Source organism: Erythranthe guttata, chromosome 5 (assembly GCF_056151865.1).
Source record: "Erythranthe guttata isolate IM_541 chromosome 5, IM_541, whole genome shotgun sequence".
NCBI classification, from domain to species: domain Eukaryota; kingdom Viridiplantae; phylum Streptophyta; class Magnoliopsida; order Lamiales; family Phrymaceae; genus Erythranthe; species Erythranthe guttata.
This window is the reverse complement of record NC_142537.1, coordinates 11,371,295-11,443,383: the sequence shown is the minus strand read 5'-3', so window position 1 is coordinate 11,443,383 and position 72,089 is coordinate 11,371,295. Positions and strand designations below refer to the sequence as shown.

General features: G+C 33.6%; 3 protein-coding genes and 2 long non-coding RNA genes across 6 annotated transcripts; 3 read left to right on the top strand and 2 right to left on the bottom strand.

Annotated features, from left to right (window-relative positions):
- The first annotated feature begins 707 nt into the window (after positions 1-707).
- LOC148770617 (uncharacterized) lies at positions 708-2,089 on the top strand. Its single transcript, XR_016031258.1, has 2 exons — positions 708-858; positions 1,777-2,089. It is a non-coding gene; the product is annotated as an uncharacterized LOC148770617 (long non-coding RNA).
- A 17,544-nt stretch (positions 2,090-19,633) lies between these two features.
- Positions 19,634-21,834, bottom strand: LOC105976241 (flavonoid 3'-monooxygenase CYP75B137). Its single transcript, XM_013001524.2, has 2 exons — positions 20,867-21,834; positions 19,634-20,359 (listed from the first exon to the last, which is right to left on the bottom strand). Exons 1-2 carry the CDS (start codon positions 21,788-21,790, stop codon positions 19,754-19,756), a joined length of 1,530 nt encoding a protein of 509 aa, XP_012856978.2. The 5' UTR covers positions 21,791-21,834; the 3' UTR covers positions 19,634-19,753.
- A 698-nt stretch (positions 21,835-22,532) lies between these two features.
- On the top strand, positions 22,533-22,871 carry LOC105958408 (uncharacterized). Its single transcript, XM_012982419.2, has one exon. The coding sequence runs from the start codon at positions 22,533-22,535 to the stop codon at positions 22,869-22,871; it is 339 nt and encodes a 112-aa protein (XP_012837873.2).
- A 16,867-nt stretch (positions 22,872-39,738) lies between these two features.
- Positions 39,739-41,993, top strand: LOC148770616 (uncharacterized). The gene is made up of 3 exons (XR_016031425.1): positions 39,739-39,822; positions 40,555-40,722; positions 41,769-41,993. It is a non-coding gene; the product is annotated as an uncharacterized LOC148770616 (long non-coding RNA).
- Positions 41,994-56,833: 14,840 nt separating this feature from the next.
- LOC105963497 (rust resistance kinase Lr10) lies at positions 56,834-63,060 on the bottom strand. 2 transcript variants are annotated; one of them, XM_088818806.1, is made up of 3 exons: positions 63,009-63,060; positions 59,636-59,665; positions 56,834-58,118 (listed from the first exon to the last, which is right to left on the bottom strand). In XM_088818806.1, the coding sequence occupies exon 3, from the start codon at positions 58,018-58,020 to the stop codon at positions 56,941-56,943; it is 1,080 nt and encodes a 359-aa protein (XP_088674932.1). In that variant the 5' UTR covers positions 58,021-58,118; positions 59,636-59,665; positions 63,009-63,060; the 3' UTR covers positions 56,834-56,940. The 2 variants fall into 2 exon arrangements, with proteins under 2 accessions (XP_088674932.1, XP_088674933.1); XM_088818807.1 differs by lacking the exon at positions 59,636-59,665 and having other exon boundaries at positions 63,009-63,025.
- Positions 63,061-72,089: the final 9,029 nt, after the last annotated feature.

Below are 72,089 nucleotides of genomic sequence, written 5' to 3'. Positions count from 1 at the left end.
ACTGCAACATCAGTTTCGAGCAAGTGCCTAAAGGGGGGCATGGTGCCTTCGTGAATTCCTCCAATGGTCTAATCCTCAGTGGTCTCCTCCACCTTGTCAGAAAATAAATGATCACAACGTACACCATGCTTAATCCGGTGAAGGCAAAGTTCGTTGCTCTGCCGCCATCACTGACTACCCGACAGAACAAACTGTACATGTCGTTGTTCGACAGAATGATGTGTGAGGAGAAAAAAACCCTCAAACTAAACTACATTGTCGTCCGAGTACGTGATTTTAAGGATAATTTCATGAAATTAATCGAGACTTTTTCTTCCGGGCTTGTGGGCCCCGTCCACACTCGTGGCCACCGTGTGTGTGTATATATATATATATATATATATATATATATATATATATATATATATATATATATATATATATATATATATGTATTCTCCATTTTAAGATTATATAGGTCCTAATCCAAGTCATAAGTGTTATTTTGCTATAACCTCCTACTATTATTTTTGGTTGATTTGCCCTTTGCAACAAAATAGGAAAATTCCCTTCCTAAATATAATTATCCACCAAATCAGGTTTTAGCTGAAATTGAGGCTAAAAAATCTTAAATCGTGAGATTGAAACTGCAAAACCTATCCCTCGTTTCTTTCAACGCAAAGTTTTTAATTATGCAAACCGCCACAAAAGGGAAAAATCTAATCTCGTCAAATGGAAACATGCAAAACCTCTCCACCATTTCGTTCAACCCAAACTCTGTAACCATAGCCCCTTATTGCTGAGATCGATGGAGAGTCTGTAAGTCTGCCACAAAAGAAAACACAACCGAGAAGATGGTGGAAAATCGAAAACGTACAGGTAATTTTCTATACGTTGCATTTTTTTTTAAATCGCGATTCATTGACGGAATGCAATGGGTTTTTTCATGAATGAAGTGAAAGACAGAGATTTGGGGCCTACGATCCCATGTAATAATTTTGTTTTCTGCAAAGGTCTTTTTTTGTTGGTTTTTTATTTTGCTGTTTTACGTGTATTTTGCACTTTGCTGTTTATTGTGTATTTTGCACTTGCTGTTGCATTGTGTATTGTATATTTCGTTACACTTTGGTGGCATATCAATTTTGTAAACCTGCTATTGTATTGTCAGTTATGTTCTGATTTTAAAAATCTATATTGTTGTTTGAAATTACAATTTGCCCTTGTTGTTTCCAGATACACCTTTCATGTTATTATGTCCAATTGATGTACGCGGTTTTTATTGGGTGACATGGTGTGCAAATTTTTTTTTATTAATTCAAGAGTTGATTTGGTAAAGGGGAAAATAAAAGTAAATGAATCAGTGGAGTCTTTAAAAGGAGGAAAACAACGATCGAATCAAGCTGAATGTGTTTGCACGGGAGAACAAAACAATGTGGAAGAGCCAACATATAGAGATAATAAACCACCCCTTATATTAATATTAGTTTTATTTTTCCTTTTTGGGAATAAATATGGAAGGTTTCACATATTTTTTGGTTCTTTTTCTAAACTCGTATTAAAGTTAATGTGTGTGTGTCTTTTTTTTTCCTTGTGTATTTTGCCGTTTCATAATGTATTGCATATTGCGACAGTAATTGTATTTTTTGCATCTCGTAGGTGCAACTTCGAATATTGTATTTTGCTATAGGGATTCTATGATGCGTTTTGATATTGTAATATGCGTTGATGCAAATTTGTGCATACTATGATTGGAAGCTTTTTTGGTTGAACTTGCATTTTACCATCATGCAAGCATAGGCCAGAAGAAAACAAACAAGATATTCATTAGAGGTTGATGCTACTGACACGATCAAGTTTCTAGAAGATCCCCGATGACGTCTGGAAGTTGTGAATTCAGTCGGACGTCGAGATTATGTCCATTATGACATCACCCAGCCAGAATTAGTTCTTGTAGATTGTAGTTTGTTCATCGACTATATTCCAACACTGCTTGTATCTACTGATTTGTATCTTACAATATTTTGTATTTAATGTATTGATTTGTTCCTAGACAAAAATGGTTTGGTGGTTTGTTATATCATCTTTTATTCCATAGTTTATCTTTTAAAAATATTTTATATTGTTTGAGGATAAAATTAAAGTACTGATGTTTGAGCAAATTATCATTAGTTTCATATATGTTGTTGTGAAAAGACATTTGTAAAATAATATTTTTGACATATGGTAGGTGGTTCCATATTATATTTATTTTGCTGTTTATTTTTGTTGTTACAAATTGCAGTTTGTATATTGCTAATCTTATTTTGCAATTTGTTATTGTAATTTGACACAACTTAAAGGGAGAGAGCCGTGACGCTACTAAAAAAAGAGAAGAAAATGAGAGATAGAAAGGAGAAAAAAGAAAATGAGAGAGAGAGAGAGAGAGAGAGGAGTTAAAGGAGAGAGTGAGAGAGAGATATTAGAAAAGAGATAGAGTGAAATGTTGAATTTTATTCATATTTTCCATGACTAACTATCTTAATATAAATAATAATTAAGGGTATTTATGTCAAAAGAAAATTAACTTAATTTAATTTATTTTATATTTATTGGTCAAGGGACCTATAGTTATATAATCATCGAACAAAATGGACCCCCATCTATATAAGTTCCAAATAAGGGGGTCGAGCCAATTATCCCCCTCTCTCTCTCTCTCTCTCTCTCTCTCTCTCTCTCTCTCTCTCTCTCTCTCTCTCTCTCTCTCTCTCTATATATATATATATATATATATATATATATATATATATATATATATATATATATATATATATATATATATATATATATATATATATATATATATATATATATATATATATATATATATATTAAACACCACGTGCCTTACACATGATAATGTATGATTTTACTTGTTATATAAATTCATAGTTCAAAATTAAAATTATATATAATATTTAAAACTAAATAAAAATTAAGTAAAATCAAACTAATACAAATATTAGTGTTATGATTATGTATCTATAAATAAGAATATAAAAAGAAGAACAAAATAACTAAAATATGTTTTTTTATATATTAGTTCATACATGCTTATATTAATTTTTCTTTCTAATTCTATTGTGATAGTTGAAACAATTTTCATTTTATTGAGTTTTTCTACATAAATATTTTTTGAAACTACTAAGCTTTTTTCCAATGTTTTCAAAACTGGACCGGGTATAGAAGCGGACGACCATTTGATTCATGGGTTTATAGGGTCAAACCGGTTCAACCGGGTTTTTTTTTTTTTAATATGCCATTATTTTATTAATTTTAATGTTTTACAAATATTATTTTATTTATATTTTTAATGTCTCACTTATTATTTTCACTTTTATCTACTTCACCTTATTTCTTACTATATTTGATTTCTTATACTCTATATTTTTTCATTTTTTATTCTTTAAATCTGACAATCAGCCACCCCTATTCGATCACCCATGATCATATCGACAATCCTTCGACAACTCATGACTAAATCAGGCCACCCACTACTAAGTCTGTGAAGGTTCGCTCAAGTATAACCACAAATAGCCAACTCGGGGGTGATTCGAGACGTTTTGGCCGAAAATCGGGTTCCTTGATTGACTAGTCGGTTCGCGGGTTTTACCTAGTCGAACCGTATTTTGGTCATTTGACCCCGGTTTTTGAATTTTCCGGTTTTAGATGTCAGACCGAACCGCTTTATTGTCGGGTCACAGTCGAACCGGTCCGACCGGCTGGTTCGGTCCGGTTCTAACAACATTGTTTTTTTTTCTCGTATTAATTATGTTTTGAGCTCCATAGTCAAAATATTAACACTTGAAATTTTAATATTAATTTAATCTTCCTTATCATTCTTTTTATTTATAATTTGTTTTTTCAATTTTCATTCGGGATACATTTTCTACTTGTGACAAGTGTTAGAATAATATATTTTTAAATTTACAACAATAATTTTCTTAAAGAGATTTTATTTAGTTTAGGATGTTAAAATAATTGAGATTCTAGTGTAAGAAGGTTCATTGATGAAAAATATTATATTATCTAACAATATATAAAATAAAGTGAATAAATTATTTTCAAGATCGAAATCCATACCGCTTAGGGGTGGAAATTGGAAACCGATTCCAATCCGAAAATATCCGAATTTTGAAACTTTTTTTTAATTCCGATTCCCAAAATTTAGACGTCCGATTTTTCAATTATTTATGGAACGGAATTGGAATTGTATATAAACTTACCAAAAATTCCGATATCCAATCCAATTTTAGTTCCGAAATATACAATATTATATGTATATATATATATATATATATATATATATATATATATATATATTATATATATATATATATATATATATATATATATATTATATATATATATATATATATATATATATATATATATATATATATATATGTGTGTGTGTGTGTGTGTGTGTGTGTGTGTGTGTGAAAGTGATGTAGTAATATCCGATTTAACTATTTAAAAAGTAATAATTAGTGCAAAATTTATAATTTTAATATTACATTCGTGTTGTAATATCATCATCATATTATATTTTGAGACTGGAGTCATTATAGTTATCTATCTTATAACCAATAATTTTCTTACAAGGAAAATGTAAATGAGTAATTATAGTGACCGTTGATTTTTTGAAATTACATTTTTACCCTTGACCACTATTATGTAATTATAGTGACTTTTCCTGAGATTGGGTCTAATTACATACATACAAACCCTACCTCACGCATGACATATTATAATATATTATAATAATACTGGCATTGACAATGTACTTACAATGTCTTTTTTCTTTTCTCTTCAGATGAATATTTACTGCCAACACAGGCAAGAATAAGAGAAATCCAACATCAAAATCCATCGAACCCCCGGTACAGATCAAGTTTCACTAGACTTTTTAACTTTAGTGAGCATGTTCATCTAACCGAAGATCATCTAACCTCATTTAGGCAAACACCATTTGGTGAATTTTACATACACATCCTTTGTCAAAGAATCACCCCTTCTACTGTTAAAAAGTTAGATCACGTAATACACAGGATTTTATCGACATATGACCCAGATAAGCAAGCTTTTATTATTTGGAAAAAAAATTTGACAATCAAAACCACAGAATGTCAACTTATTTTTGGCTTGACGAATGGACAAACTAAACTGGCAATTGCTGATGGTACAAGAAGCAACAAGCCAGCAACATACTTTTATAGAAGTTGGTCATCTAAATAAAGTCACTTCCAAAGACTTGAAAAAAGAATTGGTAAGCTTGCAAGGTTCAAATACTCAAGAAGCACATGATGATGTTACAAGGATAATAGTCCACAGCCTCATGACGAACTTCTTCTTCACTACAAGTCAATCTGTTAATTGGACGTACTTTCAGTACGTGGATGATCTAGAGAGGATCATTGACTTTAACTGGGCAGAAGAGGTGGTCAAGTTCTTCATGAACTCTGTACACAAAGTAACTGCAAAAGCAAAGTCTGAGAATCAACCTATAGAAAATGTTGTGGACTCCGTACATGGATGTGTTACCCTGTTACTGGTACGTAAATGACAAATCCAAAATTTTAGTAATAGTTTTCTTGTTATACTCATATTGTTTTTATTTTTTTTATTTCTTGTTCCTTGAACGGTGTTCCATGATTATGCCTGAAGAAAAGAGAAAGTTTCTAAGATAAATGGAACTTGCATAAAGTCTGCTGACAATCCCATTTACTTTCAATAAGACACATAGAACCAACTCAGGTCAAAAATTTCAATGATCCCATTTAAATGATATTATACAATCAACAAATGCATGATAATATTCGTACATTTATTATTCATAACTCTTTTGCCATGGACAGTAATATTGCTTGTATGTTTCTTTATTGTTGATGATCATGCACATACACATCCTTATATGCAATTATGTTGTCATAAACAATAACATAGTGCAGTACTATATACACACAGTGCAAAAAGCATGAAGTACAAATACTACTTTACTGTCAATGACAATATTGATTGTCTTTCCAATTGAAATTACTATAACACTGTCCGTTTGCAGATGTCGGCTAAGCCGTTGGATGCAAAAAGATATGAAACTCAATTACTAGGACAATTTCAAAATGAGGAGCATGATATGGATGACAGTGAAGCTAACAAAGAGAAATAAGAACAAACGGTTCAAATGAAGAAAGTATTTAAAACAAAATCCAAGGGCAAAAGGAAGTAAGTGGATGAGCCGTGGGGCGGTTCTTCTGATTCTGATGATAATCAAGGAGAAGACTTGGGGGGGGGGGGGGGGGTATATGTCAGGTAATGAGTTTGATAACAACAAAAATAGAGAAGCGAATGGACTAGATGTGCTAGCATCTCCTGTTGATGCTGCTGGCAGTTCAAAAACACAAGTGGCTAATCAGAACGCCAGAATTGAGGGGCTTGAATCTGAGAACAAAATGTTAAGATAAAAAGTCTCAGAGCAGCAAAGTTCCATTGAGACACTTCAAGGTGAAAATTTTACCCTCATTGGTCAAATAAACGCTCTCAAATTTGATGTTCAGGAAAGATTGTCGAAAGAGGAAAATGCAACTTTGAGAAACAAGATTAAAAATATTGAAGAGACGAACAAAATACAAGAACAGGATCTGGCGAGGTTAATTCATATACCAACTAACAGTCAGATTGAAGCATCCTCAAGTGCAAGATTGGAGAGACAAGTACAAGAACTGAAAACAAAACTCGCCGCTGCAATTGAAAAATACACATTGAATGAAGATGAGATTCCTACTCTTCGTGCACAAAACGACACCCTAACCAAAAAGATTGATGCATTTGTTTGTCAACCTATATAACCAAACGATGATGTCAACAATTGTCAACCCAAATCGGATACATCATTTAGTAGCATTCAGGAATTACACTGCCTGGTTGTTGAATTGAAGCATGAAAATGAAAAGTTGTGTGACGAAAATAAGTAGTTGAAGACGAAGATTGAGGATATGGAGCAGAATCTGCAAACTTTGATTGATTCGACCCTCAAAGAACAGCTAAAGCCGAATGATGTTGATATAGACTTTGAGGATCAACACGAGACAATGCGGGACATCGAAACAAAAAAGACGCATAAATCAAATGGTATGCACAGAAGGACAGGCTCAAAACAGAATGAAACTGAAAAGAAGGATGATCTCGGAGATAAGACGACGAAAAAGAATCGTAAATCGACTGTTGCCGACAGGACACAGGGGAAACGTAAAGATCCTGAGGTCAACAACAAGCAACCAGAGCCAGTCAAGAAAAAAAGACAAAAGGACTTTTCATACCAAAAAAATACATCTTCGACCTGCTCTCTAATGAGGACAAAATTGTTGTAGAGAATATGACTGTAGATATAACAGAGGACGATCATAAGTATGTATCAGAATATAATCCTTTTTATATTCATCTTTAAATCATTCTAACACATTAACTCTTTACGTAGGGGTGAGATCTCAATTTGGTACAATAAAGACGGGAGTGTGTATGCGTTTGTTGAGATGGGTGACATAATCACATAGTTGACGGAGGGATCAACCAGTACACAACTGAGTACCCACTTACATAAAAAATACTGTTAAACACATACACTTTAACTGAAAACTGCCAAAACCAGTATATTACACAAATGATCGTTCAGACTGACTCTATTTTTGTTGTTGCATGTAGGTACTTGATTCATACTCGTCCATTCTGCAAATGCGACAACAAGAGGAAGGATATTTTACTCATAACATCAATCATGGTTTGGATGGGGACAGTTATGTCTTTTCAAGTTCCCATATGGTGAGTAACTGATGTCAACAATATTAAAATTTATATATCGTTATATATATATATATATATATATATATATATATATATATATATATATATATATATATATATATATATATATATATATATATATATATATATATATATATATATATATATATATATATATATATATATATATATATATATATTGGTGTATTAACATACAAGGCGTTCTTCAGCAACCAAATGGTGAAGAATCTTTCAGTAAAGTTCTAAGGGAACTCATTCATAAAATAGGTGTTCAACAGTACCGATTTCTCTTGTTTCCACTTCATTCCAGAGGCAACAAACGCAAGGATAACGATCATTGGACTTTGGTCGTCCTGGATATATAGCTAAAAACGTGGAAACATTACAACTCATACAAGTCAAGAGCAGTGGAAAACCAGAGCAGAGATCCATATATGTATCTCACAGAAACAAAGGTAAGTAAAAAAATAGTTATTTACCAAAAATAAAACAAAGGGGTCTTAAGATATAGGTTCCTGATGACAAAACTTATTAGAACTAAATGACAAACCTAACGAAACACTTGTTTCACATCCTTTATTAAATTCATTCCAAAAATGCCCCCTCCACCCACAAATGTGAAATTTGCATTAAGTAAAATTTAAAATACATTTATCATTTTCTATTATGCATTTAATATCTTAATTTATTCATCTAACATACTTTCTTTTATTTTATTTTTACAGCTGTGTCATCTTTACTTTTTTTTTTTTCATTCTAGCCACTTTAACATTATTATGAATAGTTTTTTTTTTTACTTATTTTTAACATTATTGTATTAAAAGTTACGAAAAACCTTTTTTTTTCGTTTTTGTTAAATAATATTGTAAATATATAATGATGTATGGTGTACTATGATATACTATGATACACTATGGTGTACTATGTGTACTATGGTGTACTATCCCAAACCCTAACATCCAACAACTTTGAGCCATTGCTAAACCCTACATTCATCATCTTCCAGCCGCCGTCAAACCATGGCAGCCAACAAATTCCAGCCGCCGCCAAACCCGAGCAACCAACAACTCCCGCGTCGTCGCCAAACCCTATTTACCAAAATCTAGCCGCTCACCAACCCTAGCCACGGAGAAAATAAACCCTAGCCCCCATAGCCGTCGCCTTCCACCATCGATCTGATATATATGACACCATCATAGCCACCGCCTTCCCACATAGATCTAACCTCACACCACCATAGCAGCCGTCTCCTTGCCTTTATAACCATCCACCCCCCTTATTGCATGGCCTCAACCATCCTAGTTATGCCATAATCACCGGCCCTTCAACAATGGAGTGAGAGAGAGAGAGAGAGAGAGAGAGAGAGAGAGAGAGAGAGAGAGAGAGAGAGAGAGAGAGAGAGAGAGAGAGAGAGAGAAGAAAAAAGAAAAATAAATATGCGAGAAACGTGACTTTAGAGTTTATAATTAGGGATAAATAAAAAATAAGGATGTGAGTCGTATTTATTCTTTTAAAAAGAATTTAGTTCATAAAAAATATTAGAGTTGTATTACACATCTTATTAGGTTTCCAACTAGGGAATTCTAGCATATTAACCCTAAAATAAAATAAAGGAAACTTCGTATTTAAAAAAAAAAAACATTAACATCTAAAACTGAATAAAGAAAACTGCATGTAAAAGGTGTTGAAGCAGTTGCCATATAAAGTAAATTCATGAAAATCCCGCTAGATGCAACACTTGAAGAAGTTGAGGATTCACCTCGGCAAGAGCATGATATAGTGAGGTTTGCGGGATTTTTGTACTATATATCATCAGCAGTACTTCCGTCAACAGCCAGTGGATAAGTGGGATGCAAAAAAAAAAACATTAAGAATTTCAGAAAGGAAATAGTTCACTTATTCCTGAACCACAAAAGCACTGTTAGTCACATAATTAAGCGGTCAAAACCAGTGTGATAGGCTTAATGTAATATACGTTTAAATGTACTGTTAAATATTTGTTGTATGATACTCTATAGTTGTAGGTTTAAATGTATTGTTAAGTTTTTGTACTAACATACTCTATGGTTGTAGGTTTTATGCACTGTTAAGTATTTGTAGTATGTTACTCTACGTACTTTATGTTTAAAAGTGCATCAAATATATTGCTACCAATACAGGTGTCTGAGTTTTTCACTGTTAAAAATGCACCAAAACTAATACGTTACTGTCACTGACAGTAATAGAACATATTTTAGTGGAGAAAAACGTGTGTTTCTCACTTGCTCCATTTTTTTTAAAATACCTGATGTGACACCCCTCTCTCGATTACTCTTATTATATGTAATCTTAGCGGAAGACTTTTTGAAAATGATTATTGTGGATATAAATTTATGTAAAAAAAATTCTTTTAAAATCAGAGGGAGAGAGGTAACCCTATACTAAACCCTAATCAATCAATTAACACAAATACATACTACATGCAAGACTAGAAAATAACTAGGTATGATGAACCTAATTAAAATTCAGACAGATTCAGTGCAACAACTTTAAAAATTAATTCCTCTTAAAAAGCTCATGAAAATGACTCCAACATAATACCATACCATCTACCATGGGTCAACATTACGCAGTTAAAATAGTTTTGAAATATGCTTGACCATTTGGGAGAAATAAATAAAATGGCACAAATACTCAATTTAAAATCCAGAACAGGGGAGGGAGTTTTGAAATTTCATAATACATTCCTCACTGACCCCAAAACTACCAAAGTTTATCCCAAGGAAGAAAACTAAGTTTAAAACATTTTATAAGTGGAAAATAGTATTTGATTGAGTAAAACTCCAGTTATAACATAAAACACTAGACTGAAGCTGTTTTAGTGCAGTAGTGAGAAATAATTCCTATCTAATTATATACTTACCCAATTCATGCAAAAGACCTATCAAGATAATGAGAACAGAGAGATGCAGTGACTCCCAAAATTTTATGATTTTCTAAGCAGAACACCTATATAAAAACAATTTTCAAACATCGAGACAAGACACGAAGAAATTCCTAGCCAAAAAGCGTGCATGCATATAGTTGGTAAAATTCTCTTTCGTTTACAAATACTACGGATTACCGATTAAATATCCAAAAGAGGGTAATCCTAATTACTATTACACATATTGTCTTTTAATAATTTCCACCGATCGGAGGAAGCGAACGGTAGAAAATACCTAAAACCGTATCAAAAGTTTTTACAAGCATATTATACAAACAAAACCATATAACTAAGTTAAGAGCCAACACAATCCACAACCCCTCCATACGATCGCCTCCCGATTCTCAAGCTTGATTCCCAACTTCAGTCCTCGGGCTCCAAATCGGGTATACCTTCAAACATACAACACCTATATGAGCCTTTGAGGACTCAATGAGAATCTTGAAGTATTATCGAATACACATAACACATAGAGCATACATATATATACATACATATATATTATACATATACATGCAACATAAATTAAAGCAATCATATACTTCCCTTTTTCGTCGGAGTTCTTCGTCATATAATTGTCACACGCATAGAGTGAGATAAATTCCCACTTTTATAACCATATGATCCCAAGACCATAGAGTGAGAATCTCCCACCTTTATAACCCTACGATACCAAGACCATAGAGTGAGATTTTCCCACCTATATCTTCAACACCATAATGAGACATGCATGATATGAAAAATCATCGGGAATCCCTTTGGAAAAATCAATTTAAGTTCCCGATAAATAACCTCATATTTTACGAATCCTTCTATCTACGTGGAATCAAACCACCCCTAGGCCCTACGGTACCGACTCGTCGTACCCCGGTTATTTACCGTAACCTCGAAAGACATTCCAACATATTTTTACCTTTTAAAAATCATGACACTTATGCACCCATCTACTTACCCTTTTCTCATCCTCACACCCAATGATAAACACATAAACAAGCAAGATCACATAGCAAAACACAAATAATCATTTAAGCATAAAATCCACAATCAAATACAAGCAATAACCGAAATCTTAACATGCAAAGACAATCTATAATCAAAAGTTCATTAAATCTAACATTTTACAAGAATAAAATTCAAGACTTTCATCTTTACATTTTATTCAAGTAGTTCCACTAGATCTTAACATGCAAGAGTGTTTTAAATCAAGTTTAACACAATTTCTTTAGTTCTATCATCATTCTTCATAGGAAACACTAGACCTTAACATGCAAGACTTTAGATCAACCATCAATCACTAGATCTTAACATGCAAGATCTTAGATCAACAATCAATCACTAGATGTTAACATGCCAGGCCAACAATAATTAAACACTAAATTAACACATGCAAGATACCAAATAAACCAAAGAATCAATTTATGCATTTTCACCCAAAATTCGAAAGTTTCATGGTTAAGCCAAAAATCAATATTTTTTCACAAATCAACAATCAATCACTAGATTGACACATGCAAGCTACTAATTAAGCCAAATAAGCAATTTAAGCATTTTTCCCCAAATTTTCGAAAAACTCATAGTTAAGCCAAAAATCAATTTCTTTTCACAAATCAACAATCAAACACTAGATAAGTTATGCATAAACATCATCTAAGCCATACAAATCTTCCCTAAATTTTCGAAAAAAAACATAAACATCAAGAACAAAGTTATCTTTTCAAAATACTAACATGCAATCATCATCTAAGCCATATAATCACATAATATGCAAGAATCAACAAATAAATCAATGAAAACCGAAAATACTAGTGGGGTTGCATGTTTGAGCAAGAATTCAAGAATTCTCACCTCAACTCTTTAGGGAAAGGATTTGTTAGCTCTTTTCTCTCTAATACAAGAAGAGATCAAGATTTATATTATACATTAAGAAAAGAAGAACAAGAAGAACAAGAAGAACTTGGATGAAGAAGAGCTTAGCTTCCTTCGAAAAAATGAAGAAAGAAGAGGAAGATGGGCTTACTTAGCCTTGGCCGAAAATTCTCCTCCTATTGAAATAGAAAGAAAGCTTAAACTTATAGATGGTAAGAGTGGATTTTGAGAGTGCATTTTGGTTTTGGACATTGGAGGTATTTATAGAGTTTTTGGAGAGTTCAAAGCCAATGGAGAAGAAAGGGAAATACATCTTTTTGTGGGGGTGATTTTGCAATTTTTTCGAAAGAGGTGTGGCGGTGGTTCTTGGGTGGTTCAAGCTTGAGAAGGTGGTGGCTATGGTGGTTGTTTTGTGGCTGCCGAAAATGAAGAAGAATGAAGAAGGAGAGTGACATTTGGTCTACTTAAAGTTGAGTGTGGGAGTGAAAAAGCATGCCAAGCTAGTGAGTAGGGAGACTAGCTTTAGGTATTTATTTTAATGCTCAAAGTACAACCAATCTAATGCATGTCTTTTCCTAATTATCATGCAATTTTTAAATCATGTGTGTGTGTGTGTGTGTGTGTGTATTGATGTCCCAAAATTGAAGAAAATGAGGGGAGGAGTTTCTAATTTTCTCCACTAATTAAAAATCCTAAAATGCATGAGAATTTGTTTTCTATAATTTTGTGCATGCATAAATATGATATAATGCTCACTTAAATTCATATGCAAGAATAAAATCCTAGTTCATGAAAAATAATTTATTTCGACATAATGTTTCAAAATATTTCCTAAGCACATAATTCGCGTAATCACATAATTCACATAATCATATATTTCACATAATCACATAATTCACATAATCATATATTTCACATAATCACCTAATTTTCACGTAATTACTAATCATGCAAGAATTATTCTAAACTCTAATTTCATTGATTTGCACATAGAGGTGGTAAAATAAAATAATAATATTTTGCCGAAAATGCGGGGTGTTACACCTGAAACCATACTCTCCCTACTCGTGACAGTAATTTAACTCCATATAGTATTATTTTGAATTTGAAAAGGTTGTACTTACAATTCATACATAATATCCATGTTGTAGGCAAGTGATATAGAACCATGCAAAAGAAAAGTACATAAGTTAAACAAAAAAAACTGTCAATGACAGTAACTTAGAATTACCGAAGAAAATTACTGAGACAATATAACTGTCACTCGCAGTAACATAGAATTACTGAAGAAAATTACTGAGACAATATAACTGTCACTGACAGTAACATAGAACTACTGAAGAAAATTATGGAAACAATATAACTGTCACTGACAATAACATATAATTACTGAAGAAAAATATTGTAAGCATTCATATATGCAATCCAAAAAACTGTCAAAGAAAAAATAATAGTAGTTCTTCAAATAGCTTTGTTGCAAGTTTTCTTGTTGTGGTGGCAAATGTCATTACATCTTCCACACTTGATCTTCTCCTTGATATTCTCACCACGAGATGAATTCTCTTCTTTTTTGGTCTTCCACGTCGTGTCTGGCAAACTGGAGGTCCAACAACTGGCTGCTCAACTTTTGTAATTAGATCTGAAATTGCACGCATAAAATAAGGGGTCAATGTACCCATATCGTTCACCGTTGGGGATATTCTTGATAGCCACAACCACAGCCACATGACAGCAAGGGATTCCTTTAAGCTACCAATCCCAATATGTGCACATTCTAGCAAACAAATCCACAATCTCATGAGGGTCTGAATGCACTTCAAAGACAACCTGATTTGATTTTCTAACAGTCCATGTCCTCCCATTTTCGACAAAAGTCCTTAAAATCGTTTCCATCTCTGGACAAAGCATCGTAGTCCAAACACTCGCTTCTACAGACCTCTCGCAAATTTTATCCATTCCCTAATGTTGTCAATCATATGGGTAATCAGCAAATGTTGGAATTTCTTTATTGTACCATTCCATGATTCCGCATTATTCGAATACAACTCACCTTACCTATGCCCCTCAAAATACGCATTTACCCAATTTTTAAAAGGCAAATCTGACAAAAAATCAACAACTTTCCTTGAACCATCACTTTTAAATTTCTAATGTGTCTCATGAAAGATTTCCTTAGTGGGAGCATAAGCGCATGCTCAACTGACTAACTAGAATATCTCTAGTTAATAACTAGATCTCATTTCACTCAACTTATACCTCAAGTTAGTCTGTAAATAAAACAAGCAGAACGAATAACTATGGTATGGATCGTATGGTACGTTAACTATATCACAAGGTTCTTGCAGGCACTTCATTTATATCTACGGAATCATGACGCGTAGTTGCTAGACGCCAATCTTGATTCGTTGGGTAGTTTAGTTGAAACTAGATTCAACTTATATGTAACTCTAGGGACGAGTTAAAACTTGAATAGGTTGTGGGCCCACGGCTAGCTTACACCTGAACCATCGAGGGTCACACTGCTCGTGTACTTGAGATCCTTAATGCAACGAGCTAAGATTAATTAGTTAATCTTAGTGTAATTGGAAGTCAATATGATTGAGTCCAACATTCGTAATTGTTAATTACGGATGAGAATAAGTAGAGGAAAAGAATCCAACGGAAATTTAGTTAACTTTCTATTTTGGGAAGTTTCCCAATTTGGCAAGTCCTAAATTAGGGTTTCCAATTTCGGAAATTGGTAAATTGCAAAGTGATACTCGTATCGACGAGAATTTGTGCTCGTTGTCAAAATATAATTTTTATATTTTTACGAGCATTCGTTTGTTAGAAATGAGCTGAGCAAGAGAGTGGACTTAAGCTGTTGGGCCTAACCCAACTTAAGGCCTGTTAGGGTTTTCACAAGGAGCATATAAATAGGATTTATATGTCTTGTGAAAGACACACAAAGCAAAAAACGACATAACACAAGCTTGAAACCCTAGCTTCTCTCCCCACGGTCGTCCACCTTGCAGCCGAAACCCTACCTCGCCACCAGCCGCCGCGCCGCCGCCAGTCGCCGCCGCATCGGCATCTTCATTTCCCTTTCGTTCTTCTTCGTTGTACTTAGCCTATCACGTATCTAGTGCTGCGTGGATAGTGGATTGAATATACGAAGTAAAACCTAAGAGGAGGAAGATTATTATTCCGCCAACGCCGCCGCCATAAGCCGGTGATGCGAGAAGCCAATTCTGAAAAACTGCTCTCGGATTTTCTGCGCAGTCCAGCGAGAAAATTCGCCATAAATCAACCGATGATCGGATGAATGTGAAATTTTGATCTACAATACATAAAAAGTAATTGTGCATAGATTCAATAACCATGGAGATATTGAAGTCGGAGCAGGCCTGTAATTTTGGATCAGAAAAGAGGTTGGATCAGTTGGAGTGGGAAGAGCTGCTAGCCATCTTCTCGTGTCTTCGTTCGATTCAAGCCTCAAGGGTAAAGTATCGTTTTCCCTAATTAATATATATATATATATATATATATATATATATATATATATATATATATATATATATATATATATATATATATATATATATATATATATATATATATATATATATATATATTAATTTATATTAACTGAGATTAATGTATGTTAATTGATTATTGAATCATATGAATCTATATGTTCGATTATGTGTTTATGTGAATCGTTCGTTAAGCATGTTAATTATTTGATTTGATTTTGCGAGCATGCTATGATGATTCAATTTATGTCATTTAAATTAATTATATATGCGAGCATGTTTGTCGGTGATTGGAAGCGAAAATGTACGCAATTAATTGTAATTATTGTGCACGTGTTTGTTTATATAAATTAGTTTATATAAATAAAATAAATTTTGTTGTTTTCCGCTGCGTACACGTGCTCGATCCCCAACAAAAACATAATTACATTGTTAATAACAGTCACATTACTTATACATCCAGTAAATCCGCGTATACATTCAATTATGCTGCCAATGACAACAACATTATATAAACACTTGCAAACAAACATAGCAAAACATAATTATACTGCTAATAACAGTCAAATTACATAATCAACCAGCGAAATAACATATACATTCAATTATACAAGCAATAACAACAACATGATATAAACACTTTCCAAAAAAACATAGCGTGAAAACAAATATACACAAAAAAACAAAAAAAAACAAAAAAACACATTTATGCAAACATACATTGAACGCCCATACATGATGGTGTTCAATTTAGTACAATTCAAACTATACATATCTCGATGTTGACATTCGTAACTTAAAAAAGCATTCGCATGCAGATCAAAAAAATTGACACACTTTCCTTGAAAATTATACTACACCAGATATGATAGGCGATAAAAGCTGGAGAGGACGGCCGGATAATAGTGAGACCCGACGTGAAATATGTAGATTCAGTTCCGAGATGCAGAGGTACATAGAGGAATTCGGGAGAGAAGAGAGAAGAATCGCGCATAAAACATGAAAAACGGGCGTAGGGCTTTCAATTTTCAGCTTATATACATCAGTAATTATGTCCGGAAAAATACCCTTGCCTTGATTTTAATAAACTTTTATGTAGTGGGTTTTTTTACAAGACAAAAAAATTGAATGTCCTTTTTTTTAATTAAGACTATGTGTCATGGTAGACACAGCCACGGGCCAGGTCGGACCCGCCGGGTCCGGGTCCGAGTCCGAGTCCTACTTTTTTGGGACCCGAAACGGACCCATGTGGAGGCGGGTGCGAGTTCAGGTTGGGTCCACTCGGGTCCTTTCGGGTCCAGGCCGGGTCCGGGTCCAAAACCGGTTTTTTGATTTTTTTTTTTTTTTGAATCTTGATCGTTGGAAAAAAAAAAATTAATTCAATCAGACCGTGTCCGGGTTGAGTCCGGGTGGACCCGAGTTTCTAGCCGTTGAAAATAAAAAAAATTGAATTTACGGACCGGGTCCGGGGTCGGGTCCGGTTTATAGCCGTTGCATTTTCAAAATTTAAAAAAAAAATATGCTTTTATTCGGGTGGACCCGACGGGTCCTCGGATCCCCCCGCTGGGTAGATCCGTCGGGTCTCAGGTCCAATAAATCAAGACCCGAAACTGACCCATGTAAAGTCGGGTCCGGGTCCGAGTCCAAGGGGTGCGGATTGGTTCCAGGGCGGGGCGGGTCCAAATCCGGGTCGGGTTCAGGTCCAACCCGGCCCGTGGCCGTGTCTATGTCATGGGTCTATTTGCCATTTACCCCATACTTAGACCTCAGAAGTGACATGATGCGTTGTTTGGTTTTATTACAACAAGGAATCTCAACTTCTATATGCAGGGGCGCATCTAGACAATATTGTAAGGGGGCGATTTTATTTGGAAATAATATATGTAGGTAGGTTAATTTTTCGGGTGTTCGGGAGCAGCATCCCCAAGTTTCTTTTAGAGTTATCCAAAAAAATTGCTAAAATTAGTATATATTTATAATATTTAGTTAAAAACTATGAATTTTAGTTGTATTATTTTATATTGTCATAAATATAAAAAAAAATATATTTAAATTTACACAAGAGAATAGAGAAGAACTTTTTGGGGCTGGCAAGAACACATATTTATAAATATTATGCCAAAAAGTAATTAAAAAGATTGACTATATTTTTTTTCGGAGAGGCGGTTGCCCCTTCCTTGTTACACCATTGTCTATAATCTATATGTCTACATCGATGTGTATTTATTTGTATAGATTTTGTAGAGTATAGGTTTGGTGATAGACGAAGAAAGAAGTGATTTGATTTTTAACATTTGTTATAAATTTGGTTTGTCCGAAATGTCTAAATTGGCATCCTCTGTTTCAAATTCCTATTGCACATACAAGATTATCAATTCCCTCAGATTTGGCTGCTCCAAGGTGTTTTTGGGGATGCGGCTGTCGAAGAACATGGAGAAGGAAGAAGAGAATACATGGAGGGAAACGAGGAAGAAAAAAAAATAGTAAAATTTAGGTATTTGAAAAGACAATTATACCCTTACAAAAGTTATTAATGTTATTTTGAAGCAATGCTTGAAAGAGTTGTTGACTTTTAGATATTCTTAGAAAGGAGATAGTGTTTTTTTAGGGGTGCTCATAAATTCAAACTGTATCAAACAGTACCAGAATATTTGTACGTAAAAAAATTGTACCGTTTACCGTATCGAACTACTCCGTTCGCTACATTTTTTTACCGAATTATTTCGGTTTTTTCAGTTCGGTATCGGTAAAAATTGAAAATATATGTTCTTATTTAAAAAAAAAGGTAAAAAAATATATATTTAAGCTAATTAATTCTTCAATTTGGCATTCAAGTTTCAATAATCGGCTCTAAAAACAAAAAAAAAAATATTATCAATAGAGGCTAATTTGTAAATAATTGAAAAAATTATCAATCTATAAGCATTTTATAATTTGTTAACCTTACATGATTTAAAAATAAAGATTTTTTTTTTAAATATTTATGTATTCGGTATGGGATGGTATACCAGACATCAAAACCGTATACCGTACCGAATACCAGAATTCAAAAAATAAATTACCGAATACCGAACCGAATTACCGAACCGAATTTTCGGTTCGGTAAGGTTCGGTCAGTTTACCGACCGAGTGAACACCCCGACGTTTTTTCCCGACATAGGGAAGATTACAGCTATTCGCAGGTGCAAAAATACCAATTGAACGGAACACCAAAAATTTGAAACTACTTCACACAAGAACTTTAATACCAAATATCATCGAACCTGTACATGGGTGAAATTCTGCAACATGAACGTCAGATATATTAGAAAATATTGACGTCGAAAATTTTCAGAAAATTAAAATAAAATCAAAATAAATCCTAAAAATTACTCCAATTTTTCATCTTCCAGCAAATAAGTTTACCAATTAATGGGGAGATAAAGTTAGAAATTAAGAGGATATACGAGTATTGTGATTTGTGATGTAGGATCATCAAAGTATAGAATAAAGTGACCGATAATGGTCACACTAAGGTAACATGATAGATACAAGAAACATAATATAATTATGCATACAAGTTCATATTTGGTTATTTATGATAAGGAACAGCAATGAGTGGTGTTTCTTTCCTCATGACAATCCCAAATTTCTCCGACAAGTCAATCTTTTGTCCCTCCGGCAACCCCCACTCGTACGTATGAACGAGCGTAGCCAACAAATACATTACCATCTTCTCAGCCAACGGAATACCAGGGCACACCCTTCTCCCCGACCCGAACGGAAGATACTCAACGTTGTTTCCAATGAAATCAAATTTTTCGGAGTTATCATTCAAAAATCTCTCGGGTCGAAATATTAAAGGATTCTCCCAAACTTGCGGGTCCATGTGGATTGACCACATGTTCAAGAAGACCCTTGACCCCTTTGGGATTGTGTGCTCTCCGATCGTGCAAGATTCACTCGGATACCTTGGAACGAGGAGTGGCAATGGAGGATGTAGGCGGAATGTTTCCTTTACAACCGCTTCGAGGTAGTGCAGTTTCGATACGTGGGATTCTTCAACGACGTTGTTCGCTCCTACAACATTTGTTACTTCTTGCTGCACTTTTTGCATTATACTCGGGTTGTGCAAAAGCTCGGTCATCACCCACTCGACCATCGTTGCCGTAGTATCGCTCCCGCCGGCAACAATATCCTATAATCAAAGAGCATATTTTATGTCATTTCAATGAAAGAGAATCACAAAAAGAGTTACATTGTTAGCTTGAAAGAGTATATTTGTCGTGACTTTGGATCACAAGAGGGTTTATGCCTATAAAAATGTTTAGCGGTTTTTTATCTTCAAATGTGAACACAAAAACTAATTCTCCTATATATTCAAGAAACAACAGAACTAGGGGCACGCATAAGCGCATTGAGTAGAGTTGTGTCTGAGCTTGGATTAATAAGCAATAGAGGTTAGCACGAATCAAACTCGAGTAGCTTGATTTTAATTTTTTTTCTAATCGATTCCCGACTCAAAACAATCGAGTTCAAATCTTATCAATAACAAAAGTATATGTGTTCAAGTTTGTTTCGTTATGTTAACAAATCGAGTCCAAACAAGCTTTTACTGAACGGTGTCGAATCTAGCTTCGAATAAATTAAGAGACGGAGGGCAAACCAACAAGAAAATGAAATGAAGGAAAGTGGAGAAAATTACCATCAAAATCGCCTTGATTTGAGTTAAACCAAATGTTGAGCCTTCTCCGAGTTGCTTATCCTTGAGCTCCAAAAGAATTCCCATAAAGTCCTTACTCCTTTCTTCACCCTCCATACCACCACCAGCCGCCATGCTCTTCACTTTCGCATCGATAAAACAATCCAAAATTCGTTCCACCTCAACCACCACACCCCTCATTTCTTTCGCGATTCCCTGCAAATCAAACCTAGCCAAAACCGGAAAAAAATCGGAAACGTTAGGCTTTCCCAACAAATCGACGAGTTTCGAAATATGAACCCGAAACTTGTCTCCAAGCCTGCTTCGCTCCGTGGGGTCCATCTCACCTCCCCAGAGCAAGCTAATCAGTACATGGAGCTCTGTCAGGAAAATGAGTTCGCCAATTTGAACGGGACTCCCGATTTGTGTATCGAGATTCCCGATAAGCTTCCGCACTTCCTCCGTGCGGAAAACATTCGAAGCCTGGAGGTTGGTGTTGCTCATCATCTCACGAACGAACAGCTTCCGTATGTCGCGCCAGTAGGGACCGTTTGCCGTCCAGACGATGTCGTACCCGCCCGTGGCGACTAGTGCTGCAACCGGCGGGTCCCGGTTCGCGAAAATGGAGTCTTTATCGCGAACTATCTGCTTTATCAAGGAAGGCGAACTTACAACGACACAGAGTTTGCTGCCGAGCCAGAGGCGGTAAATGGGGCCGTACTTGTGAGACAGTAGTGTGAACTGGTGGTGCAAGTTGTGTTTGAGAAACGGGAGGTATCCGAGAATCGGAAGGCCGTATGGTCCGGGCGGAAGTGGTGGCTTTGTTCCTGTTTTTGAGTTGCCGAGTACTACTATCCATGAGTAACAAAATAGGGACGCTAGAAGAAAAAAGAAGGTGAGAGCAGCAAGTCCAAGCTCATATTCCATTATGTTTTTTTCTTTGTTGCGACAAATTACTATTGTTAAGTGCAAGGAATGTTGGTCCCGATACATAAAAGGGGTAGTGAATTTAGTAAATTGGTTGAACAAATTAATTAATTGTTGGAAATCTGCTATGAACGAGAATTTTGCCGAGGCGAGTTGTCTCTGTCCTTAAGACGAAATTTCCCCGCAACGGTGCTAACGGATTAAATGGAAATCGTCTCCCAATATACAACGGCAAAACTTGGAATAGGAGCACTCCAAATCCCAAGTACGACGAACTGTACTTTGTGTAGAACTTTTCGAGAGAATCTGTGAAGGGTAGGCTTAATATGTAGTAGGCTTGTTTTGGATTGAAGTGAGGAATTTTGGGAAAGTTATGGTCTATTTATAAGGTTCGAAAAGTAGTGTCCTTTGGAGCAAAAATGTACCTTTTGTTTGAATGGTTGCACCATTTCGAGTTGAGCCAATTGGGAGTGGTTGCACCATTTCGAGTTGAGCCGAATGGTTTGCACCATTTCGAGTTGAGCCGAATGGTTTGCATTGGTTCGGCCGCACCAATTCAGACCAGTCAGACCAATCGAGATGGGCTTCGAGTAATAAGGGCCCAATGGGTTAAAAGCCCATGACCTAATGTTTTTGGCCCATCCCAATATTTTGATATATATACAGCTCAGTACTTCTCTACTTTTCCAATGTGGGATAACTCAAATCCCACTTTCCCAAGATTCGCGCGTGGTGTGAAGAGATGAAAATCACACAAGAGTTTGTGGCAGTGGCGCACCCCCAGGCCAATGGCCAGGTCGAATCCACAAATCGGACCATTGTCAACGGCCTAAAGAAAAGGATAGACGAGCTAGGCGGCAGCTGGGTGGACGAGTTACCTTCGGTCCTTTGGTCTTACCGAACCACGGCCAAAGCAGCTACCGGTGAAACACCATTTCGGTTAACCTACGGAACCGAAGCAGTCATCCCAGTAGAGGTGGCAATGGACACACTCCGCATAGCCACATTTTATAAAGAGACGAATGACGGTGCATTAAGAACCCGGTTGGATGAGATCTTTGTTTTACGAGAAGCAGCCTAGTTACACATGGAACGAAGCAAGAATTTGATCAAAGCCCGATATGATCAAGGGGTCCGATCTCGCTCATTCCAGATTGGTGATCTCGTTCTACGACGAGCTGATGCCCTAAAGCACACAGGAAAACTGGAAGCCAATTGGGAAGGACCATACGTGGTCACAAAGTGTTTGGTTGGCGGAGGATATGAGCTGGCGGATATAGAGGGAAACCCATTGCCACGGGCATGTAATGTAATCCACTTGAAGCGCTTCTTCGCGTTAAAAAAAAAAAAAAAAAAAAAAAAAAAAAAAAAAAAAAAAAAAAGCTTGTCAGAAAAGTAGAGAAACAACACACCCTGTACAGGCAAAATCCATTAATAAACATCCATTTTCCGAGCTGGGCTAGGCCCCGTGGTTTTTTCTCTCCTCATTTGGAGGGTTTCCACGTTAAAAACATCCTTGTGTTATTTATATAAGTTACAACTGAGGCGTTAAATCGCGTATTTCACCGAGGCGTTAAATCGCGTGTTCCACTGAGGCGTTAAGTCGCGTATTTCACCGAGGCGTTAAATCGCGTATTTCACCGAGGCGTTAAATCGCGTGTTCCACTGAGGCGTTAAGTCGCGTATTTCACCGAGGCGTTAAATCGCGTATCATACCGAGGCGTTAAATCGCGTGTTCCACTGAGGCGTTAAGTCGCGTATCATACCGAGGCGTTAAATCGCGTATTTCACCGAGGCGTTAAATCGCGTGTTCCACTGAGGCGTTAAATCGCGTATCACACCGAGGCATTAAATCGCATATCATACCGAGGCATTAAATCGCGTGTCACATTGAGGCGTTAAATCGCATATTACACCAAGGCGTTAAATCGCGTATTACGTCGAGGCGTTAGTTCGCGTACCAAAATGAGGCGTTAAGTCGCGCGCATAAGCGAGGTATAAAAACCAGGTGTTAAACTAAAATAAAAGTAAGTTGTTGTAAACAAAAGTGGCTTGCCAAGATCAGGCTAAGTCCTAAGTCGATGAGATCAAGGGATGATCACCGATGCGAGTCTAAAAAGAGTTGTTGGTTCAACTCAAATTCAAAAATACTTTGCTAAGTTTAAAAATCATTCTTGAATACACAGCATCAGGATATAAGAAATCCAAGTAAGCATGAAAAGCAAAACTTCAACAAGCAAATTTCTGATACATTGAAATACGATGAGTGAAATAGATTGTTCAGAACATACAAAGGAAAAATATGAATACATTGCATAAAAGTACAACAGGTGGGAACAAACAAAAAATTGGCTAAGTATTTTCGAAAGGCTCCACTCTTGCTTCGCCTCGATCCCCGGCAGACGGAAGAGGAGACGGGAGAAGGTCCGACGGTGCCTTGTTGAGATTCGCCATTGCATCAACAGTCTCAACATCCCCACCAAATTCGGTGATGATCACCGAGGAGGTCCCTTGGCGAGAGAAGTCCTCGACGAGCTCCCGATGCACCTGCCTCCACCACTCTAAGTCGGGGTCCTCGTTCACGTCTCCTTCAAAGCCCGGAATCTCGTCATCCGGCAGATCCTCAGCGAGCTCGTTCTCGACCAGCGAGAACCCGATGCCAGCACCACTTGACCGCTTCCGAACAGCCTTCACCGCTTCCGAAAAGAAGAAGCGAGCTAAACCGGACGCTTGTCGGGTGAACGTCGTCGAACGCCAGAGTCGATCGAAAAAACGACCGATGAATGCCTCCATAAAACGGAGACCCTCGGATGATCCCGGGAACAGCCTATGCCCTTCCTTCACTCATTCGGTGAAGTTAGTGGATGCTTGCACCCCAGCTGCAAAGAGTTCATTCGAAAGCAGCTTCGCTTTCTCTTCCAAGCTGGCATTATGAGATGCCAACGAATCCTTCTCGGCCTGCAAAACCTTCTTCTGCTCTTGCAGTTTTCTCACCTTGGCAAATAGCCCCTCTTTCGACGACTCCGCCACCGCCAAACTCTCTTTCAAAGCTCGGACCTCCTTCCGAAGCTGAGTGACCTCCTTCTTTTGATTATTGTATGCCTCGCGCGAGACATCGTCCCATCCTAGAGGGCCCGAAAAGGCGATGGCGAATTGCTACACATACAGAAAACCCAAGTAAAGTTAGTTGCGAATAAGAAACATAAAGATAAGAACTAACTCGCGCGTACGAAATAAAACCGACCTGCGTGATATTATGCAAAAGCAACTCAAGTCGGTCACCTTTACTCATTTGCCCGAAGTGGGCAACATCTCGAGGAAACGCCAAAGCCCGGCAAGCGGCAATGGCGTTCTCTGCATTCTGGCAGAGATGAAGTGCAAAGTTAGGGGGCGGAGATGACCCAACTTGCCCAAGAGACGACCCGACTGGCCCGAGGGCCAAATCGGCCTTTCTCTTCTTCAAAGTGGGCTCTTTTTCTACCACTTCTTCGGCTGAGGAGGGTGGCGGAGAAGAGACCACAACTACAGCCGAGGACCGTCGAGGAGGCTCGGGATCCTCAACGCGTGGCCTACCTCGCGGACGCGAAGTCCCGGCATTCTTCTTGGGGGGCCTCGGCCTTAAAGCCCCTTCCTCTGAAGATCGTTTCTCGGATTCAGCGGCTAAAGGACGCTGAAGCTCGGACGCTTGAAATTCAGGCTCCGGCTCGGACGGACGAGTCGCCGGCTTGTCACCTCGGAACATCCTCTTCATCCTTAAGTCTGTCCGTGGAATTAGGAAAAATGTGATGAGCAAATGGGTGAAATACCAACGAACATAAAATACAGTTAAATAAAAAACAATAGCCCAAAATAAACACCGAACCAAGACAAAAATTGATATCATGTTTAGACCCACCTAAATCCTCTCGGGTTAAGGGATGAGTGCCGTTGTCATGGAAGTAGAAATGGCGAAGTATCGGTGGAAAACTCGTGAGACTCTCGGGAATACCATAACTCGGTTGAAAATGAACAATCATTTTCAGAAGCCATTCGTCAATCGCTAGGGGTTTTCCCCTCTTCTTCTCGGGCAAGGTGGCGAGCCAAGGACATAGATAAAGAGCGTCAATGGGATTTTTCGCAAAGAAGTAGTGACCCTGCCACCCATCAGTCTTATTGGGCGGCATTAGTATTTTGAAACCCGGGCGAGCCGAGATAGAGATATGGAAGGGGCTGGAGTTTTTCAAAACCATAACGCTCCGAAATCGAGCTGGGGTAGGGATCACGCCCGACCAGGCACAGAGCATGCGGAATCCGGTCATAATGATTATAGCGTGAGGGTGAAATTGGTTAAGGGACACGTTACACAATTGAGCGATCTCGGAGAACCAAGGCGAGATGGGAAAGAAAGACCGAAATAAAACTGTTCCGAAAACCAAGTGCTGAAACCTGGATGGGGGTTTAAGGGGCGTTGATCTCGAGAAGGTAAGATTAGTTCGACGTCGGTAGGAAGACCTATATCGCGAACTAAGTTAGCTAGGTCTATCTCGCTTAGAGTACTAGGTCCCCACTGATCGTCCAAATCACGCCCCCCAGATAACGAAGGAGAACCGCTCCTCGCAGTAGACAGAGCATCATCCCTCCCTCTCTTCTTCGACTTTTTCAGAAGCTTGCCCGAAGGGGAAAAGAAGGGCCCTTCCTCCGAAGAAGAAGAAAGGGTAAGGGTAGGATAATCATCCCCTTCCCCGGAACAGCGGCTAGAAGGCATTTTTTGGCCGAAAGGATCGGGAGAGTGGGAAGACATAGATGATCGGAAGAATAAGATAAGGGCAATAAAAGATAAGGGAGAAGAGCAATACCTTTGAGAGAGGGTGGACACGGAGGGTAAGAACTCTGTTTTGAGAAAGCAGGACCGCCGGAGAAGAAAAACAATAGAAAAGAAAGCACGGAGGTGGAAAAGGAAAAAAATTAGAAAAATGGCAGAGGTCAGATACTTATAGAAGGAGGAAAAGAGGAAAACTTGATCGTAACCGTCTATTCGGACGGACGAGATTCAGAGCAGATTATCTCGAATTCGGTGCAAGAAGCACCGATTGGAATTCCTCAGTAATGACCTAGGAAAGAGGGGAAACCAATCATAACCGTTTATCCAAGCGGACGAGATTTAATGCAGATCGTCTCGAATTCAGCGCAAAAAGCACTGATTGAAATTCCTCCATGATGACTTAGGGAACTCGAATCGACCGCACGGGATGTCAGAGCAATTAATGGAGAAAAAAGGGGAGGGGTTGCGTGCACCAACTAGACATAAACCGAAGCATGAACTCGCACCTCGTACTCCATACTTATAAAACGAGGTAAAGAAAAATGAACTCGTCTTATAAATAAGGAGTAGGGGGGAGTAGTTGATACGGGCCACTATGACGAGACGAATAAATACGAACTGAGAAGAACCAATTTGCTATTATAAGAAATAATGACGGACTACGACCCCCGAATGACGAGCTAGTAATACCGTGGCTCGTATTCTAGTGTAGGCATGACCTGAAGCAGGCCCAATAAGAGAGGCCCAAAACATTTGACTTGAGGGGGGAGCAAACCCTAAAAAGGAAACCTTGGAGGCCAAGGTTTCCTCATCTATAAATAGAGGGACTACTAAACACACACACACGGAAAAAAGACACCATTCACTACAATATTACGTATATACTTGTCTCTTTCGATCACTGACTTGATCGTCGGAGCTTTCCCGCCGGGAACTCCCCCGGCGTTGCAGGTACCATCATCGGAGTACGGATCAAGGTGACTTGAGGAAGACGGAAGCCCCACGGACTAAATCAGACTTGATCGTCGGAGCTTTCCCGCCGGGAACCTCCCCCGGCGTTGCAGGTACCATCATCGGAGTACGGATCAAGGTGACTTGAGGAAGACGGAAGCCCCACGGACTAAATCACTTTGTATATATAATAACAATGTAATATGTATAAATGATTAGTTAAAATTAAAAAAAAAAAAAAGGGGGAGTTTATCTGATATAGACTTGTATTTACATCCATTGAAACTGGCTGATACAGAAGAGTCAGTTTTCACATTTGCTGATATGAGGAAATTGGATTCAAGCGGTTTGACTTTCAATGGTGCTTATCTTCAGAAAATTGTTGTCTATAAAGTCAATTTCACATGTATATATACAATTTATAGATTGCATTATGATATAGTTGAGGGGAATGTTTAAATAATTGCACAGCCAATGATTTGTAATGAGATATGCAACTTGTATTTGAAATTTTGATTTATATTTTGTTGGGTCTTAGTTATCCTTCATTAGATCTATTGACGGTACTCAATATTTTCTTAGTTTGTGTTTGTGCCGTAGTTTAAATACCTAAGTTAACCGTAGCTTGGAGAACTTGCTATATTTATGGTGGATTTCGATAATTTTTAGTGGATTTCGATAAAATTTGAGTGAATTTCATGTACTTATATGTTTTGTTATATATTGTTCATCTGTTGTATTGTATAGTGGACTTCGTTAATTTCATTGTGGATTTCGATAAATTTATAGTGGATTTCGACAAGTATACAGAGTGTTTTTCGATAAATTTATACTGAATTTCGATAAGTATACAGAGTGGTTTTCATGTTTATATAGTTGTTTATGCAGAGTGATTTTCATGTTTATATAGCTATTTTACACAGAGCGATTTTCATGTTTATATAGCAGTTTATATAGAGTGGTTTTCATGTATATATGACTGTATTTTTTTTATTTTAATAATTCTTTAGAGAATAAAAAATAATTAGGAATTAACCCATAGCATTATCTCAGCTACAGCTAGCTTGTATATCTCTTCCACCATAAATAGTCCCTCTGGGAACTGATCCGAACCTCCATTTGCCTGATGTATACACACAGTCACACACACAAACATATATATACATAGACGCAAACAATTATTATATATACACAAAATATGTAACAGATGAGAAAAATGAATAAAAAAATATCAATAAATTCCATTTTTTTAAATTAGTACAAAAAAAAAAAAATTCATAATTTTCTAGTAAAAGCTAATACCCTAGTTCATCAACCTTCATTAAAAAATCAAGGGCAAATTACCAAAACCCCCCTGAGGTAAGCCTAAATAACGAAAATTCCCCCACGTTCTCGTAATTACGAAAACCCCCCTTGACTAACGGTTGACCGAATTTTTTTAACCGAAAAGGTGAAATGTCTATTATATCCTTCTGTTAAATATGTGAAAAATAAAAGAAAAAAGGCAAATTACCAAAACCCCCCTGAGGTAAGCCTAAATAACGAAAATCCCCCACGTTCTCGTAATTCCTTCTGTTAAATATGTGAAAATAAAAGAAAAAAGCTGAAAATGTGGTGGCGGTCACAGGCGACGGAACGAACGACGCCCCTGCTTTAAAAGAAGCCGATGTGGGACTCTCGATGGGAATCCAAGGCACTGAGGTGGCGAAGGAGAGCTCTGATATCGTGATTTTGGACGACGATTTTTCGTCCGTGGCTACAGTTCTGCTTTGGGGCAGATGTATTGATGATTTGATATTATAATTTTTTTATTTTTTTTATTTATATATTTTAATTGATTTTATTTATCCAGAGGAGTGTTCATACGGATTTATGCTTTTAGCTTGAATGATGATTGTATTTCTCGAATTGCAAAATATTTAATTTTATATATATAAATAATTAAATTTTGAAATCTCATCCATTGATTTTTTTAATCCAATAAAAATACATTGTACATTCATAATGATTGATTATATTTGGGTTTAATTTAAGAAAAATAAGTATTTTGCAGACATTATATATTGACCCCTCATTAAATAAAATGCTTACAAATACCCCCCTAAGGGTAATTTCGTGTACAAGGGCAAAATTGATATTATCGGAGGAATATTCGGGAGAATCAAAAAGATTCTATCGAGTTTAACACCGTTAGAGCGATTTGTAAGATGTTTGCATACCTCAGGGGGGTTTTCGTAATTACGAGAACGTGGGGGGGATTTTCATTATTTAGGCTTACCTCAGGGGGGTTTCGGTAATTTGCCCAAAAATCAATTAAGTATTAACAAATGACAAAGGTTGTTTAAAACCCCATAATTAAAATTTTAAAACTAAAAAAAGCTTACATTTTAAGCGCATGTCTAATCATTTAAGGTTATAATCGTAAAATACTTATAGATTGATAATTTTTTCATTATTTACAAATTAGCCTCAATTGATAATCACTTTTTTATTTTAGGGTGGATTATTCAAATTGTAATTACAAAGTGGTTTTCATTGTCATTCCCTCATTCATTTTTCATTTCGACAGATTTATGCGATATTAGTAGGTTGGATAGGGATGGCCATGGGGCGGGTTTTGCATTCCCCACACCCGCCCCGTTAACAAAAATTTTTTTTCCGGATTTTGTTCCTACCGACGATGGTGTAACACCAATGTTTGCTTTTGGAAATTAGTTTTCATTTGTTAATTAATTTTTTTCTTGTTCAGATTGATTTTGTGATCCTCGTCAGCCTTGTTGGTGGTGGTGTACTGGTTCACCTTTTGCTGAACATAGTAGTGGTTTACGTTTCAAATAGTTGATTTTCGAATTCAATTTACTTTTCTTTTTCTTTTTTGTTATTTTTTCAGTTGTGTTAGTAGTGGATTACGTACGTTTTTAATGGACTTTGATAATTTTTGTTGTGGGTTATGTTAATATTAAAGTGGATTACGATAATTTTACAATCAATTTTGGTAATCTTACAGTGGTTTTCGATAAATTTGTAGTAGTTTTCGATGAGCATATCATGAATTTTAATTTGGGGAAAGTACAGGTTGCACCCGTGAACTATGAGGCTTGTCATAAACACCCCTAAACTACAAAACATAACAAAATGGTCATTCGGTTTACAATGGATAATGACATGACATATTGACTTTATTATTTATAGTTAATTTTTTTATTGTTTCATTTTTTGGACACATTCTTACCCCTCCGTCTGTTGTGTTTATATATATATATATATATATATATATATAGAGCTAATTACAAATACCACCCATGTGTTATCTCTAATTGTCAAATACCCTCTGTGAAAAAAAAAACTCACCAACACCCCCTTGTGTTAACATTTTCAAAGCACACTGCACCCTTTGTGATTTTAGGCTTTGACTGAAAGTAAAGTTACAAAAATGCCCTATGGGGTTTTTCAGCAATTAATAAAGTATATTATAATTTTATAAATATTAAATATTTTTTTATTTTATAAATATTATATATTTTTTTATTTTGTAAATATTAAATAAGAAAAATATTTAAATCATAATGAAATATATACTGTAACATTAAAAGTCTTTATATATATATATATTTTTTTTTTACATTCTATATTAAATGAAAAAAAAAAAAGGCCTTCTTCTCCAGACATCTCCCCTCCCACCCAACTCACAGGCCACAGCACCACCCAACTCACACTCACCAACATTTCTCCACCCGGCTGCGGCTTCTGCTCCGCTGCTGCTCACCACCATCTCACCCCTCCTTCACCACCACCACCATCTTCTCCAGATCCGTCGCCCACAACGTCTTTGAACTTTAAGTTTGCACCAATAAAATTTACGCGTGCCTCAAATGTTCCCACAATCTCCTATTTTGACGGCGGTGGCGGCGATAAGGCGAGCAAGAGAAGAAAAAAGAAAAAAAAATGCAATTTTTGGACCTAGCAGGTTCGGCCGTCAAACTCGTCGCCGTCGAGAAAAATCGTTTGGAGATTACTGCCATTGGGGCTGGGTTTGCCTCGGATTGTGCGGATTCGGATCTGGTATGTTGATTGTTGAAGATGAGATGGTGGTGTTGAACTCTTATTGGGGTAGGGGTTGGGGTTGGGGTTTGGGGGTGGGGAACGGGTAGAAGACAATGATTTTTTCTTCTTTTTTTTTTTTTTTTTTTTTTTTTAATGAAATATAATATTTTTTACATTATTACTTTGAATTCTGAAAATTACAATTTGGTCCTATAAATTTATGTTATTCATAATTTAACCAATAAGGTTATTTTATAGAGGGGTATTTATGACATTTCACCCTAAAAATACTATTAAAAATCGCACAATCCGCGAGTGAGTGCCACGATTCGCCTCCAGGGGTCACGATGCTCTGATTTTGTTAACACAAGGGGGTGTTGGTGAGTTTTTTTTTCACAAGGGGTTATTTGACAATTAGAGATAACACAGGGGTGGTATTTGCAATTAGCTCATATATATATATATATAATATACTAACTGTTCAATAATATTTTTATTTGTAAACAATAAAAATATAATATTATTACATATAAATAAATCAACAACAAATAATAATAATTAAAAAAAAGAAAGAAAAAAAACATCTGCAACAAGCTCAAGAACAGAGACTCTACGCTCTCTCTCGCATCACCGGAACAACTATGAAAGTCACCTCAATTTAACAAATACTTACACCAAATTAAAGAATAGGAACCACTTTTCATCTCTTCAATCCTACCATTAGGACGTGCATTCAAAAAGCACCGAGTACCAGTCAGGCAGTTGTAATCTAAGAATATTTCGTATAAAAGTTCAAGTTCTAGTTAAAAAAAATTGCACATTTTTATGACGTCATAGCTCGCCTTGCATGCAATATCCACAACAATTTGTTCAAGGGTGCAAACTACTATACACTTTCCCCTTTTAATTTTTGTAACCCTAGTGGAAAATATTTAAAAATGAAAAAAAAAAAAATTGGGTGTTAATAATCATATTTTTTCAATTTGGTGGGAAAAAAACTGAAATAAAATAAAAGAAATATTTTGTTTTAAAATTGAAATTAAAAAAACCATATTTTTTCTAGGAAAAAAAAGAATAAAAAAAAACTGAAATAACGTGAAATTTTTGAGAAGTTATTTTGGAGACAGTGTGATAGTGGCATTTCGTGTAATTTGAGTCAAATGGACTTATGTCAAATATCAATTAATAAAATGGATTTATCATGAAGTCAAAATTCAATACGGGGTGTTTGTCAAATAGCCCCTTTTCTTTTTGTGTTTATCGGACATCCAATTTTGTATGTTTTATTGGGGACATGATATACACCTTTAATATGGAAAATAAATAGGGATACATCCACCCCTTAAATTCTTTTCTTGAGATGCCCCTGAAGCGTAAAAAGATTGCACTGCCCTTACATACAATTTCTGCCCTAACTGCATTAAGCATTCGACCAACTGCATTTAGCATTTCTCGTACTAGATTTATCATTTTCACTGATTTTTTATTTTAATAAATTTCTTTTTGTTTTGTTTTTTATTCCTACATATATTTTACTGTTTTTTTTTATTATTGTATTTTTTTATATAATAATTTTTTTAATCTTTCAATTTTTTATTTTAATTTTCTAATTTTTTAATTTTTTTTAATTTTTTTTTTAAATTTATATATTTATTTTTAAATTTTATTTTAATAATTTAAATTTTGATAAATTTACTGAATTGAAATCGCTAAACACGACTATAGTATACGTAGACATCAAAATTTTGAGATAAATCACCAATTAATAATCCAACAAATTGATTATTAAATTGGGTCTCAATCAAAGTCCATAATATATTTGAGTTTCACAAATGACCGGCCCATCCTACAAGTCAAGAAGCCCTAGCTCCTAGCTATAAAAAGAGGGCTTTCGGTGCATGTAAAAGAGAGGCTCGCATAGACATATATCGAGCTTCCAAGCTCACGTCTTGAGCATCCGCCTTGAATTCACAACATATTCGAATTCGAGGTGTTCATATTTATTCGATTCAGGAACAAACTGTTAAGTCCTTGAATCAAATGTAGAATATGGGAGAAGAATCAGGGGAATTCACGAAGATTGTAATCCGCTTTCGTTTGATTAATAAATTTATTTGTTTCTTATTTTTCCTATCTCGTTTATATATTTTGCAGACGCGAAAATTTGAGGTTAATAGTATACTGCAAGTTATATATAGTCATATACTGTCTTTTTACACCAAAGTTATGGTCAACCGATTATGTAGACTGCTGATTATATAAAAAAAAAAAAAAACTTCATCTACACCAAAAACAAAATAAAAAAATTGAATCTTGATATTATAAATCAGTTAGTACCCAACAAATAATTCGAAAAACACAATGATCAACATCTTCGTACATGAGAAAAAACACGTTGCTTATATATAACTATATATTACTACACATGACTATAAATAACTATATGTATACGACTACATGTGACTATATGAGTATAGTCATATATAGTGTAGTTAGTATTTATATTTCAAATCCCACATTTCAACACGACAACAAATCCAATCTATCAGTTGCAAAAAAATAGTTTTGAATTGACGAACACCACATCTTCTCAACAAAAAAATTGGTGCATAAAAGTTATTCAAACACCAGGACATGTGATGCTGACAAATTAAATGAGAGTTCAAATATGTTGAGTGCATTTGTGGTGTAATAACTGTTAAAATAATGAAGACATCCATTAAAACTTTAAAAAAATAATACAAGATTTAATATACAGTTAGGTCACCTAGGAGGGGGTGACAAATCGTAAAACTTCTCTGTTGAACATTTATCTCTATATCAAGCCTCAGAACTAAGCAACAAAGTAACAAGAAGTCTATCAGCTCTAACCCAACCTAATCTCCCCAGTTTCCACACCCACCTCCGCACAACAGTGGATAAACTTTATGTTCTATATTTGATAGGATTAAAGTACATATCTTTGTTGGATAGCTTTAGTCTTTGGTTGAAGATTCTGCATTGCTAGCGTTCATTTGACCGTGCATCGATGCCGTCACCAACCGTCGCCGGCGGTTTAAGCCGTCACACCCAAGCATCTGCCGCCCGCCACCACCCAACATCTGCAGCAGCGCTTCTTCTTCTTCCTCTTCTTTGTCGGCACCAGATATGACGAGAGAGAGTTAACGAGTGGGAGAGATGGAGAGAGGGATCTATAAACGGCTAGACGTGTGAGTGGGAAAGATATGGGGTTAGGACATGTATTGAATTGAAACTAAAAGAGCGAAATAGGCCATTCAAGTTGCCCAGGGGACCTGCCTAATAAAAACCTTTAGAACCTCCTTATATATATATTAGTTTTTGACTAGGGCAGAAAAATCTTTAGAACCTCCTTATATATATTTTCATAAATTGGGGGTATCACTCATTTACCCTTTTTTATTTGCATTTCTTTTTCATTTTTTCTTGGGTATTGTTGTGTTGACCGACAATAGGGTGGAAGGTCCTGATTTACAAGATTTTTTGATATTGTTTTACGGGGTAATGGCAAATAGGCCCATGACAAGGGCACTTAATTAAAAGAGGGACATTCAACTTTTTTGTCTTTCAAATAAATCCACCCCATTCAAACTTATTTGCAAATAAGGAAAATCCCTTTATATATACCAAAATTACCCCCAATTCATTGAAACCCATTTCAATTCCAACTTCATGATTTACACCCCAATTTAACCCAATTTCATCAATTAACCAATTTTAACCCTAATTTCAATTTTAACCCCAATTTTAACCCTAATTCTTATCAATTCCACCCATTATGCTCTAACTTCCTTAATATTACACATTGACCCCGGATTTAAACAAATATATCACATTAACCCCCAAAACTTTTTTTTTCAAAAAATAATTTTTTTTCAGAAATGTTTTTTTTCCGGCCAGATTCCGGCGTTGACCGCCGGTCTCCGGCGTTGACTTTTTTTTTTTTTATAATTTTTTTTTTTCTTAAAAAAAATATTTTAATTAATTTTACTGTCTTGACTGCTAAATTACTGTCTCCGGCAGCTATTTAACTGTCGGAGACAGTAATTTAACTGTTATTTGACTTTTTTTTTTCTTCAATTTTTTTTTTAATTAATATTACTGTATTCGTTGCTAAATTACTGTCTCCAGCAGTTATTTAACTGTCGGAGACAGTAATTTAACTGTTAATCGACTTTTTTATTCTTAAAAAAAATATTTTTAATTAATATTACTGTATTCGTTGCTAAATTACTGTCTCCGGCAGTTATTTAACTGTTGGAGACAGTGATTTAATGTTAATTGACTTTTTAATTCTTAAAAAAAATATTTTTAATTAATATTACTGTATTCGTTTGCTAAATTACTGTCTCCAGGAGTTATTTAACTGTCGGAGACAGTAATTTAACTGTTAATTGGCATTTTTTCATTTTTTTTCTTAAAAAAAATATTTTAATTAATAGTACTGCCTTAGATGCTGAATTACTGTCTTCAACAGTAATTTAACTGTCTTAGACAATAATATTAATAATATTACTGTACGGAAAAATAATATTCATAATATTACTGTTCGGAAAAAATAATATTCATAATATTACAGTACCAAACAGTAATATTACTGTCTGAGACAGTAATTTAGTAGCTAAAACAGTAATATTAATTAAAATATTTTTTTCTAAGAAAAAGAATTCAAAAAAAAAAAAAAAAAAAAAAAAGGTCAACGCCGGAGACCGAAGGTCAACGGTGGTTGACCGGCCGGAAAAAAAATCAGGAAAAAAAAATTTCAAGAAAAAGAAAAAAAAAAAAAAAAAGTCAACGCCGGAGACCGGCGGTCTCCGGCGGTCAATGCCGGAATCTGGCCGGAAAAAAAACATTTCAGAAAAAAAATTATTTTCTGAAAAAAAAAAGTTTTGGGGGTTAATGTGATATATTTGTTTAAATCCGGGGTCAATATGTAATATTAAGGAAGTAAGAGCATAATGGGTGGAATTGATAAGAATTATATTATTGAGGGTCTTTTAGACTAAAGACGTGGGGATGGGCTTAATTGAGAGACTGTTTTTTTGTGGACTAAAATGCATTTAAGTCCCATGTGATGGGCCTTTTTGCCATTTGCCCTTGTTTTACATTAAGAAAAATGAAATATTGAATTCAAACCAGTAAGAAGCCTCAATTTTGATAAATGTATAAATTATTATATTACATAAATATATATGTGTGTGCAATAAAAAAAAAGTCATTACAAATAAGCCCATCAATGGGTACTTATTCATAAGGGATTATTAGTGAGAACCCCCACTATATTAAGGTAAATTAGAATGGATCCAAACCCTTTTACAATATTAGTGAAACCCCCTCCATTATTTAATTTTAATTATTATTTACATAATTATTAGGTGCTAAACCTATATTACCCTTAGTTGCCAAATTTTGTTAAAATAAACCCTAGCCGCATATTTTATACCAACAACCGTTCTCTCATCGACACTCATCTCCACCACTTCTCTTCTTTCTCAATCTGGGAATCCCGGTAATGGCGGTGGAGGCGGCGGCTAAACGGAGGACGAAGGTGGCGCCACATCTCAACAACGACGAAGGAGTCGTTCTCAAATCTCCGGCACCGTGAAGAAAATTAAAGAACAATAGCTGCTATGGAGTCGATTCTCGCTTAGTTCGCTTCGTTCTCAGCCGCTATGGAGTCGATTCTCGCTTAGTTCGCTTTGTTCGTTATATTCGGTGGCCACCAAAGGCGTTGGAATCGACTATGGGAAACCCTTCGTTTTTTTTTTTTGGTAATGGTTAACCCCTCTCTACCTCCACCATCGTCTCCATCGTCAGATCTGGTAACATCGCTCTGCTCCACCGCAACCATAATTTTAAAAAAAAAATCGGAGATGTTTTTATTGATGGGTATCTTTTGCAGCAATATAGTTGTTTTTGTTATTCTACTATTTAGTATAGTTGTTTTCGTTATTCTACTATTTTGTATAGTTGTTGATGGGTATCTTTTGCAGCAATATAGTTTTTTTTTTTTTTTTTGTTCTTTCGATTTTTGGAAGCATTCCTGGAATCCTCGTCGGAAGACCGCCTCCACCACCGCTGTAATGGAATAGATTGACCACGAGGAGGAGGTATTGTTTGGGAGGCTGGTTTGTTGAAATTGTGTTCGTGTTACTCAAAAAGATATAGTTGTTTTCGTTACGGTTGTAGTTGGTTTCAATAATAGTCGTTTTTGTTGGAATTTTGGTATGTTTTTTTGCTTTTGCTTTTGTGGATTTCAATAATTTGTAGTTGATTTAATATAGTTGTTTTCGTATAGCAATATAGTTGTTTTTACACAATAATTTTATTGTTTGAATAAATAGTTGATTTAACAAATGGTTGTTTTGGAGATGTTTTGATTAAATAATTAATTAATCTTACAATGGAAATAATATAATATATAATTAACTTAATGAATTGTGAAACTGATGTATCATTGTTTTAATACTAATCTATATACATATAAAAAGACAATCTATGGGCCTAAAATGCTGACACGTGGCATTTCAGGTTTACAAACCCTAGGGGAAGTTTTGTAATTTGTAAAATCTTTGGGTAGAAAAAAAGAAAAAAAAAACCGTTTCATCTCCCATAAATTTCTCTCTGCCGTTTTTCATCTCCGCTAAATTTCTCTCTAAAGACACACTCCTTTAACTGCAGCAACCCATTAATCAGTTTTTTCCATCAGTTTTGTCCCCGTTCGCTTCTCCGCCAATTAACTGTTGAATACACAATCTCAACTATACGTTAATTTGCTGCAATTCAGTCACTACCAATGGTTAGCGGCGCCGATTCGTGGACAATTTTCAGGTCTTTTTTCTTGTTATTATAATTTGAGGGATTATTGATTCAATTGTTTTAATTGATGTATTCTGTATTATATGAATTCTTCTCAATGAGTATGTTTAATTGATGTATTCTGGCTTATAATTATTTATAGTTGGGATTGTGACTTAAATCCATATCATAATTATGTAATGAAGAAATTTATTATAGAAAACCATTTAAAAACTTCTTTGTTCTTGATGAATTGTGTTAGAGTTTCAAATGAAATTCCATTATTTTTTCATAGTTTCTCAAGACTGAAGTTCCAGTTTTGGATTGGTTTTTTATATTGTTTTAAGGAGTTTTTTTATATGCCTTAACTTTTTTTTTTTCCCAGTTATATTTCATTGTCAAATTTTACAAGGGAGTTCTGGGAGCAAGATGATAACGGACCGTGGTTCGAAGCGATTTCATTAATATGTATATGTGATCTTATTCCAACCAGTCGAAGTTTGTGCGATTAAGGGGTAAGGATTCTATTTGGCCGCATTTCCTTGATATAATATGCAATCAGTCAAATGAAGATAAAAATTTAGGAAATAATGATATTATGTTTAACATATTGGTCTGTCCTTAAAAGAATCTCCAGGTTATGGGGTAAGATTTCATTGTCGTTTGAAACTTATTTACCACCCTAAGGGCGGTTTTTGTAATTGTTAATTTGCCTAGAGGCTTTTCTGTCTTTTGCTTTGGGTCGTTTTTATTTATTTTCTTTTTTTTCCCCCTGTTTTTGGGCTTTTTTTTTTTTTTTACACGATCTTATAACTTCTTCTATGTTTCTCGAAGACGGTTTGAATTTAATTTTTCTGTATTTTACGCTATCCAGTTCCTCCGCTCCTTGCTTATTACATTATGTATTTGTCATTCTATTTGGAAATGAGCTATTTGAAGAATACATTGGGCAGCTTGCAATGGCATCTATGGCCTCCTTGGATGTTTTTGCAGAAGGCGAAGAATTGGATATTAGAAAGTTGCAGGACAAAATGCGGGTAAGCCCCTATTCATTCTACTACAATAAATTATCAAAACTACATAATTCAGTATGATGTTTCTATATATTATACATACATAGATATAAAATCATATATTTTGACACGTGGCACTTTTTAGGGTTTCAAACCCTAAGCAACCCTAGGGGCAGTTTTTGTAATTCTTATAGTTCTACGGACTTTTTTGGTAATATTGTTTTACGGTTTTTCATTCTAATAGTTCTACGGTGTTCTTTTGTAATAGTTTTTTACGGTTTTTCATCTTCCCAAATCTAAAAAAAAAACATCTCCCCGTAACTTCTCTCTTTGTGTCGTGCGATTTCTGCATCATCGTCGATCATCTAATTCCAATCGGCCGCGGGAATACCTTCATGACATCAATTGTAAGATTTTTTTTAAAATAAATTGTTGCAGGCTGCTTTTTCCTTTCCCTGGAAAACCAGTCGTTCTATTTTTTTTTCCTGTCTCCATCCATAGAATCGCCTTATATACTGAAGGTTTGGGTGCATGTCATATTTATTGATCGGAGAGAAATTTTCATGATGATAAATTTTGAGCGAGTCTTCGACATTTCCGTATTGTTTCTTAATTCGTCTGGCTGCAAATTTTAGAAAATCATCTATGCGTTGTTATTGCCATGGATTTTAATATATATAAAAAAAAATTAATATGCGTATGGCTGAAAATTTAATATCTAAATTTTTTTGACGATTTGTTTTTTTTTGGCCCTGTAATCTTTTTGGGAATTTTTTTATTTAGTTTGTGCTGGTAAGCAAAAAATTAGTTTGGATTATTGCAATGAAATTTGTTTTCTTATGCACTTAAGAATAGTGGCAGCAGAACTTCTATTGTTTTTTGCTTCATCGAAAATGTTCCTCACAAACACGAGGGTTTGCGATTTTTGCATTTTGTGACCGAATTAACAATAATATATTAATAAACTCCACAGTTCTTTGATGTTCGCTTTTCTTTATTACAGATGTTAGTTTATTGTTTACTAAACTGTGATTATATATTAATAACTTCAACCTTATGTTTTTGGTTCATATTGAATGTTTCTCATTTATGCAGCACATGAAACAAATTTTTTATTATTTCTCAATTCTCAAAACTAGAAAGTTGTCACCGACGCTCGCTGCGCGGGAGCTTGATGAACACGTGACAGCTTGATGAAGACCTGATGGTGTATCCTTTGTTCTCATAGTATTTACAGGTAAAATTCCTGAAAATCGAGATTACATCTGCATAAAGATCCATTTGGGAAGTATAACTAACAAGGACTGGTATTATTTTAACCAATACTTTCATGATTATTATTTTTCATCATCCCTTCTATGGACTTCTCTTGCGAAATACTAAAATAAACCGGTAATTTTCGTATAGTTGGTGAATGTAAAAAATTAGGCAAACAATGTATTTTTTATCTTGCCGTTCTTGGATAACGGTTCTTTGTTGTGTATGTTTGGGGTGATTAAATATTTTTTTATTTGATCATAAATGTCGGATTCAAAAATCACAAATTCTTTGATTATATAAATTTCAAATGTGTCTGCCGCATATTTATATCTATATGGATAAATCCATCCCTTTTCTTCCACCTCTTCTCAATCCTCCATCAGTATCCCATGAATCTCTTCTAACATCAATAGCTTCTTTTGAATAGCTGCAAATATGTGTGTGTGTGTGTGTGTTGTTATATAAAAATAGTTGTGTGTATATATGAATATATATTATCTTATATAGAAATAAGAATATATTTTTCCTGGTGCAATTTAGGAACAATTTTTGTACTCTTGCTATCTAAGTTTTATTTTTCAGTTTTTCCATGTCTTCAAATAGTTGCACTACACGATGATCCCCTTATATTTCTCCTCTATTTTCTCTAATTTGTTAGAATACAAACGGGACAAATATTGCAGCGTTACCAACCCATTTTGGGTGCATTAATTTTCAATGTATACTTTTGCTGCATAAAAAAATGTTCCTCACAGACACGAGGGGTATTTGCATTTTGCAATAAAATTTATTGGGTTTATCTAAGGGATTATCATAAGAATCACAGTGAAAATATTTTTTACACAATATTACTTCTATTATTTATTCAAGCGTCTTCACAATAGTGTTTTCCATTTAATTTTTACTATAAATCTTAAACTTTATTTGTTTTAGTTATATAAATTATTCATGACATATTATTTTGATTAAATAAATCTGATGGTGATTTCCAAATTTATTGGTTTTAATCTTTAGATATCCCATAATCTATCTTAATTTGCATCAGTGTTTTTTGTTAATAGTAATGTTATCATTTGGGTTATTGGATGGCCAGGTTAGAATAACAGTTGAACTTGCGGAGCAATAGTGCGGGGAACTTTGTTATTGTCTAGGTGAGTTTTGTTTTTGTGTATCTGTTTTTATATTCTCATCCCCGTTGCTATCTCATAAGTTGAGTGACAAAGAACAATTTTAATGTGATTTTAATAGGGATTTGTTTACTTTCTTCTGTGTGTTTATGCGAATACACATTTTTTTTTCGTTTATATAGAGTAATAATGATGTTTATGGTCACTTGAGGTGTAAAATAAACCGTTGCACATCTGTATACAGTGATTATGATGTTTTTTTTTTTTTAATTTGGCTTATTTTTCTTGATCTTTAGTACGATGTTCTTATAATTTTGCTGTTTTTTTATTGTTTTATAGAGAGCAGACCTATTTTTCGGTGCTTTTTTTTTTTTTTTTTTTTCTCAATAGCGTAAAATCCCTCTCTTATCATAAATTAGTGTGCACCATGTGAGCTCTTCTTCCGACTAAAGGGTGACATTTGCTGAAGGTCCCTTTTTGGTTTCACTGTAGGTTTGATTCAAATCTTTGCTATTCGACTAAAAATTTTAAGAAGTTGTTTGCTTTTGCAATAATTCTGTCTTTGGCTTTGGCTGAGTTTCTCGGTTAAATCTTTGAGTTTCTATATTTCGATTGTTGTGTGGATGCTTATTGTTCATTTTTTGCTCTGAAATCATGCAAAATCTAGAGATTTTAGAAATCATGGATTTTTTTTAGTGTTTTTATATGAAACTAGTAAGTGACACGTGCGTTGCACGTGGTTCATGATTTTTATTAATTATTTATATATTTATTAATTAATAATTTACTTGATTAAAATTAACAGCGGTACTATAAAAAATATTTAATAAAAATATAAATATTGAAGCTTATTCCACAACACTATATATATAATTAAAAATTGTACAATTTCGAATTTATTTTTTGAATGTAAATTTTGTTGTTATATTATTTTACTTGATCTTGAGTTGGCACATAGTTCCAAAGAAAAATAAATAAAACAAATCTTCATATTTGTTCTTGAATTTGCATAAGTGATTTCTCTTCGTAACATAAAGTTATATATTATTGTAATATTTATTATTCTTCTTCTTCGAACTAACCAACTTTTGTTTACACTCGTATTTACAAATTCTAGCATTGTCATTTATTTTAATCATTTGCATTATTTAGTCAAAATAATTTTATACGATCAATTATTTTTATTTATATTTGTTTTTATTTAACATGGTGATTTATCAATAGACTAAATTAGAAACAATTAGAGAGAAAATCGATTATACTTTCTCTGTGCAAAAATCGTTATGAATACACTTCAGATGCATATACATGTACACATATTACAAGAATAACAAAATGAACTTATATTAGGCATATATTTACAATTGAGATGTTATTACTTATTAGTCTTTATTTAAATTTCTTTACTATATGGATTGTAAACATTTTTTTCAAGTTTTTCCTTAAATAATAGAAAATTAATTTTATGAATAAATAATTAGATGAGTCTACTTAAAAAATAATAAAAATAAAAAAAAGAAATGAATGTATGATTAAATGCAAGTAGTAAGCCTTCAATTATTGACTCAATATAAGAATTTCACTCAATCCTATAAGACCTTCCTGAATGGTAGTCACGTGAAGATTTGCTTTGAAATCGAACAATACACTCTACGAATGGTAGTTTTTAATTTATTTACGCAATTTTTTTTATGTCCCTATTTACATGAAATTTCAATTAGTCCTATAAGATCTTCTTCTTCCCCTATATACACTATAAGTAGCCACTTAAATGGTAGTTTTATGAAAACCACTCTAAGTGACAGGTCTTCTTTTTGTACCCTTGAATCAAACAAAACACCATCATGTCGGTTACTATATTCATGTTCATGCTAGTTAATTAATTTATATTTGCTAATTGATTTGTATTTACTCTTTTATTTTACAAACTTAATTCCAAGGGTATTTTGTCCATAGAAAAATAGAAGAAACCCCTCTCGGTATTCTCACTTTTATAAAACTAAAAAAAAAGTAATTATAGGGAAGTTGATGCCAATAAAATAACCTAAAGAAATTTTCAACAATAAAAATAAAAATAAAGTAATGTTGAATGCAATAAATCTTTTTAAATAGCCTATGGGATTTAAGATCTTCATCCCAGCAATATAGAAAACCAGTATTGTAGATGGTAACAACATAGAAATTAAAAGTCAAATTCAACTTGCATAATGCAATTTATTATCATCCACGTCTTCTATTTTAAAATAGACTATGAAATTCAAAATTTATATCCCCAGCAACATCAGAAACCAGTAATATATTATAGATGGTAGCAATATAGAAATTAAAAGTCGAATTCAACTTACAGTATGAAATTTATTATCATCCGAACTTTCTATTTATAATCTTCAACTAAATTTAATCCATTCGACCAAATGCAGTATATAATTTAGAAAAGTCTAGTAGAAAGTGATAGTGCATATCGATGATGTAAAATAACTTTTTGAATGAGATACATTTGTCCAAATTTACATTTGATGATTATAGAAGATGATATTATATGTTCCACTTTAACATGCATGAAGATATTTATCAATTACCGAGCGGAGATCTAAATACAACAGTTTAATAATTATTATTCTATCAAATGAATATAAACAAATGGAGCAAGAGGAAACAATGTTGCATCATTCTCCTTTTTATATATTTATTTGCTGACTGTCCAAATTCTTATTAATTCCTAAATGAAGTCGGTTACTTTATTCATGTCTGCATAATAATTAATTGTATTTATCTTTGATGATTGTCCAAATTCAAACCAATGTAACTTACACCTTAAAGTATCATTTAAAATATAATAATACCCTTAATATATCTCATTTTCTATTGGATAAAAATAATCGAAAAATGATGCTATAAATTTTATCAATTACAAAGTCGATGTAATATATTTAAAATTTAAATATTATCTTTCCTCGATAAAATAAATAACATAAGAACTAATTCTTATTCATTATATAAAATTGAAAAGTAAATAAAATTAAATTATTGGACATATATTAAACATATATATTTAGATATTATGAAGTAATGAGATACTTTAAGAAATTAATGAATTAAAATATATTTAAATAATTAAGAATACAATTTATTATTCATTGATTTCTTGGAAAGCATTGATTTTTTTAAGGGTTAACTGCAAAAAATCCCCTAAACTTTGGACGTTTTTGCGCTTTACCCCCTGAACGGAAAAAAGTTGCACGAGCATACCTGAACTCTATTATTTTTAGCACCAATATCCAAAATGTCCATTTTTGGCCAAAATTGACCGGAATCCAAGTCACGTGCCTTACACGTGTATATAACTGGGGTAAATGAGTCATTTCCTTTACACCCATTTTCTTTCTTTACTTTTTAATAAATCTTAAAAAAAAAAAAAAAAAAAAAAAAAAAAAAAAAGAAAGAAAAATAGCCTCTTCTTCCCGTCACCATCATCCCCAACCAAACTCCTCCCATCAACACCAGGCCCCAACCAAAAGATGCAACAAAACAAACAACTCCTCTCTTTTGCCAATTGTATACAGATAAATCTTTACAGCATTTACAAACAAAAGCCCCTTCATTACTAATTACCCATCTCCCAGTTATAACGTCTAAAGGTCAAACCTTTACACCATTTTCAAGCCAAACAAGACCCACACATCTGCTCCTCAAGCGGCAATCTTCATCACCGCCGCCAACTCATCACCACCGCCAAACTCATCAGAGGCGAACTCGAATCAAAGATTTGGGGGGAGGGAGATGAAATTGGGGTAGTGGAAGGGAAAAAAGATTGAGATTCATTGGAGATTAGGGATTTTTTTTATTGAATTTTTAGTAATTTTATATGATAATTTCAAGTGGTGGTGCGGCGGCGGTGGAGATAGATGGTGGTGCGGCGGCGGTGGAGAGAGATGGTGGTGCGGCGGCGGTGGAGATAGATGGTGGTGCGGCGGCGGTGGAGATAGATGGTGGTGCGGCGGCAGTGGAGATAGATGGTGGTGCGGCGGCGGTGGAGAGAGATGGTGGTGCGGCGGCAGTGGAGAGAGATGGCGCGGCGGCCGTGGAAAGATGGTGGTGGCTGTGGTGTGGAAAGATGGTGGTGGCTGTGGTGTGTAAATCTTCCCCTGTTTTGCAGCAACAGGGAGACGAAGATGATGGGGGCTGTGTTCCTTTTTTTTTTTTCTTTTTCCTTTTTCTTTTTCTTTTTCCTTTTTCTTTTCTCTTTTTTTATTTATTCTTTTATCAGAAAGTTTTTGTGAATCGACGAAATTGCCCCTTCATTATCACGTGTGAGTTGCACGTGTGCAATTCAGGCCGAAATTTTGCTATAAATGGATTTTTTAATCATCGCTGCAACAATTTAACAAGTTCAGGTATGCTCGTGCAACTTTTTTCCGTTCAGGGGGTAAAGCGCAAAAACGTCCAAAGTTTAGGGGATTTTTTGCAGTTAACTCTTTTTTTAATAATATTTTGCAATTATTAATATCTATATATGTGTGTATGTACAGTTTCTTATTAGTCTTTTTGTTCAATAATATAATGTTTAATTTTTGGTAAATTTTATTTGGTCAATAAAAAATAGCTTTATGTTAGTACATCTATGTTACCAATGGAAGACAATATTTATTCAATTTTAAAAAAATATCTTTTTAACAAGATAATTGAAGTAATTGCCAATTATTTTATATAATAATTGTTATTATTATTGTTATTATTATTATTATATTGTTATTGTTATTGTTGTTATTATTGCTATTATATTATTATTATTATTATTATTATTTTATTATTATTATTATATCATCATCATCATCATCATCATCATCATCATCATCATCATCATCATCATCATCATCATCATCATCATCATCATCATCATCATCATCATCATCATCATCATCATCATCATCATCATCATCATCATCATCATCATCATCATCATCATCATCATCATCATCATCATCATCATCATCATCATCATCATCATCATCATCATCATCATCATCATCATCATCATCATCATCATCATCATCATCATCATCATCATCATCATCATCATCATCATCATCATCATCATCATCATCATCATCATCATCATCATCGTCATTATTATTATTATTATTATTATTATTATTATTAGGTAGAAGTTTATTTTTACCCTTGATGTGTCCTTTAGCTATTGGTTGTTTTGAAGGGTATTTTAGGACAAACAAAAAATGGAAGAAACCACCCTATTATTCCCACTTTTATAAGTAGTATAGATCATGCAAAATCTAGAGATTTTAGAAATCATGGAATTTTTGAAGTGTTTAGTATTTATAGGAATTCTTATTTTGGACGTTACTTCAAGTTAACATGTGTTTACATCTTTGTGTCACTTTGCCGAAATCCTATGCTCAATGTTTGTTCTGTTTCAATATTATTTTGCAATAATCAGTTAAAATACTATTGATCTTATTTTGTCTTCTACAGGTTAACCATCTACAAGTGTCCGATGCTTGAGGATAGAACAGCAATATGAAACCATTAATTTGCATCAACATTTATATAGTGATGTTTATGTGTGAATTGAGGTGTTACATAAACAGTTGCACATTTTGTATACAATATTTATGATGTTTTTTTAATTTGGCTTATTTTTCTTGATCTTGATATTGGTCGAATAAAGTTCACTTTGGTTTTTGCGTTTAGTCCTCATGTTGTCATAGCTTTTGGGATTGCATCATAATCTTCCTCTGTGATCCTTGACACTTTTTGCAATCACTATAAACATTAAAATGAAACTCCTCCGTAATCCTTGACACTTTTTGCAATCACTATAAACATTAAAATGAAACTAATTTCATTGTTAAAACTATGCTCCGTGGATTTATTCTTTTTAGATCAACATTTTGAATTTATATCAAGGTTGATAATACTAAAAAGTAGTATATGTTGTGTTCTAACTATGGTGCTCTAAAGTCACTAATAAGCATGGTACCGAGTATTCCATAAAAAAAAAAGGCATGGTACTCAGTAATTAAAATAAACCTATATTTGTTCACCTTTTTATTCAATCAAACATTAGAAATATGTATTTTTCGCTAAAAATATTTAACAATATGTAATAACCGTGCATCACACGGGTGTATTACTAGTTGTTTTAATAATAGTCGTTTTAATAATAGTCGTTTATTGGCATATAGTTGTTTTAACTGAAAACTAAAAGAATATAGAAAAGGAATATTTAAAGAAAAATATTAAAAAAAATTAAAAAAAAAAAGTTTTTTAAAAAAAAATATTATTTTTTAAAGAAGAAATAAATAAAAAAAATGAAAATTAAAATTAAACTATAAAAAAATAAAAAAAAATATCAAACTAGTGGATAATAGGTAGTGAATAGTGGGAGGGTAAATTTGAGAATATAAAAAGAATGGGTTTCTCACTAATAAAGGAAAAGGAAGTGGACCCATCCCTATTAAAATAATGTTAGAGGGGGTTCTCACTAATAGTCCCTATTCATAAACAGTCTAGACAAAAAACTCATTTACAAATAAATCCACACATGGTCCAGATTTTTGTAAAAGACTAAAATAGCCCCCCATACTTTAATATGCTCAAATTTCATCCCTAATTTAATTTAACCTCAATTTAACCCCAAATTTCACAAATTATTCAAATTTGACCCAAAACTTATTTTTTCAAAAAAAAATTCAATTTTTTTTGCCACCGAATTCCGACGTTGACTTTTCGATATTTTTTTATTTCTTTTTTCTTTCGGATTTTTTCGCCGGTTTCCGACGTTGATTTTTTTTTCTCGTTTAAACAACAATATTGCTGTGACTGACAGTAATATTAACTATATTACTGTTAAACACAGTACTAAACTACAGTTTAACACAACAATATTGTTATATTAATCTCTAGCACAATAATATTAATACAACAAAACTCATTATTATTGTGTAATAGAATAATATTACTATGTTGACCGTTCAACAAATGTAAACATAATAAAAGGCCAAAAGAATTAATATTACTGTGAGTAGGGATGGCAATGGGGCGGGTATGGGGCGGGTTTTGCAATCCCCATCCCCGCCCGCTATGAAAATCCCCATCCCCATCTCCGTCAAAAATCCCCACGGGTATTAAAAGAATCCCCATACCCGCCCCATAAAATCTCCACAAGTATCGGGGCGGGTAAAAATCCCCGTCTATTTTTTTTTAATTTTTTTTTAATAAATAAATATGCAATTTACTTATAATTTAAATCAATATTTAATTATAATACTAATATTTAATTATATAATGGAAACCTAAAAATCCCCATTTTTAACTAATATTTAATATATTACTACTATTTAATTATTTATATTTAATATAATAATTAAAAAATATATATTATATATATAAATAATGCGGGGCGAGTACGGGGACGGGTACGGGGCGGGTATAGGCAAACCCATCCCCGTACCCGTACCCGGTCAAAAAAAAATTTCAATCCCCATACCCGCCCCATTTTTTTTCGGGGCGGGGATCCGTCGGGGCGGGTCAAATTGCCATCCCTAACTGTGAGTGACAGTAATATTACTACAACAAGAGTAATGTTACCGGCAACCATAGTAATATTACAATAATAGACACTAATATTATTACGTTACTCCGTGAATAACTCAAACAAACAAAAAAATCCAAACAAAATAATAATATTGACGTGGTTGACATCAATATTACTATAACAACAGTAATATTACCGTCAACCACAGTCAGGGACGGAATATTACTATAACAACAGTAATATTACCATCAACCACAGTCAGGGACGGACCGTGAGCCATTTACGTGAGGGGGCTAAGTTTCCGATAGTAAAAAAAATTAGAATAGGTAAAGAAATGTAACTTATTTTTTTAAGATTAAAGTAAATATTAAAATATATACATCTACAAACAATACAATCATTTAAGAGATAATAGGGGAGAGAACGAGACCTTCAAAATTTTCTTCATTCTAGTTTACTGTAAATAGATGTTTGCGTGCAGAAGAGAAGATGCAATAAAAAGGGAAGACATCTATTATAAAACTTATTCATATTTTAATGATTTTTTTTTAATTCTGAAACTACTTTCTCTTTAGAATTTAATAAAATTAGAAAACTAAAATATATTAGTAATAACTCGTATGCCGATTTATTTAGGTGAGAATCAACAATTTTTTATATGATTGCATGGGTTATATATATATATATATATATATATATATATATATATATATATATATATATATATATATATATATATATATATATATATATATATATATATATATACTAGATGTCTAAATTCTTGGGGGGGCTAGAGCCCCTCGGGGCCGCTATTAGGATCCGCCCCTGAACACTGTAATATTATTGTGTTTACAGTAATATTATTACGTTACTTTGTGAATAACTCAAACAGAACAAAAAACCCAAAACAGTAATAATATTGATGTTGTTGACAGTAATATTATTGTGTTTACAGTTATTTTACTGTCAACGACAGTAATATAATTATGTTGATTTGTCAACAAATCAAACAAAATAAAAAAAATAACAAATAATAAAAAATAATAATATTACGTTAATTTACTGTCAACGGCAGAACAATTACATAAATGTATTGTCAACGGCAGTACAATTACGTTAATTAACTGTCATTGACAGTATAATTATGTTAATTTACTGTCAGTGATAGCACAATTACGGTCAACGTTTAGCGGCGGACATAAAAAAAAAAAAAAAAAAGTCAACGCCGGAATCCGGCGGCGGAAAAAAACAGACCAGGAAAAAAAATCGAAAAGTCAACGCCGGAATCCGGCAGCAAAAGAAAAATTGAAAAAAAAAGTTTGTGAAAAAAAAAGTCAAAATTGGATTTTTGTGGACAAAATTGATTAAATTAGGGTTACAATTAAGAATTTGGTATAAAGGGTTGGCGGTAATATTGTCATATACATGAATGTTTCTTTTATTTATAATAAATATTAAAGGGATGGGCTTATTTTATATATAAAAAAAAGAAACGCTGGGCAACCCTAAAAATCCCTAATGGTATTTCTGTAATTATTTATTTTTAATATTTTTTATGTACTAATTTTCAACAATTATCAATCCCAAGAATTTGGTACAAAAGGTTGGGGATAGTATTGTCATATACATGAATGTTTCCTTTAATTATAAAAAAATATTAAAGGGATGAGCCTATTTTATATATCAAAAAAGAAACGCTGGGACAACCCTAAAAATCCCTAATGGTATTTCTGTAATCATTTATTTTTAATATTTTTTACGGGAAACTACAGTTTTCACCCCTCAACTATGGGGTTTGTCGCAAACACCCCCCTGGACTACAAAACGTGACAAAATGGCCTCTCCGTTTTTTGGTCAAACGTTAGAAAATTAACAACGTTAATTTAAGAGTGTAATTACTTATGTACCCTTGTAACTCTAACATGGTCTGTATTGTGTGCAGACTTATCATTCCTCTCAATTAGACAAAAAAAAAAAAACGTTTCTCCTTCACTCTAAGAACGTAAGATCGAAATTTTCCCAAAATTTGATTTCTTTGCTGAAATTCTTCCATGGTTTGAATCACCTGAAAGCGCTGATGTCTGAAGACGTCTGAAGAAATTTGGAGGCAAAAAAATCAAGAAATCTAAAGAGAGACAAAGGTTAGTGTTGCTTTCAATTCCACCTCTTTTTTTCGTAGTTATGTCATGGGTTTGTTTTCGAAACAAATTTCTTGTGTTTATGGTGTTTATTTTGTCCACTTCGATGTTAAATTGGGGTTTTCACTAAATTAATTCACGATTTTGAGAAAATTAGGGTTTTGCAAAAATCTTTTCCGATTTTTTGGGGAATTAATTTGATTTGGTCTTAAGATTTATTTTTTGGATTTTTGTTGGTAATTTATTATTTTCCAGAACAATTTCCATAAATATTGTGACTTTTCATGGGGTTTTCTTTCTTTTGGTATTGAGATTTAATTTTTGGGTTTTTTTTTGTTTCTGCAACTTATGTGCATTTGATTAATTGATTATTTTTTCTTTTGTTTAGGAAAACATGTTGGGTGATCAGCTGTATACACTTAGGATTAACTACGGCGGGAGTTTTGGTGGTGAAAGGGGTAGGTATATCAGAGGCAAGGTACACATTGTTAAAGATGTTGATCCAGATTTGATGTCATATTTCGAGATAATTGACTTAGTTAAAGAAATGGGATACCCTGCCACTACTGTTGTTTGGTTTATAACGTATGCTGAAGTAGAATTGAAGCTGCTTGATAGTGATATTGTTGTGATGGAAATGTTTAGATTGTATGCTTCTGCATCTGTGCATGAGATTGATTTATTTCTAGATGTCGACACCGTAGAAATTGATCCAGAAATCACAGAGGCTGATAATGAGGATAACTCAGAGAGAGATGAGCTTGAGAGTGAAACTGATCCTGATTATGATGCAAGTACTTGATCCTGATTATGATGCAGGTACTGATAGTGAAAGTGAAGATGGTTTGTCTGACTTTGAGTTCTTTGCTGATGGTGATACATTGAGTGATAGTTGTGATCCTATATGAGACCATGATGCAGAAACAAATATTTCACATCCAGTATCATATGCTGAAGTTGAAAAAGCATTTGTTACAGGAGAAAAAGATATTCGAAGTGATCCATAAATCCTCACAGAACCTAGTGACTCAGATTGTGAGAACACATGCCTAAAATTTCCAGAGTTTGATGAGGGGTCTGAAATGAAAAATCCAGAACTTGCAGTTGGCCTTGTGTTTGCCAATTCTTCTATATTTAGGAAAGCTTTGAGGCAGTTTTCAATTGTTAGAGGATTTGAACTGAAATTTGAAAAAAATGAGAGAAAAAGGGTGACTGCATCTTGTAGGAATAAATGTGGGTGGAGGATACATGCTAGCTTACAGGGTAAGTCCACATCATTTCAGGTGAAGACAATTAAAGGTAAACCTCGTAGGTGTCCTAGAGCATTTAGGAACAAGAGTGCCAACTCCACCTACCTTGCAGAGCAGTACTTGCAACATTTTCTTGAAAACCCCTCTATGTCTATTAAATCATTCAGAAAGCTGGTGAGAAAAGAAGTGAAGGTGTATGCACATAGACAAAAGCTATACAGAGCCAAACAAAAAGCCCTTGAGAAAGCTCATGGCAATGTGTATGAGCAATACTCTAGAGTGAGGCAGTATTGCCATGAAATTCTAAAAACCAATCCTGGTTCTACTGTAGTTAAGGTTCAGGGCCCTCCAATATACAAAGATCCTAGATTTTAGAGGATTTTTGTATTTTTTGATGCAATGAAAAGAGGTTTTATAGAGGGTTGTAGACCAATTATAGGATTGGATGCTTGCTTCCTCAAGACTTCTTATGGTGGGCAGTTGATGGCTGCTATAGCTAGAGATGGGAATAATCAGATGTTCCCTTTAGCTATTGCAGTAGTTGAAAGTGAGTGTAGAGAGAGCTGGACTTGGTTTTTAAATATGTTGATTCATTCTGTAACTGGTTTTGATCTAACCTCATGCACCTTCATTTCTGATAGACAGAAGGGATTAGTTGAGACTTTTCAATCCATTATGCGAAACACAGATCACATATTTTCTGTAAGGCACTTGTATGCAAACTTCAAGCTGAAGTTTAAGGATAAGGCACTGAAAGATCTGATGTGGAGTGCAGCAAGGGCTTATTTGGAGGAAGAATTCAATAAGAAAATGGACGAGATCAAAGCCTTATCGAATGAGGCTTGTTTGGTTAAAGAAAATCCCAACCAACTTGTTGTGCAAGCATGCTATCTCAGCAAGGCAAAAGTGTGATATGTTGAGCAACAACTTGTGTGAATCCTTTAACAGCTACATCAAGGAAGTTAGAGAAATGCCCATTCTTACAATGATGGAGGCTTTGAGGAGACAATTTATGTGCAGAATTCAGAGTAAAAGACAGTGAATAGAGAAATGCACTACCAAAATTTGTCCTAGGATACAAGATAAATTGAACAATATCAAAGACAAGGCACTTGAGTTTGAATGTCATATGGCAAATGAGGGGCTGTGGGAAGTGACATTAGGAAATAAGGGTTGGGTTGTGGACTTTAGAAAAAAGTCATGCAGTTGTAAGGAATGGGACATGACAGGAATACCATTTACACATGCCACTTGTGCACTTATGTCTGAGCACAAAGATGTAGAGGATTATGTGAGCCCTTATTTCTCTGTTGACAACTACAAGAAGGCTTACAGTTATACTTTGACTCCTCTGGCAGACCATTCACAATGGTCAATTCCATCAACACAAGCTGAATCACTGCCAATCTTGCCACCTCCATTCAAAAAACAGACTGGCAGACCAAGAAAAATGAGAAAGAGAGGATATGATGAAATCAGTGTTGGAGGAAAAGTGACAAGACAAGGAACTGTGCAAACATGCTCAAACTGTGGTGATATCACTCACAACAAAAGAAGGTGCAAGAAGCCTCCTTCACAAAAATCAAGAAGTGCTGAAAGACCAAAGAATGTAGAAAGGCCAAGAAAAAGAACTAAGGTTATGTGTTTATATGATTATTGATTAATTCATTTAGTACATTTGATGTAGTTAACTAAAGTCAATAATTTTGCAATTGTAGGCACCTTCATCTTCTGTTAGTGCAACCACTTCAACCCCACATCAGAATACAAGAACAAATGTTGCAGGACAATCCTCTACACCAATACAATCCTCTACACCAACTGGTCCTTCTACACAATCCTCTACACCCAGCTGATCCTTCTACATAACCTGTTAGAGGACAAAGTAGCAAAAAACATGGACAAAAAGCAAGAAACCTGGCAAAAAAGGTGGTCCCCATGCTGGAATTGGTAATTGGAATGGGGTGGGAATGTTCAGACCTCCTATGCAGGTATTTTTCTCTCATCATAAATAATCTGTATTTTCAATTTTGAATAAAATATTACTCATTCAAATGCTATGGTGGCAGAGTGGTGCAAGCCAGAGTGGTGCAAATAATGGGTCTCATGTTCAAGTAAGCAATTTTTCAGATGGGGGAAATACACAGGTAACTAATTTATTAAAATGTAACTGATATTTTATTATACAGTGAATTAATGGTTCATTTTGTTCTCAATAAATGTAGATGCAAGTGCACAATACTAGATTTGGCAATGTGTTCTTCTCCAGCCAGCCAAGATCAAACAGATTTGCTGCCACTTCTGATAATGGAGAAACATGAAATTAAGTGGTATTTTCTGATGTTTCTTAAGATATTGTGTTAATTGAACAAGTTGCTTCTTATGTTAGGTTGTTATTTTGATATTTGGAAGCCTGCAAACTAGTATTTTAATATTTTGGCATGGCTGTGTATTAGCATTTATATTTTGGTGGCTGTGAAGCCTTTATATTTTAGGGTTTGCTATTTAGAACAAACATGGTATTTTGGTATGGCTGTTTAGCCTTTCTATTCAAGTATGAAATGACATTTATTATCTTGATAATTTCATTGGAAATAGTCTTATTGTAGATACAATGAGTTTCCCTTGTGATATTCCGAGTTCTTTGCAATCAATTTGCATAGGAATATGAAGATGCTAAACATTGAGAATATCTTCACATTTTCCCTATCTTATTTTTCTTAGAAACTGCACATTCTAGTGTTTGGACTTTTTCTTCCAAGTGCTTGTTTGCTCTTGTCATGTTTAGAATAATTTCATGAAGTTCCTCATTGTACAAATGCAGCTTTTCATTAGCAGCCTCCATTGACTTTATGTTTTCATTCTTCTCATTCAAAAATTTCAAGAAGCCTTGCCCAATCTCCAGCCCCTTTGGACAAATCTCAGGCTCCAACCACTGAAAGTACTTGCAACCACTTGCTTTCTGTTAAGAAATTAATAAGTATATTTATACAGTTACAAATACTATTTGTAAATGATGATTGCAATGAATATGAAATATTTTCTTACATCCCAGTTTTGACAGCCTGCAAATCTTCTTCCTGGATTGAGAGGAGTTCAAGTTGTTTGAGTTACAGCATTTTTATGGCACTTGCATGTTGTGCCTAAAAAAATAGACAAATAGTGTCGTGATTTGTGACATGAATGACAATAATCTTGTGAATTTGAGCTATTACTCGACATTTTTTAATATTTAACAAAACAAAAAGGGATATTATCGTGCTTTATAAGAAGGAAAAAAGAAGGGAAAAAATAAAAAATGAAGAAATTTAGAGAAAAAATGATGAAGAATTTTTTTTTTGAAAACCTCTATAACTCACACAAACATGTAGAGGGTGTTAGTGTTTTAGTGGATTACTAAGTGGGTTAGTGGGTCCTCATTTTATGTTTGTGTATGCTTATATAAAAGCTGTTTCCATTGAAGTTTCAATAGAATATTGCAGTAGTTCCCTTCATCTATTTGTTTTCATTATTATTATCATCTTTATTTACCATCAAGATTTTGGGTTGAAGATGCAGAAATTAATTCTTAATTTCAGGTTTTGGAATGGTGGTGATGGTGGTGGTGCAGCGACGGAGCAGAGGTGGTGTTGGTGTTTGAATTGTGCAAGGTGAAATTCACGTTCGGCTGCCAAGAGGGAAGAGGAAGAAGATGACCAATTCTTCTCCTTTTCTTTTTTTCTTCTTTCTGTTTTTCTATTATTCTTTTTTCTTATTTTTATTTTTCTAAAAACCTGGTGAGATGGCAAAATTAACTCTCTATTTTCACGTGTGAGTTGCACGTGTGCAATTCAGAGAATAATTTGGCTAAAAATAGACAATTTCGGTGCCGATGCTACAACTAATAGAGTTTTGGTTGCCCATGCAACTTTTTTTCGTTCAGGGGTAAAGTGCAAAAACGTCCAAAGTTTAGGGAATTTTTACAGTTAACCTTTTATATATATATATATATATATATATATATATATATATATATATATATATATATATATATATATATATATAATATAATAGAATCAAATTAAAAGAAAAAAGAGCATGGGAAGAAATACAATTCTGTGCTTTACAAAAATAAAGGATTACAGCAAAGATAATATATTAGCAAATACCACAATCATACTAATGCCATATCTGTATTTATATATAATTCTTATTGAAAACTTAAAGAATCATTACGCAGCAAGGCTACAGAACCGGTTGATTCGGATTCAGTTCCCCAAGTCTGATCATCGTAGCTTGGAATCTCAGATGATTGCGAAGGTTGAGGAGGAATCATCATATTTTCATCTTCACCTTCTAACATTTTCAAAACATCACTCATTGACGGGCGATCGGTTGGACTCATCTGTATGCACCACAATCCAACTATCGTCATCTTTCTCCTCATTTTTTTCCCATCATCATCGTCTTCCTTTTCTTCATCATCATTATTTTCATACACATTTCCAATTTCAATGTCTTCGCCTTTATTCAAGTGGTCATAAATCCAACACGGAAAATATTGGCTCGATTTGTTTTCAATATTAGGCCCCGTGCCTCTGTTTAACCCCAACATTTCCATCAACAACATCCCAAAGCTATAAACATTGGCCTTGTAAGACACTCCGCCAATGCTTCTATTCATTAGCTCGGGAGCCACATAGCCTATTGTTCCCCTAACTACAGTGAGAGTCACTGTAGTATTATCTGTTGAATAAAACTTTGCCATACCAAAATCGGATATTTTAGGTGTGAAATATTCATCAAGAAGTATGTTGTGAGGCTTTATGTCGAAATGCAGGATTTGTATGTCGCATCCTCTATGCAAATACTCAATTCCACGAGCCACTCCAATTGCAATCTCGTACTTCCTCTTCAGATTAAGTGAATTACCTTTTTCCTTATTAAATATGTACTTCTCGAGCGAACCATTAGGCATGAAGTCGTAGACAAGGGCACGTTTGGATCTTTCTGCACAATACCCGACAAGTTTGACCACATTTACATGATGGATCCTTCCAATCGTGGCAACTTCATTGATGAAATCTTGCCCATTTGAGCTAGGCTTAGCAAGTACTTTGACCGCTACATCATGGCCGCTTCGAAGTTTTCCTTTGTAAACAGAACCGTAGCCTCCTTGGCCTAGTTTTTCTCGAAAGCCTTTTGTGATTTTCTTCATATCTGAGTATGTATAGCGGATTGTTTTGAGATTTGTGTTACTTTGCAGGAAGCCTTCAATTACGTCGAACATTGACAAATGCCTTCTTCAAAATTTATAGATCAAAAGACCAAGCATGCAAGGCATTCCAATTACGATCCTCAGTGCTAGGCTGGGCATAAGTATCAAAGCTGGAAACCGAAAACTTTGAAGTTATTAGGGTCACTCACTTCAAATTAGAGAATCCATACAAGCATTGAATTTTTTTTTTTGTGAAATAAGTTCATAATGGCCTCCTCACAACAAATTTTTCATAATACTAGTTGGGACGGTAAATTAAAAGCTTGCTTTTAGTTACATGATTTAAAATTTATGTAACAAAATAATATTTTGTCTGTTTATAAGAATCTTCATTTAGGCATAGTTTTATATTCTATATGACTCCAAATATTTTTATTTACGTAATATAACTTTGATCATTAATTTAATAAAATAGTACTTTGTCATTTTAAGAGAATCTCCATTTGGGCATATTCTTATATTATAATATGAATCAAAATAGTACTTTGTCATTCTTAATCTCCATTTTAATAGAAAGCCGGCGAAGGTTGGCGACGGGGCTCCGAGCGGAAGCAGGAGCGGATCGATGGAGGGGTGGTTTGTTGGTTTTGAGGAGGAAAGCACGGCCGATGTTTGGTGCGTAGTACATTTTGTTGGAACTCTGTTGGATCCATAAAACAATTTTATTATTTGATTACGGTAATCGACTACAATTTTAAATTTATTTTTTAATATGTTTATTGGTTCTTTGTTTTGCCACATATAATTGGGCTTGGGGGTATTGCGGTGGTGCTTCTTTGTTCGGCCACTATTAATCTATTCACTAGCATGGAGATTTTTCGTTTATTTTTCTATGACCTAATCCATTAGAGATGTATAATGTTCCAATATTTGATTTTGATGTTTCTATAATTTTTGCTTCGACTTAATTTAGTAGTTGATTACTCTAAGGTATTAGTTAATTAATATATTTTTCGTAGTTAAATAATATATTTTTCAATTGTAGGTGGTGGACATTTGCGAATAATCGTTGTTATTATTGCATTTGCGGTTTGTTGGTGGTGGACTTATAGCGGTTAATTATTTTTATTTTTTTTGTGGTTTTTGCGGTTTGTTATTGTTTAGTTCTGTTGAATTGTGTTGAGTGCCAGTGACGACATTACAGTTGTTTTTGTTACTTTTAAAGTTGATTGCATTATCGATCACTATTTTAGCAGTCAATTTTATTAATCAACTAAGATTTTAGTAGTCGATTTCTATTAACGACATTACAGTTATTTTTGTTACTTTTAAAGTTGATTGCATTATCGATCACTATTTTGGCAGTCAATTTTATTAATCAACTAAGATTTTAGTAGTTGATTTTTATTATGGTATAAACCTGCCAGGAAAATAAGTTTAAACATACAAGAAAAATGAAAATCAATTTAAGAAAAAAAAATGGAGATGGTGTGTAGTAGAAAGAAGATAGTTGAACGGTAATTTTGAGGTTAAAAAATATCGTGGGTTTAAATGGAGAAAATATAAAAATGGCTAAACGCAAAACAAGCTAAAATTCAGGCGGCAAAGTGCTATCTACAGGTAAAGATATGTTAATGGATAAGATAAAAAAAAAATTTAAAAAGATATTCAACAATTTGATACTCACCTATGCCATCCCAAAGAATCTTCACGATCCCTACACGTACACATGTATATGATTAGGAAAGGAGCAGACACAATACGAGTATTATAATAGTTTGATAAGGAGTGTAACCAATCTAAGGAAATGGTTTATATATCATATTCATATTCATATTACACTTCTTTGTTTTCTTTGACCGCTATTTGACTAATTTTCTCAATAAAAGAACTAATAAATAAATTAAAGATTAAAGGAAAAATCCTTCAAATATTGTTAAAAATCGTAAAAATGATGTCAAAAGTCCATTTTGGTCACTGGTAAAATGATTACGTTACTTTTTACTTTTTATTAGGATAAACTAACGCATGTTTCAAAAAAATTGAATTCAGTATTTCAACACCAATTATACGATGACCAATTGAAACTTGCGGTAACCTTTAGGCTGGTGTTATTTGATAGGAATGAATTGTAAATGGGTTCAAGTGGGGAGAATTAGAAGTGATTGTAAATGAGAAGGGTTTTCATAATCCACCTTAATTGTTAAAAACAACTGAAAAATGAGAGATATTATGAATTTGAAGTTTATTACCAAACCACTCAATCCAAATAAGCCCAAAAATCAAGATGGTCCACCTGAATTTGGTATTAACTTTTGAAAAACTTCCTTTTACCCTATAATTTGACTAGTACTTTTCAATAATAGACACAAAAGCATCAAGTGTAATATTCTCTTCTAGTGACAAGCAAATCATTCAAGAGCATTATTCCCTTCTAGTGATAAGCAAAATCTTGAAATTGCAATAGATTTTTTTAGGGTTAATACACTTTCCACCCTGTACTGTGAAAAAGGTCGCATTCACCCCCTCAGTATTAAAAACTATAAAGACTTCTCTAATTTTGACAGCCAGCCAACATAAATTAACGGTTTTAAATTTTGCAGTGCAATTACTCTTATACCCTCTCATTTTGTCTTTTAATTTCTCAAAAATTCTCAGCCACCCACCACCAAAATCAAAAAGTGGAGACGATGATTTCCCCACCACCATCACCATCGATCCCCTCCCGTCGAAAGGATACACCATCGCCGCCACCACCACCACCACCATTCGGGTTTATGTTATAATGAGTTGTTGTCGTTTGGTGGTGTGACGGGATTTGGACAGTTGTTGGTGGTGGGATGGGATTTGGATGATTTTTAGAAGATGATGAAGATAAATATTGCTGAATATTTGTACAGTTAGGAGGACGGTGGGAAGAGAATTGTTTTCTAAGTTTCGATGGTTGGATAGGGCAAGGAGGATTCTTGTACATATCTTTATTTTATTTTAGGGCGAATGGCAAAAAGGCCCATCACATGGGACTTAAATGCATTTTGGTCCAAAAAAAAACAGTCTCAATTAAACCCATCCCCATGTCTTTAGTCTAAAATACCCTCAATAATATAATTCTTATCAATTCCACCCATTATGCTATAACTTCATTAATATTACACATTGACCCCGGATTTAAACAAATATATCACATTAACCCCCAAAACTTTTTTTTTTCAGAAAATAATTTTTTTTCTGAAATATTTTTTTTCTGGTCAGATTCCGGCATTGACTTTTTTTTTCCTGAAATTTTTTTCCAGCCGGTCAAGCACCGTTGACCGCTGGTCTCCGGCGTTGACTTTTTTTTTTTTTTTTTGATTTTTTTTTTCTTAGAAAAAAAATATTTTAATTAATATTACTGTTTTGGCTACTAAATTATTGTCTCAGACAGTAATATTACTGTGTGGGACAGTAATATTATGAATATTATTTTTCAGAACAGTAATATTATTAATATTATTGTCTAAGACAGTTAAATTACTGTTGGAGACAGTAACTTAGCATCCAATGAAGTAATATTAATTAAAATATTTTTTTTTAAGAAAAAAAAAGTCAATTAACAGTTAAATTACTGTCTCCTACAGTTAAATAACTGCTGGAGACAGTAATTTAGCAACGAATACAGTAATAATAATTAAAAATATTTTTTTTAAGAATAAAAAAGTCAATTAACAGTTAAATCACTATCTCCAACAGTTAAATAACTGCTGGAGACAGTAATTTAGCAACGAATACAGTAATATTAATTAAAATATTTTTGAAGGAAAAAAAAAAGTCAATTAACGGTTAAATTACTGTCTCCGACAGTTAAATAACTGCCGGAGACAGTAATTTAGCAGCCAAGACATTAATATTAATTAAATTTTTTTTTAAGAAAAAACAAAATTATAAAAAAAAAAAAAAAAAAAAGAGTCAACGCTGGAGACCGGCAGTCTTCGGCGGTCAACGCCGGAATCTGGCCGGAAAAAAAATGTTTCAGAAAAAAAAATTATTTTCTGAAAAAATAAAGTTTTGGGAGTTAATGTGATATATTTGTTTAAATCCGGGGTCAATGTGTAATATTAAAGAAGTTACAGCTTAATGGGTTGAATTGATAAGAATTAGGGTTAAAATTGGGGTCAAAATTGGAGTCAAAATTGAAATTAGGGTTAAAATTGGTTAATTGATGAAATTGGGCTAAATTGGGGTGTAAATCATGAAATTGGAGTTGAATTGGGTTTCAATAAATTGGGGGTAATTTTGGTATATATAAAAGGATTTTTACTTATTTGCAAATAAGTTTGAATGAGTTGGATTTATTTGAAAGACAAAAAAGTTGGATGTCCCTCTTTTAATTAAGTGTCCTTGTCATGGGCCTATTTGCCATTACCCCTTTATTTTATAATATTTATTGAATTTCTATAATAAATTATATTTTTTATTATTTTTTGTCATTTTATAAATTATTAGAGCATATTTCATTATTTAATAATTTCTATTATTTTTTGTAATAAATTTATAATTAGCAATTTAAAATTATCAAAATTATAATTATTTATGATCAATAATTGTAACTTGAAGTTTTACATTTTATAATTGTTTCTATAATCTTATAATTTTTCTGTTAATTATATAAAATAGTATATATATATATATATATATATATATATATATATATATATATATATATATATATATATATATATATATATATATATATATTATTGAAATATATGTGGTCAACGTGCCACATCAGCTTTCAGCTTTGACTAGCAGAATAACTAACGACATGTTTTTTTTTGTAGTTTTTAATACTACAGGGGGTGAATGCGACATTTTTCATAGTATAGAGGTGCAAACAGTATTTTATCCTTTTTATGTTTTTTTTCGTTGGGATTTATAATTGTGAGCAAAATTTTGTAAATTGAAGAATTTTTTTTTTTATAATTCAGGCATATATTAGGGAGTTAGTTTACCTTAGAATTGAATAATTAGATGATAAATGAAGAATTATTTGAACAACAAAAGAGAGTTAAAGAATTACTAACATTGAAGAGCATGGGCCAACCAAGCTGGGAAGTCACCTGCATGAATAAGAGCATTAGAATGTTCAAGTGATGAGAAAATGTTCTTCTATGCATGAAAAAATGATGAACAATATTACATAAACATAATTCATAGTTCAAAGGCAAAAACCACGAAACCTCAAAACCATATAGCAGAGCTTTGTGCATAGTTGAAAAGGAAACATTCTCTTCTATTTTAAGTGGCAGTGAAGTCATCACCACGAGGTCAATTTTGCACATATCCTTTACACCATATAACTTTCTGTCTGCACAATGAGAAGTAATTTCCAAAAGCTTCGAACCATTGAGTGGATATGGGCAGCTCATAAAACTAATTTGAACACTTTTTTGCACATAGGAGTGATTTGGGGAATGAGCAACTCTCAATTATTGTGACATTAGGAATAGCAAGACGGATGGTCTCTTTGGTAGAGTTGATTTCGTGGACGAGGTATTTTAGAGAATCGATGTATATTGAGGTGGTATTGTTTTCGCATAAAAGTTCGAATTGGGGATGACCGCAGCGTTTTGGATCAGTCATGAGCCTGAAAGGATAGCTAATATTGCGAATTTCGCCACACGAAGAAGGGGTGCAGTTGATTTGGTTTCCATGGGATTTTTGGATGAAATATAATTGGGTTGTGATGAAGAAATAAATGAATTTGAGGAGGAGGCTTTGGCTGAGGATATACATCTTTGTGTATGAATATTTGGTGATCAATTTGAAGAGCTATCTATAGCTTATAAGTTTCAAGTCCACCAACTACTTGCAGAGGAAAATGATTGATATCACATTTTCTAAAAGAATTAATATAGTTATTTGAAGAAACTATTGGAGCAATAAAAAGATTTTTGGAGGATATATTGATGGGTGAAGATTGATATCTGTGTGTGTGGAAGGACTGAGTCTTCTTCACAATAATTAAACACCGCACCAATCACCATCCGAGCTAGGACAACTATCACATAACAGGTCATGATTAAGGAAAGAGTCGAGTAATTTCCGTCAAATTATACTGGAGCTAATTGCCAATACCTTTCCTATGTAATCTATAATTGGCAAATACTCCCTGTCAAAAAAAAACTCACCAACGCCCCCTCGTGTAATCAAAACTGTCTTTTTAGGCATTGAGTAAAAGTGAAATGACAACAATGCCCTATGGATTTTTCAGCAATTAGTAAAATATATATTGTACAGATTTATTTTTTAAAACTTCTCAACTCTATAATTAATTTAATTAAACCAAATTTTATTACACAATTATTTTTAATTTTTTTTTTTGTGTAGTTATTTTTAATTTTATAAACTTATTTATTAATAATTTTGTAATTACAAAATATAAACAGAAATTAAACATATATTGTTGTATTAAAAGATTTTATATGTTTTATATTTTTTTTATATTACATTTTCATTTACATTAAAAAAAAAGGTTAAATACAAAAACACCCATGTACTATGAACTTTGTATCAAATACTACTACACATAAATACAACAACCCCCTTCACATTACATTTTTTTCAAAATATGACGAAGATACCCCTACTTAGCCTATAAACATAAGGGTTTGTTTGAGCCATTTTCCACTATATTTTTAACATTTTCGGTCAATTTTACTTGGCAAATTTTGATATTTATATTTTTTTTCTCCAAAACATTAAATTACTTAGTTTTTTTTTTTCTCAATAAAACCTTTTATTTTTGTCATTTTGAATTTCTTCATTTATTTCTTAACTATCTTCCGGTAGTTCAAATTCTCAACAATCATAGGATTGTAAAGATGTTTGTAATCTTATGATGTTTGAACTACCGGAAGAAATTTAAGAAAAGAAAATGAAGAAACTCAAAATGTCAAAAATAAAAGATTTTTATCAGAAAATTAAAAAAATCTAAGCAATTAGATGTTTTTGAGAAAAAAATATAAATACCAAAATTCCCCACGTAAAATTGACTGAAAATGGCTCAAACAAACCCTTATATACATATATATACTTAAGTAGGGGTATTTTCGCCATATTTTGAAAAAAATATAATGTGAGGGGATGTTTGTATTTATGTGTAGTACATGGGGTATACGATACAAAATTCATAGTACAGGGGTGTTTTTGTATTTAACCCTTAAAATAAAGAAGAAGAAAAAAAAAACAAAAATAATTCTTCTTCTTCCCCGCTCCACCCCACCCCACCCCGGGGAATACGATGCTACACCCGGTGATTTTCACCGGGTGGCTCTTTTCTTGACATGTGTTATTTTTTATTTATTTTATAATTATAATTCTAAAACCCATTGGACCATAACTGAACCCGTAGTGGGATTTTTATTAATTATGGTGCCTGGTTATATTCACCAGGTGTAGCATAGAATTTCCCACCCACCCCACCAACCACCCAAATCAACACTTCTTCTCCCCCACGCACCTTCCCCACCATCGGCTCACCTTTCTTGCACCCCATCTTCGCGTAGTACAATTTCTCCTCCAATTCCACTCTTCCTATGGCAGCCCATATCTGCAATTTGATCAAAGGCGGCGACGACGACGATTATGTGCTGGAGAAGAAAAATCTTACCTATACACAACTCTCTCTCGCTAAGAAATGGGTGGGGCCAAACGGCGGCGGTGACTAGGGAGAGAAATTTGAAGGAGTAGGTGGGTAGCGGTGGTGCGAGACGGGCTAGAAGGCGGCGGTGACAAGGGAGAGAAATTTGAAGGAGTAGGTGGATGGCGGTGGTGCGAGACAGGCCAAAGAGCGGCGGTGGTGCTAGACGGGCCAGAAGACGGCGGCGATGCCGAACTTTTTCTAGGTTGGGAGGTGGGCGGCGGAATGGAACGAGGAAGAAGATCTGAAAAAAAATTCAATTTTTGTTCCTTATTGCAATTTTGGAAATTTTAAAATTTACAATTTGGTCCTATAAATTATAGTTATTTATAATTTGACCACTCGGATTTTTTTTTATTTATACAGGGGTATCTATGACATTTCACCCTAGAAATAACATAAAAATTCGCAGAGCCCGCGAGTGAGAGACACGATTTGCCTTAAGGGATCTCGATGCATTGACTTTGGTTACACAGAGGGCATTGGTGAGTTTTTTTTAAGGGGGTATTTGCCAATTAGTAATTATAAAGGGGAGGTATTTACAATTTGCTCAATTATATTGTACTGAATTTGTTGGAGAGAAAACAAATAAATCACCATCTCAATTCTCATCAGTTCCACCACTATCAATTGGCTTACAAGGTCCTTGTGGCTATCCGGGTTTCGATCTAAACTGCAACAACAAAAATGATACTGTTCTTGTGCTTCCCTCCTCTGTAAATGTTGTTGTGAAGGAAGTCAACTATAATTTAGCCGAAGTCAACTATTACTCACTCATCAGCTAGTTATATTAAGGGTTAAATACACTTTACACCCTTAAAATATGACTATTGTAATACTTACCTCCCTGAAATATCGCTTGTAACAGTTACCCCCCAACTATTATTTAATTAGGGCTCGTTTGGTTACCGCTATAAGGTTCTACTGACTAAATAGTAGGGGCTAATAACATGTTCGGTTGGTAAGATTCACACTTTTTCAAACCCGCTACTAAATTCAAAGCCCGCTATTAAATGCTACTATTTCATTAAATTAGTAGCACCCCTCCCCCTGAGATTAATTTAATAGTGGGTGACTAAAAAAGAAAAATACAATTTTATACTTAAAATTATATTTTATTATTGTAAATTAAGTGGTTTTATAGACAATTCATAAATAATAACTGGTTTTAACAAATTTAATAGAAAATCTAATCTAAGAAACCGAACATGCTACTAACTAAAAAATTAATTAGTCAATAGGGAGTTAATTCAATCTCATGTAATCCAATCTAATCCAATATAGGTAACCGAATGAGCCCATAGTATATTAAAATTAAAAAGACACAAATGCCCTTATACTTACACATTATTTACTGAAGAATTTAATTGGAAAAAAACTATCTCAAGTAACTGAACAATGCAATAAATACTATATAAATATAAAATGTTTATCTAGCTAGGTGGCACTCGAATAAATGCTTAAAGAAAAAAAATAAACATGATTGAATTAATTTATTAAATAAGTTGAGAACAAAAATTATTACATACATCCAAATTTTTACAATTGGAAAAGGCTAGGATCGAATTTTTTTTTTTTGATTTCGAGTTTTGTTTATTGTGGGTGCATGATATATTAATTTGTTTTTTTGAACAATACTCAAACTGTAAATTTGAATTTTTAATTAGTTGAATTTTCTTGTAAAAAACGTGAATCAATCTTTTTTTTCTTTAAATTATTTCATTCAATAAGTTAGGATGATTTTAAAAAAAAAATTAATGTATTGGCATTTTCAGTTATTATTTTTAATTAGATAGTTAAAATAAAAATAAAATATGTCAGCCAATAATAAATAATAATTTAAAGGGTATGAGTGTCATTTCAAATTTAATGTGCACTTTCTATAAAAGGTAAGGGGGTAAGTGTTACATTATATACTCCAGGGAGGTAAGTGTTACGAGGGTCATACTTTAAGGGTGAAAAGTGTATTTAGCCTTTATATTAATATTCAATTTAAGGTCGAGATTCCGGTATTCGAAATGGAATTCCGATGACAAAATTTTATCTCCAGCGATAAAAATCATAAATATATGATTTATAAAGTAGAAAATGAGGGGGAGAGGAATGACAGAAAGAAGGGGGAGAAAGTGGGAGAAAGAAGAAACAGAGAAAGAGAAAGAAACGTGAGGAAAGAGAGAGAGAGGAAAGAGTAATAAATAATCATCTAGATTACATTGAATGTGCTCTAGTTTGTAATCGTTTTGTGTAAAAATACAGTTTCCGATGCACCACAAACTGATATATATATATATAAGCTAAAAATCGCATATTATGATCATTTTGCTTCATAATGTAGAGTTTGAATGGGATAAAACGGGTACACAAGTGATAATATTCCATATAATCTCGAAGATTCCACTAAATTTTAGGAGTTGAGGGGGTGGTTGTAATTATCCAAACAAGAGGGGTGTTTTTATAATTTGACCATACCTCAGGGGGTGTTTGTAATTTACCCTTATAAAATTGATCTGGCTCTGTTATTTTGTGTTTTAAGCGGGTTATCCCTCATTTTCCCTGTAAAATATTATGTATTTCATTATTTCATAATTTTTTTAAGTACCAAATGGCAAATATTACTTTATAATTTATAATTTAATATATTGAAATCAAATAAAATGCAAACAAAATATATTAAAATAGAAAAAACCTATTAAAAAAAAAGAAAAAAAAAAAGATGTTAGGGGCAATTCTGTCATTTCACACAAAAAATGAAGAAAATTCGCAGAACCCACGAGCGAGACCCACGATCTGCTAGGACCCCCTTGTGTTATGACAAACCTGCACCAAATCCCCCTGTGTTCTTTTTATTGCGTAAAACCTCCCTGTATTTCATATTTTCTTGCATGAAATCCTCATATCCGTTAATTGTTAACACCGTTAACTAAAAAGAGGATTTCTGCAGGTTTAATGTAACATAAGGGGGGTTTGGAGCATGATTTTGCAACACAAGGGGATCTATGCATAATTAATTTATTGATTTAAAATTCAATTATTTTCTCAAATTATTTATGTTCTTTTCACAATAATTAATCCACTATAAATTATAAAAAGATAAAATAATTCTAATAAAATAGTATATTATAAAAAATCAAAAAAGTTAATAAATTATATCATATAAAAATTGATTTTTTTTTGAAACATTCACCATATACACCTATTAAATTTATATTTTTCATATTGTAACTGAATAAATGTGCTCGAATTAATTTAAGAAAATAATATGAAATTTAAATGAATAAATTAATTATGCATACAACCCCCTTGTATTGTAGAAAATATGCACTAAATCCCTCTCTATTAAGAAAAAAAGCATAAAATCTCCTCTATAGTTAACGGCGTTAACTTTTAATGGATAAAGGATTTCGTGCAAAGTAAAATGAAACACAAATGGATTTTACGCAAAAAAAAAAAAAAAAAAAAAAAACACAGGAGATTTAATGCAGTTTTTACATGGGGGTTTATTTGCAATGAGGGGGATTGTCGTCTTTCGCTAATGATACGGGGTATTTGCTATTTTCGTAATGACACACGCGCGCAGTTGCAATTTGCACAAGGGTAAATGCAATAAGCTCTTGTTGGTTACAACAGCACTAAAAAAAATATTTTGCTTGTTGGTTACAGAAGCACTAAAGGAGAGACTAATTGCGGGTAAACACTTTCTTAGGTTTTATTAGTATTTATTTTTTCTAGTGGACGGGTTCTAAAGCTGACATATGAATCGTGTTTCAAAGGTTTTGGTTGCTTGCTTGCCGTGTTAATCCTCGTCGCTCTAGTCCATCAATACATCATATTTAGAAGACGAAAAACAAATCGAAAAGAGAAAGAAAAGATGAAAGAAAAGTTGAAAATGGAAGTTACGATAATTTTCTTTTCTTTCTTTGGTGTAACTGATGCAAAACTAAAATTCATACTGAATTATCGAGACCATTGAGTGTCTTTGAATTTCTTGTATGACTAACATTTAATAGATACATGAGTTCATATTTTCTGGTGCTTTTATACGTTGAACTCTAAAAAATATCGATTATTTTTCATAAATATACATTAAAAGACTAATTATAAATTAATATTGATTATTTTAATTTTGATAGGGGTATTTTGGTCATCACAAAAAAGGGAAGAATCCTCCTCTAACATTCCCACTTTTATAAGTAACTAGTAAGTACCACGTGCTACACACGTGATTTATGATTTTACCTAATAGATGAAATACTAAGATATACATTCCTATGTTATTATTACAAAGTTTATTTTTAAAGTATTTTAAGAATTGCGTTAGAAAGTAAATAGAAACAATACTTATACTTAGAATGTAAAAAAGTATGTCACTAAATAAATGAAAGGCTTAATTCCACTTTGCATCCTTGAAATATAGTCATGTGTCACTTTGCACCCAGGAGAAAATGAATAGCATTTTGCACCTTCGAAACACAATAAATCGTGCATAGTGTACCCAAGTTGATTTTTAAAGCTAATGAAGCTAATTTAATATTTTCCGTGGTATTTTTTTAGGATGCCAAATGAAATTTTATATTTTTTATATTTATCAATCCTTTTGAAACTACAAAGTGCAAAAGTAAAAATGCATATCAGAAATATATTCAAACTTTTTTCACAAAAATATATTCTACCAATAAAAAAAGAAGAAAAATCCTTCAGATATTTTGTTATCAAGTTATTTGAAAATTATATTTTGTTCCAAAAGTTTCTACCAAATATTTTCATGTATTACAATAAAATATCCATCAATAAAATAATTTAGTTATATCTTTTTTTTGGTAAGAAATTATAGTTTTTCCATTAATTAGTTATGAATTTTTTTATTTGCATTGTGTACGCTCAAATTCATGTTGGTTGTAGATGAAAATAACAATCTAATTTGTTACTTTGCACCATGAGAAAAAACCCTAATAGAAATTAAAATTACCCTCATTAAGTTTTAAATATTCAATTCAATGGTGCATTGTGAATGATTTATTGTATTTCAAGGGTGCAAGATGCTATTCTAAATTTTCAAGGGTGCAAAGTCCCAAAATGCTACATTTCAAGGGTACAAAATGAGATTAAGCCTCAATGAAGTGGTCTAAAAGTTATGTATTATTTTTTCTTTTTTTTTTTTTGGTAATGCAGGAACCCGCAGCCAACCATATAGGTGCACTGGGTAAACCTACACTCTCGTATAATAGCTTGCAAACCATACGAGAGATGTAAATTACACTAGGCTAACCATGTGTGACAAGCTCGACCTAGCGACCGTTGGCAAGGGGATTCGAACTTGGGTCAATTGACCCAAGCTCTCTTGCTCCAACCGCTAGGCCACCCTTGCGGGTTAAAAGTTATGTATTATTGATTGTACGAATGATAACTTATTGAAATACTTAATTTAGCTTTAATAATATATTTTGTTAATTGTTGAGTTGTTAGTATATGCAGTTTTTTTTTTCAAAATACAAACAAACAAACGTGGAAGGAGAAAAATGAATATCATAAGGCTCCGTTTGACATAATTAAGCATTGAGTGTTGAATGTTGAATAAATATCTTAATCAATAAGAGTTATATCTCAATGCTGAATGTTGAACAATTAAGTCCACTTGATAACTGAATATCAATAATTACTAAATAATATTATTTTCTTACTATAAACTTGTGTAATGGTGAAATTAAATGTATTAATTAAATTTGAGTAGTATATATAAATAAATTTAAAATTTAGAATATATCATATAGAAAAAATATATTATGACAAAACATAAAATTGTAGATAAGAATTAAAAGTCAAATATTAAATGTACATATAAGTATTATGGTATCAAATACAATGGTGATAACAGGAACAACAAATATAATAATAACTCAAACACATTGTCCCCTCATTTACTTCATTTTATATTATTTTTTGTCAAAATAATAATTTATTATTGGCTTCCACAATTGATGTAGGAGAGATATGAGATGGCCGTGGATGGCTTTTTTTATCCAAAACTCATTCAGATACACATTTTACCGAATAAGCGAATGATTTTTGGCTGAGCCAATAAGAGGTAAAATATTCGGTTCAGAAATTCAACCCAAACACACTGAATGAGATCATGCTTACCGAATAAGAGGAAATTGCTCATTCAGAGGCCATTTAGTGGTGTTCAAACATGGCCTTAATGGTTAGACTACGTAATAGTTCCGCACAAGAAATGAATATGATTCTCTCTTTCTCTCATTTTTTCCCTTTTTAATTCGGAATTTCTTTCTTGAATTTTTCTTCACTGTCAATTATCTCAGTTTTCGTTATTCTTGTTGTCTTTACTTTTTCTTTCTTTCTCCTAGTAAACTACTCCCTCTGTTCCACAATAATTGTTTATTTTTAAAATTATTTTTGTTCCATATTATCTGTCACTTTATATTTCCAATACTGCATTAATTGTGTA

Bases quoted from the DNA above. Each gene is read 5' to 3' on its own strand.
- LOC105976241 (XM_013001524.2), bottom strand. From the start codon at position 21,790: ATGGAATATGAGCTTGGACTTGCTGCTCTCACCTTCTTTTTTCTTCTA. The intron at 20,360-20,866 runs GTAATTTTCTCC...CTTTGATTATAG, and splicing joins AAATCAAGGCGATTTTGATG to GATATTGTTGCCGGCGGGAG.
- LOC105958408 (XM_012982419.2), top strand. From the start codon at position 22,533: ATGAAAATCACACAAGAGTTTGTGGCAGTGGCGCACCCCCAGGCCAAT.
- LOC105963497 (XM_088818806.1), bottom strand. From the start codon at position 58,020: ATGTTCGACGTAATTGAAGGCTTCCTGCAAAGTAACACAAATCTCAAA.